This window comes from Otolemur garnettii, unplaced genomic scaffold, assembly GCF_000181295.1.
Source record: "Otolemur garnettii isolate 467f Iridium unplaced genomic scaffold, OtoGar3 scaffold00028, whole genome shotgun sequence".
Taxonomy (NCBI): domain Eukaryota; kingdom Metazoa; phylum Chordata; class Mammalia; order Primates; family Galagidae; genus Otolemur; species Otolemur garnettii.
The window spans coordinates 2,231,838-2,303,926 of record NW_003852423.1 but is presented as its reverse complement, the minus strand read 5'-3'; the positions used below and the strand labels follow the sequence as shown (position 1 = coordinate 2,303,926).

At 36.4% G+C, this 72,089-nt stretch overlaps 1 protein-coding gene across 1 annotated transcript; it reads left to right on the top strand.

Annotated features, from left to right (window-relative positions):
- The first annotated feature begins 22,109 nt into the window (after positions 1-22,109).
- TWISTNB (TWIST neighbor) lies at positions 22,110-34,530 on the top strand. The gene is given in 5 exon segments (XM_003788485.3): positions 22,110-22,419; positions 26,873-27,014; positions 31,093-31,301; positions 32,556-32,949; positions 32,951-34,530. Coding segments are annotated over 5 exon segments (1,110 nt in total). The 5' UTR covers positions 22,110-22,120; the 3' UTR covers positions 33,017-34,530.
- The last annotated feature ends 37,559 nt before the right edge of the window (positions 34,531-72,089 follow it).

The window sequence follows — 72,089 nt, the reverse complement described above, 5'->3', positions numbered from 1 at the left end:
CAGATAATTTCATTATTTAGTAGGTTACAGAAGTTGTCCCTAAATGCAACCTCAAATACTGAGGCGACATCATAATTATTTATTTGATGCCAAAAGCAAGCATGATCTTTGTCAATGAAAACTTAAACTATACAATGCAGATATTTTGTGTGTGGGGTGGGTGGGGGTGGGTGGGGGTGTGTCACTACTGAATTTATGGAAAGATATAGTTTTGTACTGAAAAATAACCATCAACTCTACCTTTTGGTGGGTATTGTCTGTACACATGTTTGAACAATACAGAATTTTAATACATTAGTAAGATATTTTGATGCCTTTTGGCCTAATTTATATAATCACACATAAAGAACACAAGTAGATACATCGCTGCTTTGACATCGCGTTGAAAAGAGATGCAATCATCACAACCATTTGAATAATCCACAGTGTATGTTTAACCAAGTACAGATATATCTTTAAACGTAATTATTGCAACCCAATGTTTTCAGGGCTGAGTTTAGAGTGATTTAATAGTATGTGTGGTGATTCTTTTTGAGATAAGTGGGAGATATTAGGAAGGCATTGTTCAAGTGCTTGAAAAATTCATTTTGACAATACATTGAACAATGAACTGGAATTTTTTGAGTAACTACATCACAGCTGTAGTATGAGCCTCTTCTTTGAAAAAAGTAATGTGAAATTAAACCAGAAAAAAGAAATATGTGAAACTAGTGTGGTGGTATGATTTTTTAGAAACTATCTATAAGGAGGTAGATTTATTATAAACACAAACGAATAGAAGTGGACTTTCCTTGGAAATTTTAAAATATGCGTAAATGTGTATGTATGTGTGCTTGTATATTTGTATACATTTGTATATACACACACAATGGTTTAGAGGTGGATCATAGTATGATGACTCTGCTGATATGTCTATGTAATAAAACAGTGTGCTTTGAAACTACATACAGTGTCAGACTTATTTGTCTTAAAAGGCAAAAAGAGTTTACCTCGTTAGCTAGATGAATAAATGTGCTTTTCAGAGCAGGAACAGACTTCTCTGCATAAGAAGAAAGAAACAGTCATGGCTAGAGGATATGGAATTAACAAAGAGTAGTATTTGAGATAGAAAAGGTTAGAACACATTTGAATGGAGAGAGGGAGTGGTGGAAGGTACAGAATGAAATAATCATAATAAGAAAGAGAAGAACCTGAGGAGGCAGGAGGAAATAAGATACAGATCACAGGAGAGAGAATTAACTACAGTAGGGCTGAGCTTGTAGGAGATCTCATACCTGAAACCACAGTATTTAAAGAAGTGGGAGGGCCTGCTTGAGTTTGCCAAGTTGGTTGTTACTGGCATTGGGGATGGACAATGACACCTGGTGTAGACTGACTTGTGTATTTTAGGCATTTAGCATCTCTGGTCCCTACCCACCAAATGACAGGAGGACAATCCCAACCATTCTAACCATCAAAAATGTTCTAAGAAAGTTGTCTACCTCTATTTGTGTTAGGGAAGTATTACCCAGTTTAGGACCACATGAACATGATCCAGAGCAGCTGATGTTATGCTGCCCACAAATGTTAGACTTGAATTGCTTAAGGTCAATACTCACTCTTCTAAGGTCTACCTATATCATCTAATACCATAGGCTGTTATCCACATGTGATTATTCAAATTTAAACACAAATTAAACAAAATCAAATACTCAATTTCTCCATCAAACTAGCCATATTCCAAGTGCTGAATAGCTACCCCTGGATGAAAGCTATAGAATATTTCCACCATCTGGGAAAGCCCTAGTGGATAGTGCTAGTCAAAAGTACATAGAGGGGAACTGCCCACTCTCCCTCAGCTTTTGTACGAGTTCTTCCACAGTCAACCAATTATTATTAAAATAGAAAGGGTGAAAAGAGTCGATGAATACTGCATGGAATCTGAAACTTGAGCGGTGGCTCACATCTACAATCCTAGCACTTAGGAGGTTGAAGCGGGTGGATTGCCTGAGTTCATGGGTTCTAGACCAGCCCGAGCTGCAGTGAGAACTCATCTCTAAATAAATACCCAGGCATTGGTTGTGGGCGTCTATAGTTCCAGCTACTTGGGAGGCTGAGGCCAGAGAATCACTTGAGCCCAAGAGTTTGAGGTTGCTGTGAGCTATAATGCCATGGAACTCTACTGAGGGTGACAAAATGAGATGCTGTCTCAAAAAGAAAGAAAGAGAGGAAGAAGAAAGAAAGAAAGAAAGAAAGAAAGAAAGAAAGAAAGAAAGAAAGAAAGAAAGAAAGAAAGAAAGAGAGAGAGAGAGAGAGAGAAGGAAGGAAGGAAGGAAGAAAAAAAGGAAGGAAGGAAGGAAGGAAGGAAGGGAGGGAGGGAGGGAGGGAGGGAGGGAGGAAGGAAGGAAGAAAAAAAGGAAGGAAGGAAGGAAGGAAAGCTTGATGGACCAAGGACTGATCAAAACCTGTAATAGTAATAGTATAGCCAACCCAGAATAAAGTTGAAAGTTCGCTTTAGCGATTTCACATTAAATAAAAATTCTGCTCACAGAAGGATTCTGCTAAACTACTAAATACTGTATTCTACACAGGCAAAATGCGATGTGTCCCTCCTAGTTTGGAATTTTTTTCTCCCTATCTCCAAGTGTCAGTGAATAACACCTCATGGCTCGTTCTCAGAAAGGTGAGAATAATAAGTATGCTGTACTCCACTTTATTCTTTGACTAAACTTAAAAATGGCACGTTTAAAAACCTTATGTCCAAAACTACATTTTCAAAGATTATTTAGCAAACCTGTTTTAGGGATATAGAAGGAGCACTTTAAGTACCGTTTGGTGAGAACACTGTTTTCAAATAAAGTTTCTGAGCTTGGCATCCCTTCGTTCTTTCCATCTCTTAGTCATTTTTTTTTTTCTGGAAACATATGTAATATTTCTTACTCAAAGCATATGACAGCCAAGAAATTCAATTATTCCAAATCCATAAATCACAGGTTGTCATTTACTCATCACGAGGGAAACCAATTCAGAAATTGCTGGGGATGCGGGTGCCTAGTAAAATTATACGAAGAGATTTTTTGTTTGCTCCCTTTGCCAGGAAAACTACTGACTGACCACAAGAGTCATTTATTAGGAATTCATTTCCCAAGTAATATATTATTAAAAATTCAAGTTAGAGCTAAAGAAATTATTTCAGTATTTTAACAGTTCAATATTATCTATATCAAATGAGACTCCTTCATTTTAAGCATATAGCCTTGATTTAGTTGGAAATCTTGAGGGACTAGGACTCAGCAAAACTTACTTTTCTTCACATTAACTAGGGATTGCTGGTTGATTTCAAGATTGTTCTTGGTTAACACCCAGAGGTTCTACTCTTCTTAGTCACACAATATATTGCAAGCCTTTCCTCAAAGTCAAAATGTATTATGTTACTAAAAATTGCCAAGAAGACTCTAGAACTTGGCTGAAATTTCACAGAAAAATCTATAATTTTCTCAAAATTACACCAAGTCTTGTATTAATCACAAGGAATTGGTACTCATGACCATTCTTTGCTATTAACCAATCAGGATATTGGTCGCCACTTAATCATAAAAACAGAGGTTCTTAAATGTCTTTATACGACATCCAGAGGGAAGACTAAATGAAGTCCTTGGTGGTGACCTGGGCCTGCAAGGTCCTTTGAGGGTGGCTCTATCAGTCAACCCGGCCCTGCACTCCAGGCTGTAAGAAGCCCCAGGGATGAGATGACATCCAACCTTGTAGATCTAAGAGTCTCTAAGGGTCCTGCTTCGTGAGCTGCCTAGATGTCGTGTTCACTACTTCAGTACTGCCCCAAAAGTCTTCTGAGATACAGACTTCTTTGTCTTTCTGTCTTCTAAGTATATTAGTATTTTCACATCAACCTCTCAGAAAACAAAATAAAAGCCTCAATATCTTCTCTAATAAAAAGAAAGGCTAGAGAGAATGTCAAGTTTCCAAGTCACAGTATAGTGAGCAATGGTGATATTAGCCCATAATTATCCACCAGCGAAAGTACCATGTCAAACAAGGGAAAGATAACCATTTATGAAGTGTTATTTTTCAAATGCTATTGTAATATACACTACCTATTACTATGAATATGCCTCTCTTTTATTATTATTGGTGATTTAACATGAAATAAGTGGGTATGTATCAATATTTCACCTAAAAGATAGGGACATTTCTGGATATAACCCTGAACTTTAAAGCCACTCCACCCAATCAGACGACATGCATGTGTGCACACACACACGTGCACTTGGGTCCATAAAACAAACCACAACTCTGTCCCATATGAACCACTCTCCTTTATTTGATCTGTGTACTCCAATTTCTATTTCAAATTTCTGGTTCTGAGATTCTGCCTTAATTTCAGTGTTTGGCTCCTGCACTCAACATGATGCTTCATCTCTCAAGCTGAGGAGTTTGGACTGCTACACTCCGGTATTTCACTCTGGTACTCATGGTTGTTTAAAAGAACTCCCTACTCCTGAGTCACACAGTGAAACCCAGCTTTTGTCACTAAGCTAACAGCAGCTAGTGACAGGAATGGCGTCAAGAATTTTAGTCACCTGGACAACAGGCCTGTGCCTAGTTTGGAAATAGAAATTTAAACGATGGATATCGATATCAGACAAAACTTGAACTCCACACACTTTGAATGTGAAGAAGTTTGAAAATCTAGGAGGTCGCTGAAGACAGGCAGGGAGCTGTCACTGACAAAACAAAACTAGATCATTTTTCCTGGATTACGTTGATATAGGCATTGAACTTGGAAGCTATAGGAAAAATTAATTTTGTCATGAACAAAATTCTTTCCTCTTATGAAAAATATGTTTGCTCCTTATAGGTTCTGGTTTCCCATTTTTAAATATCTAGTTTAACCCACTCAACTATCAAAGAATATCAGAAGAGATTTTATTCGAGCTGAATCTAATAATGTCAGTACCACACTAAGGCCCATTACAGGACAGCAGCAGTCACAGCAAGGAACACGAAGGTAAGTAAGAGACAGCCATAGCGTGGCTTTCACTTAGTCATTGACCCAGCCCTCAGAAAGACATCTTTCAATGCAAATCTTGAATTCCCAAGTATTTATTAACAAATGTACCCTTTAAGAAATGTCATCCCTTATAAGATTTTGCAGATGATTTTTTTTTTTTTCAGGACTGGGTAAGTCCACTTTGCCTCCAGACAAAGATAAATTCACTACTGTGATAATTTCCAAAGTAGAGAAGTATTAAGAATACCCTGTGGCCATAAATGGGGGTCTAAAATATGACATACTAAAAAGAATTTTCTTTGGTCACTTCTCAATAGATTGCGTATCAAAAAGCACTGTATATAAATTTCATTTTTATCGCATTGTCACTGATGAACTCTCTATATCACATTCTTTGTAAACTTTTAATGTCAAGACCTTTTGTGTCCACACATACACAGACTCTATAGCCGGAAGGTGGCTTATTAAGCTACAGCTTTAAATTAAATGGTTTTTTTATTTATTTTGACATATAATGGGGGAACAAATGTTTTTAGTTACGTGGGTCCCTTTTGTTATTTTTGAGCTGGGGTTATAAGTGCCCATCACCCGAATAGTGTTCATGGTACCCGTTAGGTAGGTTTTTGCCCCTCCCCTCCTACCCCCACTCCCCTGCTCGATTTCCACTGAGTTTTACTTCCCTCCGTGCACACGTGTGCTCATTGGTCAGTTACAATTTAATTCCAAGTACATGTGGTGTTTTTTTTCATTTTTTAGATACTTCACTTAGGCTCATGGTCTCTCCAGTTCCATCCAATTTGTGGGAAAGGCCTTAGTTTATCTTTCTTTGTGGCAGAGTAGTATTACATAGCATACATCTATCACACTGTGTTGACTACTGAGTGAGGACACTTGGGCTGATCCCACATCTTTGCAATAGTGAATTGTGCTGCAATAAACATTCAGGTTCCGGAGTCTTTTTCATAAATTGACTACTTTTCCTTTGTGTAAACATGCAGTAGTGGGATTGCTGGATCAAATGCTATGTCTACTTGTAGCTCTTTGAGGAATCTCTGCACTTTTTATCTTTGAGGCTATACTAATTTGCTGTCCAATGATGTATCAGTGTACCCTTCTCTCTTCTGCAGCCACATCAGCACACCAGCATTTACTATTTTGTTGTTGTTGTTGTTGTTCTTTGTTGTTTTTTTTAAGACAGAATCTCGCTCTATCACTCTGGCTAGAGTGCAGTGGTGTCATAGCTCACAGCAACCTCAAATTCTTGGGCTAGAGTGATCCTTTAGCCTTTTGTCTCAGCCTCCCAAGTAGCTCAGCTGCCCAAGTAGCCACAATCACCCAGTTAGTTTTTTTTTCCTTTTCTTTTCTATTTTTAGTAGAGATGGGTTCTTGCTCTTCCTTAGGCTGGCCTCAAATTCCTGAGCTCAAGCAATTCACCGACCTCAGCCTCCCAGAGTTCTAGGATTACATGCGTGAGCCACTGCACTCTGACTCTCTACTATTATTTTTGGACTTTTTTATTAAAAACCATTCTAACAGGGATCAGGTGATACCTCACTATAGTTTTAATTTGCATTTCATTCATAATTACTTATGTTGATCATGTTTTCCTATGTTTATTGGCCATTTGTCTACCTTCTTTAGAAAAACTTCAGTTTATGACTTTTGCCCACTTTTTAATGGGGTTGTTTAATTTTTTTCTTGCTGACTTAGTTGAGTTCTTTGTAGATTCTGGTTTTTACCCCTCTGTAGGATGCATAGCTTGCAAATACTTCCTCCCATTCTGTAGATTGTCTATTTGTACTGTTGAGTATTTCCTCAACAATACAGACGCTTTTAATTTGATCAAGTCCCATTAAGTTTTTGTTGTTGTTGTTATGATTGCCCCTGGGGTGTTCTTCATAAATTCTTTGCCTCAGCCAATATCTAGATGAGTTTTTCCAACATTTTCTCCTAGCATTCTTATGGTTTGATGACATTTAAATCTTTTATCCATCTTTAATTAATTTTTGTGAGGAGTGAAAGATTTAGATCTTCTTTCTATCTTTGCATGTGGCTATTCAATTTTGCCAGCACCATTTTTATTGAATATGGGTTCTTTCCCCTAGTGTATATTTATTGTATCCACCACAAGTGGAATTATAGAGAAACACCAGCACACTGAGTTCAAATTAAGCAAGGGTCCTTTATTGGGCCAGCCAGTCAAAAGCAGGCTCATGCCACAAAGTCTCTTGACCCCCTTGAAGTGGGGGTGCAAGAATTTCATATGGCCCTTCAAGTGGGGGATGGGAAGCCCCAGCATAAGCAGAATTTTACAGAAGCTAATATCTGCAAGGTTAGAGATATGGGGAATGGTCTTACAGGGGGTCTAAAATCCGCACACAGACAGACCAGACTTGTGACAGGATTGTGGTTTCCACAAGATTTTTTTCAGCTGTCATGGGATTTTGTAGCTCTCAGCTAAATTTTGTTCCTGTTTTTGCGGGGTCGCTGCTGCTCAAGGAGCTATTTTGGTTACAAAAGGTGGGGGTTGGGGTGGGGGGTGGGCTGCAAGTTCTTAACAAAATAAAGTAAGTCTGGTTCACTTGATTGAAATAGATGGAGTTAGGGCATCACATACTGTTGTCTGCTTTGTCAAAGACCAGTTAGCTCTATGTGATGGTTTTATATCTGGGTTCTCTGTTCTGTTCCACTGGTCTATGTCTCTATTTTTGTGCCAATATATTTATGCTATGATAGTCTTATACTATAGTTTGAATTCTGGTAATGTGATACCTCCAGATTTGTTCTTTTTGCTTAAGATTGCTTTGGCTAATCAGGCTCTTTTCTAGTTCCAAATGAAACACACAATTATTTTTCTAGATCTGTGAAATGTGATGATGATATTTTGATAGAGATTGCATTGAATTTGTAAATTCCTTTGAGTAGTATGGAAATTTTAACAATATGGATTCTACTAATTCATGAGCATAATCTACTTTTCTATTTGTTTGTATCATCTATGATTTCCTGCCTAAGAGTTTTGTAGTTCTTTTTGTAAAGTTACTTCCCTTCTTTTGTTGAGTTTAATCCTAGGTTATGCTCTTTGTCACTATTAGGAATGGTAGTAAGTCTTTGATTTGTCTCTCAGCTAGACTATTACTGGTGTATAGAAATGCTACTGATTTGTGTACATTGATTTTATAATCTGAGACTTTTCTGAATATATCTATTAATTCTATGAGACTCCTGATAGAATGTTTGAATTATTCTAGATATAAGATCATATCACCAGCAAAAAGTGGTAGTTTGACCTCCTCTTTCCTGATTTGGATATCTTTTATTTCTTTTTCTTCATTGATTGCTCAGACCAAGACTTCCAGCCCTATCCTGAATAGAAGGGATGACAGTGGGCACTTTGGCTTCTGCCAGTTCTTAGTAGGAATGATTTCAAACTTCCCCCTTCAGTATGATGTTGGCTGAGGGTTTGTCATAGATAGCTTTTATAATGCTGACATATTTTCTTTCTATACTAAGTTTGTTGAGAGTTTTTATCATGAAAGTGTTCTAAATTATGACATATATTGAGATATCATATAATGCTTATTTTAGCTTCCCTTTATGTGGAGAATCACATTTATTGATTACTGTATATTAAACAATCTTTGTAACCCACCACTTGATCTTGGTGGATTATGTTTTCATGTGCAGTTGAATTCAGCTTGCTAGTATTTTATTGAGGATATTTATATCTATGTTTAGTAGTGATGTTGGTCTACAATTTCCTTTTTCTTTTTGTTGCTAAGACTTTTGTTAGCATTGGTATAAGGTGATACTGGCTTCATAAAATGAGTTGGGGGCAATTCTTCATGGAATAGTTTATGAAGTATTGGAACTGGCTCTACTTTGTAGATCTGGTAAGGTTCAGCTCTGAATCCATTTAGTTGTTTGTTTTTTTTTTTATTGGAAGCTTTTTATTACTGCTTCATTCTCCTTGCTTGTCATTGGTTTGTTCAGAAGTTCTACATTTTCCTGAGTAAGTTGTGGGAGGTTGTGTGTTTCAGGGAATTTGTCTATTTCCTCTACATTTTCTAGCTGATATGTGTAGAAATTTTCAAAGTATTCACAGATGATACTTTGTACTTCTATGGTATAAGTTATAATATCTCCTTTTTCATTTCTGATTGATCTTACTTAAGTCATTTCTGTTCTATTCCTGTTAATATAGCAGGACGTCTGTCAATTTTTTTTTTATTTTTTCAAAGAACGAACTTCAGTATTTTATTGTTTGTTTTCCATTTTATTTAGCTGTACTCTGACTTTATTTTGTACTCAGACATATATTTTCTGTTGGCTTTGAGTCTGTTTTGTTCTTCCTTGTCTAGTTCCTTGAGACATGTCATTCTATTGTTGATTTCTGATGTTTTGGTCTTTTTGATGTAGGTATTTAAAGCCATGAATTTTTTCCTTAGGACTGCTTTTGCTAAACCCCATTGATTTTGATAGATTATGGCCCCTATTTCATTCAGTGTGAACAATCTTTTGACTTCCATCTTAATTTCATTATTGGCTCAATAATTGTTCAGTAACAGTTTGTTTAATTTCCACGGCTTTGTGTAAAAGTGAGTGTTTCTTTTGGAATTGATTTCTAGTTTTGTTTCACTGTGGTCTCAGAAGACACATCATGCATAAGCTCTAATTTTTAAATTTGTTGAGTTATGTTTGTGGTCTAAGATAAAATCAATCTTGGAGAATGTTCCTTGTGCAGATGAAAAGAACAAATATTCTGTAGTTTAAGGGTAAAATGTTCTGTAAATGTCTGTTATGCCCATTTTTTCCCCTACAATCCCACTGAAGTACAGTATTCCTTTATTTTCTGTTTGGATTATCTGTCCAGTCCTGACATGGTTGTTGAAGTCCCCAGAAATTAAAATGCTACTTTTTATCTCTTTGCTCATATTATATAGTAGGGTTTTGCTTTATGAATATGAGTGCTCCTGTGTTAGATGCATAAATATTTAGGATTGTTGGGTCTTCTTCTTGAATTGTTCTCTTTAACCTTATACAGGATCAGGTCATCCATAAAGTCACCATACACAGAAAAAATGGGAATTGTAGCTAAATGTACCTTTACTTACAAAATATTCATAACAAAATTTCACAAAAAAATTTACAAAATATTCTCTACATGTTGGCACCTCTTAGTAAAATTTTGTTTTATATAAAATGTGAGTATTAGACTTTGTATCATTTGATACTGGTGGGTGTCTATTGTTCTAATACACATATAATGTAGTTCTAAGTTTTTCCTGAAGGGCAGGTATGGTCTTCACAAATTCCCTTAGTGTTTGATTTTCTGGAAAACTCTTTTCTCCTTCATATATTAAATTCAGTTTTGCAGGATACAGAATTCTAAGTCAGCAGTTGTTCTGTTTAAGAAGACTGAAGAGGGTTCTGGATTGTAGAGTTTCTGTTGAGAAGTGTGCAGTTAGCTCAATAGGCTTTCCTTCTGAGCTTCATGGCTCACAAGAGTTCCTCTTTAGTGTTGACTTTGATCAATCTCATGACTATGCATCCTGTTGATTGACTCTTTGTGATGAATCTCCCACATGTTCATTGAGCTTCCTGTACATGGATGTCTAAATGTTTAGTAATGGTAGGGAGGTTTTCCTTAATTATTCCCTCAAATACATTTTCCAGCCCTTGCACAGTGCTTACTTCACCCTTAGGGATTCCTGTGATTCTTTTATTAGGCTGTTTCACATGATTCCATATTTCTTATAGATTTTTTTCTTCTCTTAATTCTCTATTCTTTATTTTTAGCTGATTGATTTAATTCAAAAGAGTTGTCTTCAAGCTCTGCAATTCTTTCTTCTACCTTTTATAATCTATTCTTAAAACTTTACTTTGTGTTTTATATTTCTGTAAATGAATTTTTCATTCCCAGAAGTTCTATTTATTTTTTCCTTTATGTGTTGATCTCTTTGGTGAAATTTTCATCCATTTTCTTTTCTTTCTTTTCTTTTTTTTTTTTTTTTAGATGGAGCCTCAAGTTATCCTCCTGGGTAGAGTGCCATGGCATCACAGCTCACAGCAACCTCCAGCTCCTGGGCTCAAGCGAGTCTCCTGCCTCTGCCTCCCAAGTAGCTGGGACCACAGGTGCCCGCCACAACGCCTGGCCATTTTTTGGTTGCAGCCATCATTGTTGTTTGGCAGGCCCAGGCTGGGGATTCGAACCCACCACCTTAGGTGTATGTGGCTGGCGCCTTAGCCGCTTGAGCCACAGGCACAAAGCCTTCATCCATTTTCTAATTTGTTTTTCTAGTTTCTTTGGGTTGGTTTCCATTTTGTCTTAGATTTACTGAGCTTCCCTATGATCCATAATTTGAATTCTTGACCTTTCAATATTTTCATTTTGGTTTGTATCCATTGCTAGAAAGCTGGTGTTCCCCTTGGGCAGTGTCCTTCTGCTCTGATTTTTCATGTTTGCAGAATCCTTTTCCTGATTTCTTCACCTCTGGAGCAGGTGCCACTTCTTAGTTTTGGATTTCTTTTGCTGAGACAGGGTTTCCCCCCAGCCCATTTGCAATGGAATGTCTGTAGGATATGTGAAGTAAGAATCTTTCCCTTTGCTTGTGGGTCTTTGATGATGATCTAGGTTCTGGGTGGATGGCTTAGTTATAGATATCCTTAGGTGTTTTTCTCAGTTGCTAGTTGTTTATAGGCTGTAACAGTAGTGAACTATGTGTGTGGGCATATTTTCTGTCTCTGGTGAAGAAGGATTGAGATCTTTGAAATTCATTCTCTTTCTCTAGCTTTGTGGTCTTTTTTATTTTTGCTTTTATATTATTTAATTTTATGTACAAAACTTTATGTACAAAATTGAATTCAAATAAACATGTAAGGTAAAAACAAATGTTCTTTTATACTGAAATTTTTTTTTGTTTTTTTGTTTGTTTGTTTTTTTGTTTGTTTTGCAGTTTTTGGCTGGGACTGGGTTTGAACCCGCCACCTCCAGCATATGGGGCTGGCACCCTACTCCTTTGAGCTACAGGCGCCGCCCTATACTGAATTTTTTTTAACATCTATTGTACTGTTCAAATGCTTTATCACCTTACATTATTTCTTAAAAATCTGTTATCAAGGGTACATATAGAAAAGCATTTTATTTTATAAATAGAAAAAAGGGGATTTTTTCAGCTTTAAATATAAGATGACATAAAAAATTTACTCAACAGAAGTAATTTCATTACTATTTAGGGGGAATCACTAACTTTTTGTGAAAACAATTGCTAGCCTCCTTTTAAGCATTAAGAGCATAACTGCTTAACAAATGATATAAACAATAATTCTACACCTACATCTCCCCTAAAATAATCTATTTTTTTTCAACATATGTGCACAGCTTTAGCAAAGTAAAACCCAAGAGAAATGCTCAAGATCCCCTATTGCAAAAATCAGAGTTTCCCAGAGCTCCTCATTTGGAGAGCTTACCAATCAAGAAGTCTGTAATGAAAGCTCCAATTTCCCTCTTTCCTATTTTTAAAACACAAAAATCAATGATTAGGAACTTAATAGACAACAAATTACATCCACACTGTTAGTTAAATAGCCTCAGTTAAATATATCTTAAAGACCAATCAAATCAGTATTTACATTTTATAAATTTCTGAATACCCATTGAGAAAGCTTATATATGCCTTCATTAAACAAAAAAGGGAACTGCATCTGTTGATGGTAGAATGAAATTTAAAAATTAAAAATACCTGTATTGATGGCACCTGTGGCTTAAGGAGTAGGGCACCGGCCCCATAAATGTAGGTGGCGGGTTCAAACCTGGCCCCAGCCAAAAACTGCTAAATAAATAAATAAAATAAAAAATAAAAAAAAAAACAACCTGTATTTACTGCTCCAGCTTTGTGGCCTTCTTAAATGTAGAAATTTTATTGGCACATGTAGCTTAATTTCATCTCTGAGACTGTGGATGGTGCTTGTGGGTAAGAATCAACCACACCTTCTATGATTGTATAAGTAAAAACTATAAAGACCGTGCAAATTGACCTCCCTGCCAGTAAGTAGTGCTTGCCAGGAAGAATGAACTGCAGCATTGATTTGAGGACCTGTGACCAACTCTAGCCCCTCAGGAGAAGCACGTGAACGCCCCAGGTGATGAGTGGGGCCCTGAAACTTCCTGGTGATTCCCTATTTTCTGTCATAGCAGAGGTGGTTGGGGAATGAGGCTAGGTGGGGCTGGGTTGGGTGACCCTCCCTCATGCTCCACAAAAACTGGCAAGGTAGCAGTTTTGGTAGGGATCAAATGTCTGCTCCCAGCTTCTGGGGAAAGCTGCCAGAGAGGAGTTGAAGTCCCCCCACTCAGCTAGAAAGTCTGCTCGTGGAGGGAGGTGCAGCCTGAGATTCAGTCTGGCTGTTAGGAAAGGGTGCCACTCCTTTTTCCCCTGCCCCTCCTCTGCAGTCTCCTTTGGGCTCTATCAGTAGTCAGGAGCTCAAACATGCTGAGCTCCCACATTATGGTGCAGGCTGAGAGCTTCCACGTCCAGGATCCTGCCCTGGGCTGAAAGCACACCCTCAGAGGGGGGTGGGGGCCGGAGAGGGGTGGTTCCCCATTGTGCTGCAGCTGGGACCCACACTCTGCTCTTTTCACTTCTGCCCACGCAGGCTCCCCCACTTGGGATTAGTTTCACCGATCTCCCCTCCATATCCCCAAGCAACACAGTCAAGTCCCGGGAGTACAGAATCTGGCCTGTGGGCCTGTCTCCAAGTCCAAGAACATCAATCCCTGATTGTGCTCTGGAGAAGCTGCTGGTCTTAGTTTGCTATGAAGTGCTCAAGCAAGCTTGGTGTTCCTCCACTTCAGGGTGTGCTCTGCTCTGATGAAGCAGCCAGGGAGGCAACACTGGGGAGTGCCCGTGAGCAGGGAGCTCACAGTCCAACCACCCCTTAGTCCTCTCCAGGTCTTTAAGAGAGGAGTGAGCCCATCTCTTGTTGAAGCCCCAGTGTGGTATATGCACCAACAGGTGCAAGCAGCAGTTCCTGAGAGCTGAGGCTCAGTCCTCCTGCTTGGCACATGTGTGGAGTAGGCAAAAGGAGGAAAGGACTCTAGATGGAGGAAAGCTAGCACTCAGGTCTTCTCTGTCTCTCTCTCTGGAGGGCAGCTTGTCTGGAATGACCAGTCACTGGAGTTACACATATCTGCCCACCCATCATGTCCTCATGGCTCCCGCAGTGTGGGCTAGAGTTGGAAAATGCTTATGTGGGAACAAGCAAGATGAAAATCTGAGAGGCTAAAGCCCGCTGGGGAGAACAAAGGCACACAGTGGGTGCAGAAATAATATGGTACCTCCCATCAGTCTGTGGTGATGGGAAGTGATCCTAAAAGCCTGGTGCTTTGGCCTCTTTTTGCTCCCAGTTCCCTGGCTGCAGCAATTGTGGCCTCTAAAGGGTAGAAAGGCTCTCCAGCAGCTCAGGAGCCCGCTGACTGCCAGAGAGGTGAGGGAGGGAGAAATAAATTGCTCCACCTACCCGTTTTGCTGGACTCTAAAACGACTCTCAGGGGTCGTCTTCTGCAGGTATCTTCCTCCTCCTTGGTCTGCTCTGCATATTCTTCCTATGGAATCTATTGTAGGCTCTGGCACTTTTCCCTTGGAATTCCTCCCAATCTACAATTGTTTGTTTTATCTTTTTCATTTAAGAATTTTTTTTTTCCTTTCTGAGGTGATCTGGCACCTGATATCTCTGGACAGTCATCTTGTCTCTCTCCAAAATAATCTATAAAAAATTTTAAAAAAGAAAACGATTTTCTCTTTTTGTTGTGCACTGAGCTGAAGACAGGTGGAAGTAAATGAGAATTTCCTCAGACTCCCTTGCACCATGGCTAATTTTATGAGACTTACTCCTTGGATTTGAAAACTTTGATAGAAGAGCATTGAAATTCAGTTACATAAAGGTCTGGTTGGAGAGGAAATAGGGCTTTAGAATAAATACTGATTCTAGTTCTCATAAAAGGAAGATGTAAATTATATAAAGATGCTATCTTATTCTCCTAAAGTAGCCGCATTCCATGAGATATCTTCTTTACCCCCACCCCGACCTCTAAGAGAAGCAATTATCAATGCTCTCAACTACATGTGTGCACACTCACGCACACACCCACAAACACACATCTCAGATTAATTTTATTGTGTAAGCCAATCCTTTCTAGGTAGCCATCCAAAGTATTATGTAGTTGCTTTCCTGGCCTTTTTGCTAATAATTGTTAGCTATCCAGAGGTAATGGCAACCTCAGGTGGGTGCAGCTAAAAGATTGGCATGACTTTATTTAAGTCCATATTTTAAAGTTCAGTTTTAAACCTTTTGGGGGGGGCGGGGAAGAGAGATGAAATGCTGTTATTTTTTTCACTTTCTAGAGGCACAGTGTGCATTGGTTTGTGAAAACCATCTAACACGTAAATAGGAGGAACTTCATGAGTCAAAAATTGATCCTTAATCCTTCTTTGAAACATTGTAGGTAAAAACCAGCTGTCGATAAATACTTACCGTTGATTTTTACCATTTTTATAGCCTAGCCGTTAGGCTAGAGAACAGCTCTCAAATTTAAGCTCATGTTTGCCATCTGCTGGCAAATGTATGAATTACAAGTACTGTGCCTCAAGCAACATTTAGTTGATAATACTATATATAGTGTGTTCAGGTTTTTTCTTTGTTTTGTTTTGGGTTTTTTCTTTCTTTCTTTCTTTCTTTTGGCTTTCATTTCTAAACCTATTAGGAAAAGTTTAAATAGACATATTCCATAAAATTACTATACTTTTAAATTTATTGAACTAGGCTTGTCGCCTGTAGCTCAAGCGGCTAAGGCACCAGCCACATACACCAGAGATGGCGGGTTGGAATCCAGCCCCGGCCTGCCAACCAACAATGACAACTACAACCAAAAAATAGCCGGGTGTCTTGGCAGGCGCCTGTAGTCCCAGCAACTTGGGAGGCTGAGGTAGGAGAATTGCTTAAGCCTAGGAGTTGGAGGTTGCTGTGAACTGTGATTTAGTATTATTATTATTATTAAATGATAGCTGTGTACATTAATGCAATCATGGGGTACAGTGTGGTGTTTTCACATACGATTTGAAATATTTTCATTAAACTGGTTAACATAGCCTTCATGCCATTTTCTTAGTTATTGTGTTAAGATGTTTGTACTCTACTTTTAGAAAGATTCGCTTCTAGCCTTGTAAGATAAACCACGGAGGTGATACATAGCACTCTACCTGGGGCGACAGCTTGAGCTCTACTTCAAAAAAAAAAATTATTGAACTAGTAAAACAAAACTATTTCTTAAGGTACTCACATTTATTTCAAACAACTAGTTTTCACTGCAGCTATTTTAATTCTTTCTGTTGAGAAATGAAATTAAAATTTCTATCTTACTACACATATTTCCCATTTAAAGTGAATTTTATCAACAAAATATTTCAAAGATATGCTATATAAAATTCTGCAATTGTTTTAAGATGAGTCAAGTGTTTATGTCCTTTATAGTTTGCTTATAATGATAGTAGAATGTGGAGTGAAATTGGACGTAGTAACAACAATGAAACAAAAAGAAATCATTCTTAGAGTATGGGGGGAGGCCCTCATAGTAATCACTACTTTTTATTCATACTCTTATCTAAACCTTCCTCTTATATTCATGTTTTACTTTGGTATCTACTCAAGAAGGGGATATGCTCCTGTTTAAATTTAAGCTTTGCAGCCTTAAACAGGTTGAATCAAGTGTATTAGATCACAGCCATCAATCATGGACTCAGAAAAAAGTATACCACTGAGCACTTAATATAGGACAGTCACTGTGTTTGTATTTAGTGTCACACTGTTATTATTTTGTTAGATCCTTGCAACTTCATATTATCATCATACACCAAAGATTAGAAACTTAAGTTTAAAACCACCAAGCAAGTTATCCAAGATGACAGAGCCAAACTTTGTACCCAGATACCTGACTTTAGTATCTGGCTCCTACCAGCCATAGCCATGTGGCCTAAACTATTTCCTGCAAGACCACCAATATCCATACTTTGTATAGAACTGATGCTTATTTTGATGCTTCCCCAAGTCTTTTTAAATGGTAATATTTATCAGGTTTCTCTGATCCTACCAGTTTAGCTGCTGCCTATAAAAACTAAGACATCCATTTTCCTGACTATTAAAATTTCTTTATAAGTTTTTGTCATATGTCTGGAGAAAGTGATAACATTTAGTGACTCAAAGAATAAATATAGGACAAGTCATGCATTGCTTAGATTCCTTGATTGACCAATATCTATGTGTTCTTGGGAAAATCATTCATTCATTCACTCAAGAAGTCCATCCTAGGCCCTGAGCTTATGACTGCTTACAATACAGGTAGGATGGCCATCAGGGGCCCAACTTTTCATTAATTGTCCCTGGAATTCAGTCTCCTCCTCCATAAATGTATGTAAAAGTCCTAAGTGTTCAGTATTGGTGATTTGCATAAGGCACTTATCACAGCACCTGGGAGGTTGTAATATAGCTCAGCCATCAGGATGATGATCCGCTTGGTTACGGTGATATTTATGCTCATCATTCATTCCACCAATTTGCTAAAATTAGCCAAATATGGGAGAGTAAACCCTTCCTGCCAGTACTAATATTGCTCCCTATCCAGGATGGGCAAATCTAAAGACTCTTGTATACACCTGATATGTAGGAAAGACTTAGCTTTTGAACTTCTCTTAGACAAAGAACAAAGTAAGTGAGATGAGAAGCATTCCATGCATTGGATTGACACTGTATCAGACCAGGGGTCATGTGGGTTCCCTCTCTCTTGGAAACCTTTATAGCTATAAGGAAAGCCAGGACACTGTAGCCTGCTGAGGGATGGGACACGTGGAGCTGCATATGACCATAGGTATGCAGCTGGGCTCAGCCTAAATTTGTACCCACAGAACTATGAGTTAAATTAATGGTTTCATTTGAAGCTACTAAATTTGGGGATAATTTGTTATGTGCCAAGAGCCAACTCATACAATGGTGTTTTTACTTGGAATGTCCTTTATCTGAAATTCTTTTATGTAAACTGTTATACAGAGTTAAAATTCCTGTCTAATTCCATCTCTTCATAAAATTCTATTCTAAGAATTGTAGCTTTTTAAAAATATATATATAAAGAATAACTTCGCACATCTTCATAAATCAGCAGAGTGATGATTTGAACTCAACTCATGTGACTTTAGCATCGGGGCAGGCTTCTTATTTTGAACTATCAAACTATTTAACACGAGAAGATTTTCTGTAAGAACCACAATCTTCTGATTAAGTTTCTAAATGTTTTTTTAAATATAAAATAATGCACAACAATTAAAACAATACATAAATTGTCACAAGTAAAGGAAAGCATGAACTCACCCTCAAGAGATAACTAATAGGGTACAATCATGTGTCACTAAACTATGAAGACGCAGGCTGAGAAATGTATGTTAGGTGATTTTATCTTTGTGGGAACATCCTTCACCCTTGTGTACATCCGCAAGCCGAGGTGGCATAGCCTACTGTGCACACAGGCTATAAGGTACAGCCTCCTCCTAGACTACGAACCTGCATAGCATGTCATTCTACTGAATATTGTGAGAAATTGTAACACAATGGTAGGTATTTCTGTATCAAAACATATCTCACATAGAAAAAGTATAGTAAAAATGCAGTATAATAATCTTACAGGACCACCTGCATGTACGTGGTGCTGCATCACTAACCCAAATGTTGTTATGTGGCACGTTATCGTGTCTGTGCACCTTGATAACCTTGTATGTGTGCATCTGTCAGATAAAAATCAGAACATAGCACACATATTACCTTGTAACCAGCATAATTTATTTTAGTAAAGCACCAGTTATTGCATATTTACATTACTCCAGGGATGCTCTGGTTGCAAGGAATGGATACACTCTCATATATTAATAAGGTGTATTTACATGTATGTTGAAGGTGGCAAGGTCAGTGACAAAATAACGTAGATTGTTGCAGGAAAATTTCTCCCTCTTCTTTCTCAGCAATTGGTCATGGAATTAAAATCCTATCTAACCTCTCTCCTCCATATAGAATGGGATTTGCTCAGTGTGTACTTGTCTTTGGCTTGACAGGACTTTTCATGAAGCAGAGACCACCACTGTCTTGCTTTCTGTTGAACTTTGACCAATTTTAGAGAAAAAGAAAATGATTCAGTCCAACTACAGGTCATTGAACAAATAAACTGTGCATGTGTGTAGTGTTGGGGATAGATAGGGAGCATTTCATGGTACTTTATTTTTCTTCTTTCCTGAGTGAAATTTGGACCAGGGGAATTTGCATGATGGAATTTGCATGATGGTGAACTTTCTCATGTAGGCAGACTCACCTTGTATTCTTCTAAATCATGCAGAGTATGGATAATGGCTACAAGCAATGGTTTTTAAAACTAAAACTTAGAAAACAGTTTTTAAAATCAATCAAACTTCCAACTGCTTCTGGGCACATGGTGCACCACATTTATTATTTGTGGAAAATGATGACTGGAGTATTTTATTTCAGGTAAAGCTTTGTTTGGGCGAAATTGTTGTGATATCCACTTTGTTTTTTATTAAATTGGTTTATTACAGTTTGTTTTCATTCAAATCACCTGCAGCAAATCCAGAACCACCTTGAATGCAAGATGTAATCACCCCAGAGAAGTTTTGATTACTTGGTCTGGGGTGTCTTCTGGGCCTCGGTTTTTAAAGCTCCTTAGGAGATTTCAGTGTGTAGCCAAGTTTGAAAACACTGATCAAAGGAGTCCTCCACAGGGGTATTTACAGGACTTCACAACAAAATCAAGGAAAAGGCCAACATGTTTTCTAAATATTTATGGACTTAAAAATGTCTATCACTATGGCTTTGGAAACAGTTTCAATCCATTATCATTTCATGCTGAATTTGCAGTCAGATAAAAAACACTAAAGAAAATTCTTTTCACTTATCTTATTTGAACTTGCTAAGGTAGGCAAGATAAGTACTATTATCCATATTTTAAAAGTGAGAAAACAGATTTAGAGAGGCCAGAGGCACTTTACAGTATCTAGGAAAGTTGGAGGTATGTTAGTACTCACACCACTCCTTGCTGAACTTTTCTCTTGTCACTTATCAAGCACAACTTATGTTCTGTGTTTGTGTTTAGATCTCATTTCCAGTTAGGCTTTGAGCTCTTTATTCACTTGTTATTCATTTGTTCATTCATTATCCAGTCATTCACTTAGGATGCTTGGTGTGGGGGAGGGGAGTTTGATTTGTTTTGTTTTGTTGGAGGAGGTTGAGTTATATGGGAGCTACAGTTGTGAACAAGATGGAGATCATAGTCTCTGCCTTAGAGAGCTTGGAGAGTAGCGATGGAGCAGGCAGGCAAGTAGGTAGTTAACATAATAATAATTATTATTATTGAGACAGAGTCTCACTTTGTCACCCTTGTTAGAGTGTTGTGGTGTCATAGCTCACAGCAACCTCAAACTCCTAGGCTTAAGTGATTCTCTTTCCTCAGCCTCCCAAGTAGCTGGGAGTACAGGTGATGGCCACAGTGCTGGGCTATTTCTGGAGACCAGTCTTGCTCTGGCTTAGGCTGGTCTTGAACCTGTGAGCTCAGGCAATCCACCCGCCTAGGCCTCCCAAGTACTGGGATTACAGACATGAGCTACCCACCCGGCAACATAAAATTAACATAAAACCTGCAAAGAGGGGACACTAACTAATTCTTTTTTTTTTTTTTTGAGACAGAGCCTCAAGCTATCCCCCTGGGCAGAGTGTCATGGCATCATGCTCACAGCAACCTCCAACTCCTGGGCTCAAGCGAGTCTCCTGCCTCAGCCTCCCAAGTAGCTGGGACTACAGGCGCCCGCCACAACGCCTGGCCATTTTTTGGTTGCAGCCATCATTGTTGTTTGGCGGGCACGGGCTGGGGATTCGAACCCGCCACCTTAGGTGTATGTGGCTGGCGCTTTAGCCGCTTGAGCCACAGGCGCCAAGTCACTAATTCTTAAGAGAAAAGAGAAGTAGGGTGAGAGTAAACGCTTTACAAAGGAAGAGGATGCAAAATCTAAGCTAAAACTTGACACACGAGTAGAATTTACCCATGTGAGAGAAGCTACCTTATTCCCTGGTGTAAGGAAAGGCACAAATTGAAGAGAGAGAAAAAGTTAGGAGTTGAGAGAGAGAGACCTGAAAGTGGGTCGGTCAGTATGAAAATATTAGGGTGAGGAGAAGGATAGATTAAGCTGAAGAGAGAAGGTAAGGGCTCATCGCGAAATGGCCTTGTACCTTACAAGCCATTTTAAGGCTTTTGTATTGCTCTAGGAACAAAGCAGGGTTTATGAAAAGCTTTAAGCAGGGCACACGATGGTATGTGTGTTTCAGAGATCTGGCTGTTCCAGAGTGTCCTCCTGGATGATTAAGCTAGGCTTACACAAATGGAAAAAAAAAAATCCCACAATTTTGGCTGCTGGGACAGAGAAAAATATTCAAATAGAGTTACGTTTTGGAGTTGGGCACCATGGGCCTTCCTACAGCTTTGATTTGATTTGGCAGTTCAAGAGAGGCCCCAACGATGACAGCTGGGCTGAGCTACTTGGGAAGCAGTTGTGCTATTCCCTGGTTTAGTGATTGCATTATGAGGGGAGAAGCTACACTGGAAAGAAATAGTGGATTCATTTTCAGATATGTTGCATCTGAGGCATCTGGGCTGCTTTTTACAACTGGGTTCACCACATAAAATATACTCCATAAGAGTTTTTGTATTTATCATTGTACAGTCCAAGTTTGCAAGATTCCACCAAGCACTTTACTACTGGAAATGACCAAAGTGGGAACCTCCTCCCCTCTACTAAATCCAATGAGGACGTTTGTTAAAACTCATTCGCCTGCTCTTTAGACCTGGTTGGCAATTGCGCATGCACGATATGTAACCCAGGCTCCAAGCTCCCAGGTCTCCGAAGCGCGAAAAAGCGGTTTCCCCCTGCTGGTCGGACTTGAGTCATGCAGCTCCAGGAGAGGAAATTCCTGGGGGCGTGGTAGCTGGTGATGACGTAGCCGAGCGACGGGGCAGTTATGCTTTCGTCAGCAGCGCGCGCCGTGGGAAACCTGACAAGCAGCATGGCTGCAGGTTGTTCAGAAGCGCCGCTGCCGAAGACGGCCTCTGATGGGTCCCTGATAGGATCGGCAGGCGTCCTGCCTTGCCTAGAGCTTCCTACCTATTCTGCTGCTTGTGCACTGGTGAATAACCGCTATTCCTGCTTGGTGGTCGGGCCACACCGAAGGCACATCGCGCTGTCGCCGCGCTACCTGAACAGGAAACGCACCGGCATCCGAGAGCAGCTGGATGCAGAGCTCCTTCGCTATTCCGAGAGGTAACAAGGGCTTCTTGCCTTTTTTTTTTTCTCCGAGCAGGCAATGATATAGCGTGGGCCTGCCACTCCTTTGCGGGGGGGGGCACGGGAAGAGGCAGTGGGTGGATGAGGTGAAGTGATGGCGCAGAAAGAAAGGGGTGAAAGATGAGTTCGCAGAGGCCCCCAGGTTTCCAGAGTCGCGATCTGCCTCTCAAAGCCAGTACCGGCCTGGTCGAGATCTATACAGCGTGCCTTTCGTCCATCGGCAGAGAAGAAAACTTAAAGGTGAAGTTGAAGTGTTCCGCGAAGGGAGTGAAGAATTTCACTCCAGAACCCTGTTGTATGAGGAAGAATAGAACAGGGGCCCGCAGATTTGGTAGGCCTCTTTGGCACTGAACGCTACATTTAGTCTCTTTCAGGTAATACTGTATTTTCTCAGTTGGCAATGAAGATTTGGTATGCAGTACTTCGGTAGATTTTCTCATTCCATAGAAGATGGGAGCAAAAGTACAACTGTTTAATTGTACAACCTGAAGGGCAGATTTTGATTGTTTGGGCCCTGTTAATTTGCCCGGATTTTTTCTCTGGGACCCGATCGGGGATGAGGAAAGTACCATTAGTTTTGCTTTGTTTTTAAAGAGTTTTTTCATTTGGACTGATGAGCTTATTGCTCTTGAGAGAGAAAAGAAACCAACAAACTCTTGGTTGCCTTTAAATTAAGGTATTCAAAAGTGATATGAAAACTCAGAATTATTGGGGTATGAGAAGATATGTTTTAGTATTACTCTGGACTACTTGATTCAAAAGAAGGGATTCCCTAGAGATTGATGATTGCCCATCAGAAATCCCATGAATCCTCAGAAATTGTAGGAATTTTTTAATGTGAATATCCTTAGGCACAGTATCCAAAGCTTTCAACACTCTCAGTGGACCCTGGACCCCCACGAACGTCTTAAGAATCAAGCATGTCTAGAATACACACCTTACCCCTAGCACCAACACACATTTGTTGTATGTTTATATTATAAACCAGGAACCTGACATATAAAAACAAAAAAATAAAATTCTGTTTCAAGGAGCTTTAACTTTTAGTAGAGATATAACTGTAAGACAGTTAATCTAGTGACATGTTCAAATTTAACAGAAATCTAAAGGTGTAGTAAGAGAAGAAGTGATGAATTGGATCTTGCGACCCTTGAGAACAAGTAAAAGAAGGTCCTTTCAGTTGGTAACATTCCAAGGAAAGAGAGTGGCATAAACAAGTGTGTAGTATGTTGAACTACTATGCTTTGACCAGAGAAATATAAGTACTATATAAGTGGAATAAGGTTTATGTCAGCAAAAAGGCATTGGGTACCATTGGAGAGGAGGTCAGGGGTTCAAAGGCAGGTGTTGGAGGTGACTCAGAGAGGATAGCCATTTTGCTCTTCCTTTCTTGCCTGATAGTTTGTAGTTTTTTTGGTTTTTTTTCATTCGGCTTTATGAGTTTTTTGTCATTGTTATTTTTTTTTCTTTCTCCTCTAGGGGGTTATTTCTTTAGTCTCTCAGTATCTTCTGACACTGAGACTTGGCACAGTCTTCAGTAGTGTGTATCTATAATCCCTGACACATAATCATATTTACAATTAAAGGACAGCACCTGATAATGCCATGTAATGACTTAAATAGGATATGATAGTGACTGAGGAGGCCAATTAAGAGGTTATGTTGTCAAAGATAAAAATGATACAAAGGATGGATTTGAGAGATTTATAAATATACAAAGCAGTCATTAAGTCTGGAAACAGACAATTATGTTACTACTTTCTGTAACCAATTGTTGCCTCTACTTGACATTTTAGGGGAAAGTCACCCAGCCTGGTGCTGACAGATAGAGACTCCTTTCTCATTACTTATGTGATATGCTGAGGACTCCTGTTTATTCAGTACAAATCAGACATTATACTTTGAACTATATACATTACTAATGAAGGACAAGGCTTGAACAACTTATTAAATATCAAGTGAAGCTACCTCACTGCACTAACACCTATTTAGGATGATTTCTGAAAAGTAAAAACAAAAGAGGAAAAGATATGTAGGTGTGTTTGGGTGTCTGTCTTTATCCTACAACTTTTAATTAATAAGTTATGCTATGATTTCCTTTCGCACAGGTTTTTTTGATTTATACAAACTTTCAGCCTTCAAGTCTCTTATCATATTCTCTAGTCATCTTTCTGAACCCTAGAGTACCTAATACTTCCTTTTTATAAGAAATATTTTGTGATATTACCTTTACTATGGTGAAACACTCTCCTGTGCTGAAATGAAATCTATAGTTAATATAACCTACGTAACACAATTTCCAAAAAGAAAAAGTCTATGGAGTACTGCGATACAGTGCAACAAAATGTGTTTTGCTATGCTCAAGCATGACTACCTGGGAATACTGATAGTTAGAGCCCTTCTGCACCAACCTCAAAGATGCACTGTGAATGCTTAGTTTCAAGGTGGACTGATGGCAGATGTTTTGAATAGAAAACTCGCAACATACACAGTACTTCCAGTTACCAGTTACCAATGCTTTTCTGAAATAGTTGAGTAATTATTGGTAAAAAGCCACACAGAACAGTCTCCCCTTGAATTTCCATATCACTATATTCCTGTGGATTCTAATGTGAATTAAACCATACAAAGATGACTGCATCAATATGTCTTCTAAGAGATTATAATTGTCAAAGAGAAAAATGATTAGGAAGGATTATATATCTAGCTATTTATAAGCGAGTTTGTCCTCTTATTCAAAAGTCATGCAGAGCAAAGGCTCTTTCTACATTGTATAGGACTGTCCTGTACATGGCAGACTAACTTCCCTAATTCTGTGTGTGTGTGTGTGTGTGTGTGTGTGTGAGAGAGAGAGAGAGAGGGAGGGAGAGACAGAGTCTCACTATGTGGCCCTCAGTAGAGTGCCATCGCGTCACAGCTCACAACAACCTCCAACTCTTGGGCTTAAGCGATTTTCTTGCCTCCGTCTCTCAAGTAGCTGGGACTACAGGGCCCTGCCGCAACACCTGGCTATTTTGTTGTTGCAGTTGTCATTGTTGTTTAGCAGGCCCAGGCTGGTTAAAACCCGCCAGCCTCCGTGGTTGTGGCTGGTGCCCTAACCACTGTACATGGGCGCAGAGCCACTATCTTCCCTAATTCTTACAGTGTTTGTGATGACCACACACAGCTAGCCCACACGTGCTACCTGGGAGACAGCAGTTCTCCTTGCACAGAAGAATCACTCTCTGATAGTTAAGAAGGCTTTTATTAGGGGAAGCAAAGTCTTAAATTGTGGTTTTTATATCTATCATAGCAGTTACTTTTTTTTTCTTCCTGCTGTCTAACTGTATTTTCTGTGTCTCTAGTATTTTCATCATAATGGCATGGAAACACCAGGAAAAGCCACATGCAGAAATGAGCTATTCACAAGAATGCTTTCCTGATTACGTCACTGAGTTTATGGTTTTGTAATTTGGTAGTTATTAAAGTTTCTTTACAGTGGCTCCTGTTTTACTCAAATAACATCTATTAAGGATAGATTTTTCCCTTATTTTATGTGAGTCATGCTAAAATGTAATTGAATTCAATAACAAAGAAAAGTTTTCTGCTGCCTTAGAATCATGTATGGAATCCAAATATAAAGATAGATTCAATAAAATTAGATTAAGGTTAAAAACAGTGATAAAGTTGTACGTGGGGTCCTAGAGGAGTAGATGAGTGCTTTTAGCTTTACCTGGGAGAGTCAGATTTTCTCCAACAAGTGGTGGATATGGTGGTGAAGACACAAGATCGTTCTCCTTAGTAGTTATAATTCCTTAAGAAGTAGGAAATGATATTCTAAAAAAGTCGCCCCCTAATCCTGAATTTATGGACTAAAGTGTCAGGAGTCAGCTCTTAATAAATGATATAGTTTGTATTAAACATTTCCATTTACTAGCGACAGTTACAGTTTGGGACTGTTCTCTATTAAGTCATTGGCTTTCATATTCAGGGGCTTCCACTCTAACAATAATGCTTCCCTTACTACACACCCACCATCAAGTACAGAAATTCAATAATGGCAGATAATACCAAAATTGCCTGTGAGTTAGTCTTATACTAAATACACAAACATCTTCCTTGCTAAGTCTTATTATTTCTCTTTCTACCGTAACTAGATTTCAGATAGGTAGCAAATAGAGAAGAAGGGTCAACTTATTGCTCATACATAATTGGGCATTTTGTTTCTGAATATCTGTCTCAAATAGTCATTAACTTTGCCAGCACCTTGGAACCCTGGGGTGAGATGGGACTGCTGTAGTTACAAACTAATCATATGCTGTTGTGTTTTTGATATGGGTGATGTATTTAGGAGATACCTGCATTTTGGATCATTAGAATAGCTACTAAGTATGACAGTGGCTTAGTTTAAAAGAGAATAAAAGATATTTTCTCCTTCTGTCTTTTACAGCCTCTTAGGTGTCCCCATTGCATATGATAACATCAAAGTTGTGGGTGAACTAGGCGATATTTATGATGATCAAGGACACATTCATCTTAACATTGAAGCAGATTTTGTTATTTTCTGCCCAGAACCAGGGCAGAAGCTTGTGGTATGTATATCATTTTTTCTAGCTTTCTTTGTCTATAATTATGTCATTTAGAAAATTTTAAGAGATTATATATCCTTTGGAATAAATTGCTATTGTGAGTAAAAAAAAATTTTTTTTACAACAAAAAACATTAGGTTTTGTTAGTGTTAAACTTCAGGATCCTAAAACACACGCATGCACGCCACATATGTCCCGTCCAGTTTATTCTTTGGATTAGTACCAGAGTGATCTTAAGGGAAAATAATCAATTATTATTGTTATTATTTTAAAACTTTTCAGTTCCAAACAAATACTTTTTCTTTATAAAGGATTCGAAGAGTATAGCATTATATAAAACAGGAGTAATGAAAATGAATGAATGAGGATAGGGTAGCTGGGCTGTGCCTTGGAAATAAAGGCTGTGGGCAGCGCCTGTGGCTCAAAGGAGTAGGGCGCCAGCTCCATATGCCAGAGGTGGCGGGTTCAAACTCAGCCTCGGCCAAAAACTGCAAAAAAAAAAAGGAAATGAAGGCTCTTTGTGGAAGTTCTTCCAGGTTTTCAGAAGCTAGAAATGGAGAAATTGATGTGAAATCTACTGAAGTCTATACGTTTATCCTTTTTATTTTCCTTTCTCTTCTTCCAGTAGTGCTATGTGTGTATACATGTGTTCATATGTGTATGCAAATTTGTATGTGCGTGTGTATATATATTCCTTTTCCTCTAGGTAATAAAATTTATAGAATTGCTTAATCTAATAGATTAGAATTATTAACCCTTGATACTGTTAATACAAATGTTGATCAGATTTCACTATGAAGAAATGCACAAGGCACTTGTAATTTATTTATTTTTTTTCAGTATCAAACTAATGGAAATAGTATCTTTTGCCAGCCAAACTGGGATCATAGAACTGTAATCATACTATTAAAGTTGGCAGTATTTTTGTATTCTAACATTCTCAAACTCGCACCTGTTTTGAGTAAATTATTATTATAAATGTAAACACATATGTGGAAATAACATTCAAGTTGTAAATAAAGTGTGGAATGAAAAATGTCCCTTTTATTCTATTCCCTGTAAAAGTCAGTCCTTAAATACTTTTTTTTTTTGCAGTTTTTGGCTGGGGCTGGGTTTGAACCCGCCACTTCCAGCATATGGGGCTGGTGCCCTACTCCCTTGAGCCACAGGGGCCGCCCTATTAAATACTTTTTTGCGGGGGCTGGGGCTGAGTTTGAACGCGCCACCTCTGGCATATGGGGCTGGCACCCTACCCCTCTGAGTCACAGGCACCGCCCTCAATCCTTAAATACTTTTAACCAGTTATTTTCAATTTGTATTTGTGTTTAGTGAGATTTAATTTACATATAATAAAATGCACAGATTATTTTGTTCATTTCAATGAATTCTGATAAGTCCATATACCATTCCATCTCCTAAGAAAAACCTCTCATGCCCTTTCCTGGTTAATTTCTTCTCTATCCCTGATATATCTACTATTTTGATTTTGTTTATTGTAAATTAATTTTGCTTATTCTGTAATTCCATGTTAATGAATATTATTGTCCACTCTTAAAATTTGACTTCTTTTAGTCAGCATATTTTTGAGTTGCATCCATGCTCTCGTGTATTGGTCCTTTTTATAGCTCATGGTATTAAATTGTATATGAGTATATCACAATATAATTATTCATTTTCTTGTACATTTAGATTATTTCTGGTCTGGGGCCACTATGAATCAAGCTGTTGTAAACATACACATTAATTTCTCTTAAGTGAGTAACTAGAAGTGGAAGCATTAGGTCACAGAGGAGATGTGTGTTTATGATAAACTGTTGCCAGACTGATTTCCGATTCAGCACTTCCAGTTTCTCTGAATCCTTGCCGACATTTGGTGGTATTAGTCTTTTAACTTTCTTGATAGGCATATGGTGGTGTCTCGTTATGATTTTAATTTGCCTTTCCTTCATGAGTAATTTTTATATGTGAAAGGCCTGCTCAAGTACTTTGCCCATTTTTAATTATTGGATTTTAATAGTTCCTTTTTAATATTGGTAGAAATCCTTTTCAGATAAATGTATTGTAAATATTCTCCCCCACCCCAGACTGTGACTTGTCTATTAACTTTTACTGCTATCATTTGATGAGTAAGTACTTTTAATTTTGATGCGTTCTGAGTTGTCCTTTTATGCTTTTATGGCTATTGCTTTCTGTATCTTTTCAGAGAAACTTATGTAGACACCGTTGCTGAAGATATTCTTCTGTAAACTTTAAGAAGCTTTTATTTTAGCTTTTCCCTTTAGGGCTGCCACGAGTCTTAAGTAATTTTTTGTATGTAGTATGAAGGCCTTGCGATTTTATTTTCTTCTCCATGTAGCCATCTAGGTGTTCCACATCTACATATTCAAAAGTCTTTTCTTTCATTGAGTTCGTTAATTGATAGACCTTTTTTTCTAGCAATTTTAAGTTTATAGAAAAATTCAGTAGGGAGTACAGAGTTCTCCTGTATGCCCCCCAAACACACATTTGCCCTTATTACTGACATCATTTTGTGTTAGTGTGGTGCATTTTTCACAGTATTGACCAATATCAATACATTGTTATTAAAGTCAGAAGTCATAAAGTCACTGGGCGCCTGCGGATCAGTGGTTAGAGCACCAGCTCCATGCACCAGGGGTTTGAACCTGGCCCCACCTACTTAACAAAAAAATAACAACCCAAAGTCAGTAGTTTACATTAGAGTTCAGTCTTTGTGTTACACATTCTCTGACTTTTGACAAATGCTTAGTGCCATGTGTCACCATTACAGTGTCCTACAGGATAGTTTCACCCCCCGGAAGCCCCCTGTGCTCTCCCTATTCATTTCTCTCTCCCTCTCTCCCCTCAATCCCTGGCAATCATTGATCTTTTTACTGTGTCCCTGGTTTTGTATTTTCTATGTCATATATAGTTGGAATCATACAGTTTATATCCTTTTCACATTGACTTCTTTCACTTGCCAATTTGCATTTAAGATTCCTTTGTGTCTTTTTATGGATTGAGAGCTTATTTATTTTTATTGCTGAAAAATATTCCATTTTTATGGATGTAGCATAGTTTATTTAGATCTTCCAAAAACTACCAGTGAGGACACCAGAGTTCTGATCATGACAGATGAGGAAGTTTTATTATGTCACATATGTAAAGGTTGCTGATGTTAAGCAGCACTGTGTATATGTCAATATTATTTAGAGTCTTCTGATTCAGAAAATGTAAATTTTTCTTTGATATTTCAGGGTCTTTAGTTACATACCTTGTGTATGTTAGTCTCAAGGGGAAAAATCAGTTTTGTGGAAAGTTTTATTTTAAGCTTAAAATCAGCACATAGTTTGTTGGGTTTTTTTGTAGTTTTAAAGCTTCTAATAATGTTTTTGTGAGTTAGCCAAAATAGCCATGCTCAAGCTTTACATACATGGTGGCCATAAAGTGTGCAATTTAAAATATAATGTGGGTCCCAGTTGTAAAAAGTATGTTTCCTGCCTCGAGGTCTTTTCAAATGTAGGTCATATCACAGAGTACTTTTTGCTTGGTTTTAGTGTGCTTAATAATTTTAGAGTAATAATCTATTCCCCAAGGAATCCTCTAATGGAGACTAAGGTGTTTTGGCAGGAGGAAGGAGTGATTAGTAGTTTATCCAGTTGGACAATTGATGTGCAGGTACTTATTTAATAACATTTGAGCCTTTTAAAGACATGGTAGTGTTCTAAAGTGATGTTTTGGTGTGACATGTGGTAAGTTTAGATTGAGGTAAACTTTTTCTATATTAAATTATAGGAGAACCTCTGTAAGTTGACTACCCAAGGGATAGTCACGAACTAGTCAACCTACTGAGGTGGTCAACATAAGGAACTAGGCCTACTGCACAAATAAGCACACGCGGTGCATGGCAGGTCTATGAAAATTAGGCCCACTTAACGAGGTGGTCAACTCTGGAGCTTCTGTTGTGTATCATTAATTTGATGTTTTCTCGTTGAAGATCCATTGGAGGCTCATGAAGTTTAGTTTACCTTGAACTCTGTGGATCTCTTCTTAATGTTTTGCCCTTTCTTCCTCTGTCTTTCAGGGTAGAGTTAATAAAGTGTCTTCTAGCCACATAGGCTGTTTAGTCCATGGGTGTTTCAATGCTTCCATTCCTAAACCGGAGCAGTTGTCAGCTGAGCAGTGGCAAACTGTGGAGATAAATTTGGGTGATGAACTAGAATTTGAAGTATTTCGTTTGGATTCAGATGCTGCTGGAGTATTCTGCATTCGGGGAAAACTAAATATCACCAGGTTAGTTCATCATCACCTAATTATCATTGGGTACTTGATCATTTCTCCTCAATTCTGATGGTAGTGGACATAAGCTGCTCTTTAAAAAAAATCTATTTATAGCAGTATTCATGCTTTCAAATCATAAAGTCAATATAAATAGCAATCTTACTCTATAATAATGCAACAAATATATACTCGACCGTTCTATGTCTAGCTAACTCAATTTTGCTTTTATTTTCTAGTTTGTTATTTTTTTAATTAAAAGTTGATCTCTGAACTGGAAATACTGAAAGCACAATTACCTAAGCAGTGCTATTAGCCTACATTTATTATTTTTACATATTTCAAACAAAAATATTTTGATTATTATCTGTGACAGGTAGATATTTAATTTTTGTATTATTCTATATTGAAATTCTGAAAAGAATCACTCTGATTTTGAGCTTAGTTCAAGGGGAGCAAAGTTTGGGGTGCGGGACAACTCTTGGAATACTATTGGTATTAACAGTTTTTTTCTAGATTTTGCCTTCAGGTAACGAGTGTGGGTTAACATTCTGGACCTGCTGTCTGCTAGAACCTTCTGTGATGACACAAACATACAAGTGTGCATAGTGAGCACTGGCAGGGTGCCTAGTATGAGTGAGGAACTGACTTTTGAACGTTATGCTATTGAGATGAATTGAAGTCGTGACATCTGTGCAGTTCTGGAGAGAGTGCTACTACATTAATGCTTGTTTTTATTTTTGTGATGTAAAATAATTCACAGCTTTGAAGTAGCACTGCCTGGGTATAGGTTGAGTAGAACAACGGACTATTGTTTGAAGCAGCACTGAAATAGCAAACAGGAAGCGCCCTTACTTTGATCCCTACCAGAAGCATATTTTCTCTCTCTCCACTGTCAGTGGTTTGGCTAATCAGCGTGGGTGTCATGATGTTTAATGTTCAGTGACCAAATTTTCCTGAACAAAACCAAAATTTAGAAGACGTGTTTTGACAAGACTTGTATGTCATTTTTATGTGTGAAAACAGTCTGAGAGAATTATTTTATAAACAAAGGATTTTACATCTAATGTTAAATGTAACATTGTTGAATTTAACATTCAACAGCTCACAGATATTTCAGCGGGCTGAAGGACAAGAGGGTAATTGATGCCATAGTTACATGTACCGCCGTCATTATTTAGAGAATTTTAGACTGTTGACATATTCTTGATTTAATTTTGGCCTTTGGTGCTTATTATTCTGTTAATTCTTTTAAACTTTAATTTGCAGTTTACAATTCAAGAGCTCAAAAGTTTCTGAAGAAGTAACAGAAACTGGCCCTGAAGAAGTTGTTGAAAAACCTCCAAAGAAGAAAAAGAAAAAGAAGAAAGACCCAGAGACGTGTGACGTGGACAGTGTAACCACAAAGCAAGCAGATTTTGCAGATGACACCCCAAAGGAAGAGTCAGACCTGCAGGGTACAAATAATGTGAATGGCCTCTGTGAGGAAGAGCCAACGAAAAAGAAGAAGAAGAAGAAGAAGAAGCACCAGGAAGATCAGGACCAGGACCCTGTTTTCCAAGGCAGTGACTCCAGTGGTTACCAAAGTGACCATAAAAAGAAAAAAAAGAAAAGAAAACACAAGGAAGAAGCAGAATTTACCCCACCTTTGGCCTGCTCACCAAAAAAGAAAAGGGAAAAGTAATTTTCTTCAGTGCATTTTAAATATGGTTCAGATTTTAAGAGATTGATTTACACACGGTAGATGAGAAAATGTTTTGAATGATACGCAAAGGTTATATACACCAGTAGTTTACAAAACAGGGAACACTTGATTATCAAGAGTTGTAGATTCTGCGTGTAAGTGTTATCAAACTGACTAAGTTGATTTGAGGAGTCCAGTGCTCTTCACGTGTCATTTTATAGTATACACAATAAAAAGGCAAGAGCTGCTCTCACTCTTGAATCTTATATTCGTGTAGGTTTAACCCTTTGCCTAAAGCTGTATCTATCATCCCAAGACTAGCAAAAGGATTTTATGATGCAGTATTATTCATATTATTAAAGAATGAGATGATAAAGAATTAGAGTTAAGTTTGGGGTTTTGAGATGATTTGAATAGATTTCACCCTTAGTCATTACATGCTATTTTATTTTGCCTTTTAAAACTCAGGACATTTGCCAGTTTCCGGTTTTCCTTTATCATGGCTACTATAGGATTTCTGTTACTTAACTTTGAAAGATTTGCCAAAGAAGCTTCTGAAGTCTCCAGAGATCTTAAGAACTCTGCCACTACTGACTGTGTTGTGGGAAGCAGTGTCCACTGTTCTTTCCTTCCAGGTGCCTGTGTATCATTTTCTTTTTTCTTTACTTCTGAGAAGTCCATGGTAACAGCTGTTCTCTTATATTTCTTCCTTTGTGCCTCAAACATTCTCATTTTGCTGTGTTTTGGAAAAGAGTCTGATGAAGATGGGATAAGTGTGATTCTGACTAATGGGACATTTTCAGATAATTTTGTAATGATTGGAATAGGCTACTAGAAATTCTTCTGAAGGGGGAATGGCGGTGTATTGCTTTCATCGGGAAAGTGTGAAATGTGTGTTGACTAATTGGAAAACACCGAGTAATGAAGTGACAAGCTGATCAAGGTTAGGAATTGATGCATGGCCATATCCATTCATTCAACAGATACTTGGCCCTCTGCTTTGTGTAACACATTCTAGTAAGGCCCAGGGATGTGATACCAAACAAGGTAGCCGTAGTTCCTTCCATCAGGGCTTGTCACAGGAGAAACTGAGAAAGGTATGTGCTCACGCACACACAGAGTTTAAGAAAATGAGTGACTGTGTCAAATGCTGTGAAGAAAAGGATCGTCTCACGGTTATCTGTGTTAGTATCTGTACACACGAATAATTGAATTAAATACCCTGTGTCAGCCATTGATCTAGTATAGATAGTTCTGGAGTCACAGTTTAATGTCTGGTGAGGAATAAATGCTGCTAGTGGCATATCATGATCTGAGTCTCTAATGGCAGGACGTAGAGTCTGCAGAGTGGCAGGCATTCACATTTGTCCGCAAGTCATTGTGCCAGGCAGTGGAAGGGTTTAACCCCGTGTCTTTCATTATAATTGAAATTCATGTGAGTATTGAGCCCTGCAAATGTGGCCAGTCCAAATTAAGATTTATTATCCATATAAAGTATGTAACAGACTTTGAAGATGTAAAAAAAAGAATGTAACCTATCTCAGTTTTTATATTGGTGAAATTATATTTTGAGTATAATGGTTTAAATAAAATATAATTAATTTGAGTTTTTTTTCAGTTTATATTTTTACAAAAGGACACAACGCACGAGGCTCAAATTACCTTTCTCTTGGACAGTACTGGTTTAAAGGAAATATGAATTGAAAAAGGGTGGAAACAGCTATATTATCATGTTTGACAATATAGATAGTCAATATTTAGTAAAATAGTTCTGATTCCCTTTTGTAGTCTGTTTTTGTTGCTGCAGAGGAATACCTGAGGCTGGTAATTTATAAAGAAAAGTGGTTTATTTGGCTCACTGTTCTGCAGACTATGAGAAGCATGGTGCCAGCACCTGCTTCTGGCGAGGGCCTCCATGTACAGGGGAGCCAGCCCGTGCAGATTACATGGCAAGAGGGAAGGGAAGAGAAAAGATGCCAGGCTCTTTCTAACAACCAGTTCTCTTGGGAACTGAGAGTAATTACCTGTTCCCAGGACAGTGGCACCAAGCTATTGAAGGATCTGCACCCATGATCCAAAACCTCTTACCAGACCCCACTTCAATATTAGGGATCAAATTTCAACATGAAACTTGACAGGGCCAAATAAGCCATATCCAAACCATAGTGTACCCCTCATCCTCATAAATCAAGAAAAATGTTATTAAATTTGATGCTATTCAGGGAAAAATGTGGTTAGTGAAACAAGTACATTCCCATGTATTTTTACTTTGCATTGAGTCGTACCTGTGCCAATTGTGCTTTATGAAGGAAAAATGAGACCATATACTGAACTTGAAACTGAATTTGTTCATGCTTTTTTTCACAATGTGAGTAGCTTTAAAAAGCCAGATCTGTCCATTTGTCCCGCCTAGAATATAGTAACTATTTTTTATTTTTTCATCATACAAGAAAACCTGATGATGGTGTCCATCTGTCACATGTTACACTAACCGAGGCTTTGTCTTCTCTGTGTTGGAGTCTACTCACTAAAACCCTCTGGACCCCTTGCCGTCTCTCCAACTCCTGGCATTCACCAACTTTTCCTGAATGCCCAACCTTTTGGCTTCGTTGGGTCAAATTGGAAGAAGAAGAGTTAGTTGTCTTGGACCACACATTAAATAAATACACAAATGCAAAAACTGATGAGCAAAAAAGAAAAAGGTCTGCATCATTTTTGTGATATCTGCCACCACAGGTAAGTAAAGAAGTCCTACATAATAAACCTAATTTATACATCGGGACATTCAGAGAGTCTTAAAATTGTCAAGCAGAAGCCAATTTTGCAATCACTAATATAGAAAGTGAACATACTTAATAAAACATCTTTGGGATTTGGAGTTTTTTAAAAATATTTTTTATTATGAAAGAAAAGTGAGCAACATAAGACTAGTGGATATCTGACATTGTATTTGAGAAACCAAAGCATCAATATCTGGTTTGATTGAAGTAGTTGCATTTCCTTCTGAGTACTTGAGGGGCTCATCAGGTACTTTGATTCTAATTTTATTCTTAATATGCTTTGTTCTTTAAAACAGTTACTCGCAAATGTAGATGGTGCCAAAAAGCAATGATGTGAATGAGTAGGAATCTCTTTTCGTGTCCTTGATCATTCTTTTGGAATTATTTTCCTTTTACTACTCATTTATAAGAGTTCTCTATAGATTAAGAAGGTTGTGGGTTTTTTTTTTTTTTTCTGTTCATGTTCAAACAATTTTTGTAATTTATCTCATTGGTTTTCACTTTATCATTCATTTGCTGTTCAGAAGTGTGTGTTTTTATATAATCAATGCTCTCTTTGGTCTGAGTTTTATCTCAGAAGGTGTTCTTATGAAGGTATTTCCAATCTCAAGATTTTAAGATATTTTCCATATTTTCTTCCAATGTTTTTATCATTTTACTTTTTACATTAAAACTTTATCTGAAATGGGAATATAGTTTGATGCAGAAATTTATTTTTTCCCAAGTTGATGTCCATACGTCTCCAAATTTATTAGCTCATATTTCCTCTATTGATTTGAAGAGTATGGTAGGTTACCCTGCCTTCCACGTACTCTAAATGGTCCTGTTTCTCTTCTACTGATACACTTAGGTATTCTGACAAAAGGCCACATTGTTTATTATCCTAATACGGTAGCCAGAATTTCAAACAGCCCCTGAGATTTCCCAACTTAATCCTCACTGCGGGAAGATGATGAACTTCACCTCCGCGTAGGTTGTTTTGTTTGTCACTATTGGCCTAAAGAAAAGCAGGTCGTGGATGGGTCAACTAATCTTGTGGGCCATTTACAGTTAGGGAGTTTTCTCTAAGCTAGTGGCAGAAGGAGTGAGAAAGATTTGAAGCATGAGAAGAATTTGGTGGAAAGGAGTCTTCTTTATTGAAAACGGAGGGGCCATGTGGCCAGGGGCTGAGAAGCTGAGCCCAGGCCGACAGCCCGCAGGAACACAGGCACCTCCGCGCTCCACCTGTAAGGACCTGAAACCTGCCAATGGCGAGAATGAGACCGGAAGCAGATCTTTCCCCAGACCCTGCAGCTGAGAATTCAGCTGGCTAACACTTTGATTTCGGTCTTGTAAAATCTTGAAAACCCCTCACGCCTTCTCAGATTTATGACCGACAGAACTGCGAACTCCTGAGGGTGTTGTTTTAAGCCACTGAGTTTGTGGTGATTTGTGAAATAGCTATAGAAAACTAACCTACGTAGCTTTATGGTACATTTTGACGTCTAACGTAGCTTTTTATCAGATATTTTCAGTGTTGGTTGGATTGGTGCATCTCTTGCATGTAGTCTTCTGGATATACTTAAAAATATATTTTGTGAAGCTAGAAAAAAAGCTTTCCGGAGCTTTGGTTGGAATCTCTTACTTGAGTGATTAATTGAAAGACAATTGAATGCTGTGTGAGACTTCGTTTTCCTAGTCAGTAAACCTGTGAAGTCTCCTCCATTATTCAAGTCTATTAGATCCTCCAATAACACTAAATTATTGTCTGTTTCATATATCTTCAGTTTATTTCCAGGAATTTCATAGAATTTCTGGCTTTTATTTTAGGGATTCTTTTTTTTTTTTTACTTTTTTTTTTCTTTTAAAGTTATACTTCCTACTTGTGTAAGAAAGTATTTGATTTCATATACTAACCTATCTGGCCAGAGATGCCAAAAGTTTGTTTGTACATTTTATTTGCTTTCTGAGATTACCACTGGTTTTACTTACCAATTTTGTCTGTTCATTAATTGTTATTCTTCACTAAATTCTATATTTTGTTTTATCTTTCAGCTTCTTCATTTAAATTCTTAGTTTCCATTTAATTTCGAACTTTCTCATTTGCTAATTAAAGCTTTTGTCTAAAATCTTCCTTTCTGGTTTTGGTCTTGTAAGTATCCTTTCCTACATAGTGTTTTCATTAGTTTTAGTGTCTTCTAGATACTCTGAAATTTCACTTTTGGGTTTGTCTTCTTTTTTTTAACACATGAATTATTCAAAAGTTTTGTTAAAATTTCTAAGAATGTTTGTTTTATTTTATTTATTTATTTATTTGAGACAGAGTCTAACTTTGTGGCCCCTGGTAGCATGCTGTGGCATAGCTCACAGCAACCTCAAATTCTTGAGTTTAAGTGATTCTCTTGCCTCAGTCCCCAGAGTAGCTGGGACTACAGGCACCCGCCACAACGCCCAGCTATTTTTAGAGATAAGGTCTTGCTCTAGCTCACAGCTGGTCTCGAACTCATGAGCTCAGGCAATCCGTCCACCTTGGCCTCCCGGATTTATTGTCGTTTTAATTGGTATCTTTTAGTTCTTCATTTCTACTTGTACTGTACATTGTGGTCTTCAAAGGTAAGCTCTTATTTCTACTTTTGGAAATTGAGATTTTGAGGAGGCCAGTATATAACCCAATCTTTAAAAGCATATTCTTTAGTTACTTGAGAAGAATATCTTTTTGTAAATATACAAAGTACTATTTTAAACATAGATTTCATATAATATACAGTGAGAAAAAAGTGAAAATAATGGATAATTTTACATATGATGTGACTGTGGCATTTCTGCTGGCAACGTATGTAAATTCGATAAATATTCACTCAAAGAACATTAGTTTTCTCAGTAGAAACAAGATGTTCAGATGTTTGGTTTACTTTGTCTTCCAAACCTCTGCCTTTGTGGTAGAGAATGACTTGGTGATATTGTTTTGTCCTCTGCTCTTTCAAATAAATATCTGGTGCCCTGGATCATCTTAATGTCCAGTTAGTTATCTTTGCTGAGACATTTGAAGCTAAAAGTGTTCTTATTGATTTGATAACTTATCCTGAATGTGTTTGAAAGTTTTCAATAAGACCAAAATTTAATAAGATATAAAATCAGAGTAATTAAAAATAAAAGCTAATAAATCAACTATAATTTCAACAACAAATAAACTATAGTCTGTATAGCTCTAGGTAATTTGTTGCATATTCACTAGATACAATTTAAAAATGCTCTGGTACTTACTGACTCATGGAAAACCACAACAAATGAAATACCTTGCCAATTCTTGTCTTAGTAAATAGCTAGGAAGAGAGGCTAAAAGGTCCATCAAAGAGGAACATAATTAGAACTTAAAAGTAAAATGTATTAGTAAATAAAATGACTTAGAAATTTATGAAATTATGAGCAAGAGAGGAAATATCTAAATTCAATGTATCTAATATGTGGAAGAATTTTCTGTTAATTCTGCATCCCACCATATTTTGTTAGAGTCCAATGTCAATATGTCAATCACCAGTTAAACGAGATTCTTATAAGCATCAAAAAACACCATATTTTGTGTGTATATGTGTAAAGGAATCTGAAATAATATTAACTCTTCAAAAGTAATGATTAAACAAAAGTAATTCAATGCCCAGTATTCTCAGATATCCATACTCAGTTTTTTTATTGCTTACTTTGTATCTATTAGGAACTGTGAGGAGTATGAGATTTTACACTAGTCTGCCACACTTGATCCAGATTGCTTCTGAATCCCCCTCACTTGAACAAGTGCTAGTAACACAAAAGGCCTCAATACGTATCTGTTGAATAATTAAAAAAACAATAGAACATTCTAATTCTTCTCTTTGTATCCTCTAACTGCTTTGAGGTTTGGTTAGGACAAAAATGCAGAGGACGTGTGTGAAGCCAAGCATGGTGCAGTGGACAGAATCTTTGCTCTATTCCCTTCTGAGTGCAGGCCAAAGGTACTAGCCATCCATGCTGAGGAGAGAAGATAACCTCTTAAATCTATTTTAAAATTAGAAACAGCTCTAAATTTGTTCGATTTCAAGCTACATGTCAATAATCTACATACAATTCTGTGTTTTGCCTTCTTTTTCACAGCCACATTCTCCTGTTCCATTAAATTAACATTTGGCTCTGCTCGAGCAAAGAACAACATAAATATATATATTTATCTATTTATCCACAATCCCACATTTTAATTCAGAATTCTTTTGTACTCAAACAAAATCTACTAGAACGTATTAAGCTAAAGAAAAAATAAGATCAATAAAAAATCTGGACATGAGAGTTGTTTTAAAAATTGAAGGTGCCACAGGAATTCCAGAATAAGAATGCAGCTGGACTTCCCCCAAAGACCAAAATTACTAGAAAGCATCAGTGTTTCTCTAGATCATGCACAGGCATTCCCTACCATCATTTTGCAGTTCCAGATGCATGGACTCATACCTTGGCTGTAAGCACCAACTTACAGTTAGCCTGGGGATGGTATTCACTACTGTTATTACTAACATGACTGCCTGATACCCAGATTTATGAAAGAGAATATAAAGGTAAGAACAATTCTCCCCCCAAAGGGGAGTTATTGTCACCTAGAACACATTCTAGGTGGGCGACTTCTACCCCAAATGCCCCATAAACATAATATTCTCATCCAAATGACCATTTTTAAATGATGGAACTTTTAAACGTTTGCCCCTGTAGAATTCGTGACTGAGTTAAATCTTCTATGGCATGAAAAAAGGCACAGTTAGAAGTAAGAACGTTGTAGAGTAAAGGGAAATTTTTCTCTTCCATGTATTAGGACCTGAAACTACCAGCAAATTGCTAAGCTGAAGATACTGCTGAATCTCTCAGTCCAGTCCAAGTTGGGAGACCCAGAGGTAATATGCCAGGGTCACCACAAGGGGTCGTAAGTGGCAGGATGATTGGGAGAGGCATTTATAAATTTATTTAGCGATAGCAAGGGAAGTTTCGGTTTTATAGCATGTAATGCATGGCTCATTCATTTCCTCCTTTCAAAAATCATAAATGAAAACAAAATAGGAGGGTATTTGCCTGAAGTCCTGGAACACTTTTATTGCTATATACAAGAAATGCAGGCTGGGCCCGGTGGCTCATGCCTGTAATCCTAGCACTCTGGGAGGCGGAGGAGGGTGGATCACTTGAGCTTACGAGTTCTAGAGCAGCCTGAGCCAGAGAGAAACCCCGTCTCTATTCACAAACAAAACAAAACAAAACAAAACAAAAAACCTAGCCGGGTTTTGTGGCGGGCACCTGTAGTCACAGCTACTCTGGAGGCAAAAGAATCGCTTGAGCACAAGAGTTAGAGGTTGTTGTGAGCTATGACGCCAGAGCACTCTACCCAGGGCAACAGAGTGAGATTCTGTCTCAAAAAGAAAAAAAATAAAAATAAAAAAGCAAATGAAACAAAAAGGTTGCCAAAGTGACGGTGTTTTACATGCAGTCAGCAGATTAAGGAAAAGCCAATACGGCTTGTTTTCATCCAGCCAAAGGCTGGGGCTCCTTTTTATTTTACCCGTCCACCTGTGACAGGGAGAGAGAAATAGTATGTATTCGTAGCCTAGATTTGGGTCCCTTTGTTAGTTGTACAGACTATAAATGTCTTAACACAATAATTAAGTAAATGAGGGGAGGATATATTAACCAGTAGGATGTAAGCATTCCAAATTGAATATGAAATCAGCACATTGTACCCCATAAATGCATTAATGTATACATGATCTACCTCTTTATGATTTAATTTTTTAAAAAGGAAACTTAAAAAGAAGCAAAAAACAAAATTTGAAACACCCGTAGCCCCAACACTTTTCTTTTTTTAATGGTGAAAACTAACTTCTCCTAGGTCTCCAGAATTTTCCAAATCAACACTTTAGAGGCAGACTTGGCCTAGCAGTCAGCATCTAAGCTAAAAACAACGACAAAGGTATTTTTGACAATACTTTATGTCATGAAAGTGATTACATCGTGAGACACACGTTAAAGTTTATTTTCTCTCTCTATATTTTTTCTCAATCTATTCTACTAGTTGGAACACCTATGGTTTAAAGAAAAGAGAAAAAAGAAGATTGACGATACAAGTAAGACTCTCCTACCTGCATCCTAAAGTGGACTTTGAATTTTTTCCGAATAGAGTTTATAGGCTCAAAGAACTCAGATTATAAAAGTGTTAGCTTTAAACTCAAATGGAAAAAAAAAACTGTGGTTCTACAAACCATGACTGAAAAGTGATCAATTTTCCTTTGAGACATCCTTATCTTGCCAAGAAAATGGATAGGGCTGTACATTTATTTTATCTTTTTTTTTCTTTGTTTGTTAAACCACTATACTAAAAAGGAGCTTTTCCTTTATCATGGTATTAATAGGTATGGGTTTTTAACTAAAAATTTATTTACTATTAATTTAATTTCAGGCTGCCTATCCTATTTGATATCACATGAGGATGTCCATTCAGGCCTAAACCCAGCAGTCTGTGGGGGCCCCAAGTTATTTTGTAACAGGAATATGCACCCCCATATTAAAAAGCCATTTGCTTTGTTATCCTTAGAGATTTGTGTTTGTCTCTTTTAAGCCATTCAATCATGCAAAACAATGTATACTGGATGCCTATTATGTGACAAGCTCTGATTTGGGCACTGCAATTATATAAGGAAATAAACAAAATTATCTCTCAATGGAGAGCATATTTTAACGAAAAGAGGGAAATAAAACATTGAGTAAGTTATATAACACATGGTGATAAATGTTATGGGGGAGGGAATGCAAAGATATGTCAGTATGGTGAGGGTCGCAAATGCATCTTAAATCGGATGGTAAGTAAAGGATTCGCAAGAAGGTGAAATCAGAACAAATACTTGAAGGAGATAGAGAGGAAGAGATTTGCAGAAAGAGGATATAATCAGTGAAGTGACCCAAAGGCACGAGAACTGGCTTTGGTTTTAGATCTTTGAGAGATCTTCAGAACAAGGGTAAATGCCTGGCTATAGCAGAGAGAACAAGGTAAAGAATGAAACATGATGAGTTCAGAGATAGTTGATTTCATTTCATGTCTTTGTATGTTTGATATCATTTAACTTTGGGAAATAATCCTGCTTTCAAACTACTTTGAAAAAAATATTGGTGTTAGCTTAATATTAGATTAAGTGAGAGATATCCGATTTCTTTAAGTACTATGTTTAACAGTTGATATTTCTAACATTTCACTTTGACTCTTTTTTTTTTTTTTTTTTACTGAGACAGAGTCTCACTTTCTCACCCTCTGTAGAGTGCTTTGGTGTCATAGCTCACAGCAACCTCAAACTCTTAGGCTCAAGCAATTCTGTTACCTCAGCCTCCCAGTTAACTGGGACTACAGGCGCCTGTCACAAGGCTCAACTATTTTTTTTGTTTTGTTTAGCAGGCCCAGGCAGGATTCAAACCCACCAGCCCCAGAGCATGTGGCCAGCACCCTAACCACTGAGCTATGGGCACCCACCTTCATTTTGGTTATTATTATAGTGAAAGTACATCCTCATTCTTTCAGACACACATCTTAGCTTGTGATTATCTCTAAAAAAAATTTTTTTTAAGAGCAATCAGTGTGAAATCATGGATAGTTGAAATTTGTTAATAGGAGTGTCATCATGGAACTCATACAGCACAGACAGCTCAAAATATTAAAAAAAGTGTTTAGGAAGGATGTGGTTAATGAGTGCACAGTATGTTAAGGAGTTGAGAGGGTCCCATCCAGTGAGTTTAATTTTGAAAATGAGCCACTTCCATGACCTAGGTTCATAATGATGAACTGAAAACTGTAGTGGATGCAAAACCATCTCGATGTACACATGAATTAGCAGCAAGATTTGACTTACTGCATGGATGTGGAGAGAAGAGAACCAAACCTTTTACACTTGCTGGGACTGCAAATGAATAGAGTCTCTATGGAAAGAATATGGAGAATGCTCATGGAGCTCCACAGAGACTCTTCCATTTGATCCCACAAAACTATTAGTAGGCATCTACTAGAATAAAAAGATAATCATTTTATCATCAGGACATTTGCACTAGATTGTTTATCACAGCTCAATTTATAGTCACCAAGACGTACAAACAACCTAAATATGCATCAACCCAGGATACTACTCAGCCATAAAAAAGGATGGAGACCTCATGCATTTTGTATTAACCTGGGTGGAGTTGAAATATATTCATCTTAGTAATTTACCACGAGAATGCAAAAGCAAGTATCCAATGTACTAAATAATAATATGAAGCCAGTAGATGGTCTAATGCATGTCCATATAAGAGAGACACTCAATTCAAGAAGGGGAAGTGGGAAAGAGGGAAGAGGGAGAAGGGAGGGGGATCGGTGTGCTCCTACTTAATGGGCACAATGTGGGGGTATATGGCATACCTTCTGGAGTATGCAGATATTAACCAAAATTAATTCTTTGCACCCTTAAATTAACCTGAAATTTTTAAAAAATGTGACTTACTATTCCAAGTCCATTTGACTTACTATTGAACCATATTAAACAAATTGGCAGCGTTTGGGTTCTGCATGAATAAATCAGCATCAGAAGAGAAATGATCTTGAAACTTGCCTTTCTTGGCTGCCATGTCATAAAGGTGAACCATTTCTATACCACGTTGTTACAGGCAATGAAAAATGGGCTCTTTTTAATAATTGGAAGCGTTTGCCACAGTTGTTGGATAAGAATTGCCAAAACACAATCCAGATCTGAATAGTCATCAAAAAAAGTTAAGGGTATCTGTTTGGTGGTCTAGCCTGCTATTATCCACTAGAGGTTCATGAAACCTACTCAATTGATTACAACAGATGTCTATTGTCTGTAACATTATTGCATTTCAGTCCATTTTTTTTTTATTGTTCAAACTGTAAACTTAGAATATAATGAACATGGAAGGAGAGATATTTTGGCCAACTTTTTTTTTTCCTCTTTTATTTCTGTATTTAGCTTTTCTAATGCAAACAACCCTAGAAGTCAATAAAAACAAAGATCTTTAAAACTTTCAGGGAGTTATTGGGATTAAAAGTAAAAGCTAAGCTATTATGATAAAAGTATAATAGTATATATCATAGATACGGTCCCAGGTAACAAGTTGAAGATTGTTGTTATTTTTTAGAGACAGAGTCTCAGTCTATTGCCCTTGATAGAGTGCTGTGGCATCACAGCTCACAGCAACCTCCAGCTCCTGGGCTCAGGTAATTCTCCTGCCTCAGCCTTCCAAGCAGCCTGGACCACAGGCACCCGCCACAATGCCTGACCATTTTTTATTGTAGTTTGTCTGGGGCTGGGCTTGAACCTGCCACCCTCAGCATATGGGGCCGGCGCCCTACTCACTGAGCCACAGACAGCACTCAGTTGAAGATTATTTAGAAAAGAAGAGAAATAATTAGAAAGCAGAGAGATTTGAGCAAGACTGAAATGATTTAATAACTTAATAATAGAACTTAATTATTATTAAGTGGATAACAAAGTAATCACTAAAATAACTTGAACTTGTAAAAATTAAGACAGAAGTGGATTATAATAGCATAAAATTGGGCACAAATTTTACATGAACACAAGGTAAAAATCATAATGATACATTTAATTGGATTGAAGTTATTTCCCAGAAGAAGTATTTTATTTGTACAAATGAAACTCCATTTTTATCTTTTTTAAGATCTGAAAGATACTTAATAAGACATCGTATAATTTTTTCTGGAGGTAACTAGGTAACAAGTTCTAATAGCTCAGGCTGTCTATGAATAGAATGAGGCTAAAGAAAGAGAAACGTTCTGGGGCCCTCCCATAATTTAACAAATAGAAATAAGATAATATGAATCAGGAACTTTAATGTCTCACACTCCCTCTGGGAAAATGCATTCCATTTTCTTTATTTTCATTTTTGGCCCTATAGAGAACTATAATAAATATTCCAAGTTCATGAGCCATGCAGAGTACAATAATATCTTACTTTTCCCACTGTTCTTATCTCCTCACTCCTCTGATGTTTTCAAATCTTTCTACTTGTTTTTCTAAATTATAATTCCTCTCCACACGTTCCCTTTGCACACATACTATTTCACCCTCACTTCTTGCTTAGATCTTTTGTATACTAGAGATAATCATTCCTGTGGCAAATGATTCCTTGAAATCTCCTCCAGTTCCTAAACCAAATTTTAATTATTTCTTTCATAATTAATTTACAGGTTCTCACAAGTCTGCTTAAATTACAAAATACTTAAAAAATCAAAAATAAATACAAATTATAACACCTATATTTGAGGAGACTTCTGTATCTCTCTGATTCTAACTTAGAGACTTAAAGTACAAATTAGTTTCTTCTTTCTGTATTTATTTGAGGCTACTGTGTTTGGAATCACCTTTTCACATGTAAATAATAGCTCTTATTTTATTTTTAATGGTTAACTTATCTTATTTTTTAATGGTTCATTGCTAAGGTCTTAATATATTCACAAATACAGTGTACTTTTGCTGAGAAATTGTCGCTCTTATGTGTCTGTCTTATTCCATTTTACCCTTAAAATTATCAGACAGAAAAAATAAAAGGAGCTCTTGAAGTAAGCACCATCCAAAGTCTTCAAGAATGTATCTTAGTCAAAATGCTACCATATGAAAAATAATCATATTTTAAAATTTTTGAGATGTTTCTAGTTATTTTCTGCCAGTAGATTGGGAATGGAAACTAGAAAGTAATGTACCATGCAACCCATAATCTCTTATTTTTCCCCCTGGTATCTCTTGAGCTAGACTTCAAAGCAGCCTGAAACCAAGAAATGTCTACTAGGTGCAGATAGAAAAAGTTATAAATAATGTTTTCTCTTTCTGGTCCATCCAGGGAGCAGAAAAGGAGGCCCTGTAAATCAGTGGGAGTGGGGGAAATGTCTTACATTTAAAAAAAAATTTCTGAACCCCAATTTCCAAATAAACCTGTAGTGGTAGTGGTAGCAACAGTATCAGTGGGGGATCAAGGGCCTAAACTCAAGGCGGGTGGAGTTGTATATTTACCAAAGAAATGGTGGTTTCCAGATGTGGGGTGTAGCCCTCTCACCTCTTGGCTCCAGAGGCAGACACAGCTTCAGGAGTGCATGTCATAGTAGAAACTAAAGCCACAGTTTTTAATAAAGAGGATCAGTAAAAAGGGCTTCTGGGAGTCAGAAGCTGTTGGGAGAGTGCAGAGAAAGCAATACCCTAAATTGTGTATTAGCTTTTTTTGCTTGCCCACTCACTCATCCTCAAATCTGACCCTAAACCACTTAACCAAAGACTTTAAGAACTGAACTAGGAGCGGCATTTTGACAGTGAGATGACATTGAGCTGACAGCCCACAGACAGTGAGATGACAGTGAGATGACAGCCCACAGAAACCAAGTAGAAGCTTACTCTTTAATCTCATAAGTTAATTTCTTATTAAAGCCCAAACAATCAAATAGAGATATGGCTACATATTCTACATAGAATTTAAATAAAACATAGAGCTGTATAATATTCAAAAGATCCTAGATATAATTCAAAATTCTCCAATATATAAGAAACAGGGAAATCTCAACATGTTGTCAGATAAAAGACAATAAATATTAACGCTAAGGTTACATAGTAATTGAAATTGCTAGAGTGATTTTTTAAATTTTTTTTTTGTTTTTCAGAGTTTTATAGGGGGACACCCATTTGGTTATATAATTCACATATGTACATTTTAAGTCAGTGTTGTAAGTGTGTTCTTCACCTAGAATATGTGTACTGCACCTGTTGGGTGTGAGTTTACCCTTTCCCTCCCCCCACTAGATTTCTGTTGACTTTTACTTCCGTATATGCACAAATGTTAATTGGCTCATTCCAATTTAGTATTGAGTATGTGTGGGGTTGGTTTTTCTATGGTTCAATATTTCTCCAGTTCCATCAGGTTGTTACAAAAAGATACTATACCATCATTTTGTATGGCTGAACAGTATTCCATGGTTCAGCCACATATAACACATTTTATTAATACGTTTATTAAAACCCATATTGATGGGTACTTGGGTTGTTTCCACATATTTGCAATTGTGAATTGTATGGCTGTAAACATTCTAGTGCCAGTGTCTTTTTGATAAAATGTCTTTTTTACCTTTGGGTCAATACCTAGTAGAGGTTGCTGGCTCAAAAGGTAGGTCTACTTTTAGTTTTTTCAGATACCTCCATATTATTTTCCATACTAGTGTGCAGTCTCTCCAACGGTGAGTGAGTGTTCCTTTCTCTCCCCATCCACACCAGGTTCTGTTGTTTGGAGACTTTTTTATAAGAACCATTCTCACTAGATTATGCGGTATCTCATTTTGGTTTCAATTTCCCTGATGATTAGAGATGTTGAGCATGTTTTCATGTGTTTGTTGCCCACTAGAATATCTTCATTTGAAAAGTTTCTGTTCATATCTTTTACCCACTTTTTAATGACATTGGTTGATTTTTTTTTTCTTTCTGACTTGCTTGGATTCTTTGTAGATTCTAGCTATCAGCCCTTTATTGGATATATACCATGCAAATATTTTTTCCTCATTATATAGGTTATATATTTGCGCTATTGACTTTGTCCTTGGCTATAGAAAGTTGGTAATTTGATCAGATCCCATTTTTTAATTTTTGTTGTTGCTGGGATTGCCATTGAGATCTTCATAAATTCCTTCTCTATCTATAAGAGTTCTTCCAAAACTTTCTTTTAGAATTCTTATAGTTTCATGTCCTGGGTTTAAGTTTTTATTCACCATGAATTAAGTTTTGTGAGAGTTGTGGATCCTGGTTCAGTCTTTTACATGTGGCTAACCAGGTTTCCCAGCACCATTTATTGAATAGGGATACTTTTCCACATTTTGTGCTTTTGTCTGTTTTATCAAAGATCAAATGGGAGTATGAAGAACATGGTTTCATCTCTGCATTCTCAGTTCTGATCCATAAAGGTCAGTATCTCTGTTTTTGTGCTGAAACCATGCTGTTTTAATTACTACTGCCTCATAGTATAGCTTGAAGTCTGGTAAAGTGATGCCTCTTGATTTGTTCTTATTATGTAAGGTTGCATTGGCTATTCAGGGTCTTGGTTCCATACAAAACATAGAACTGATGATTTTAGATCTGTGAAAAATGACATGGGAATTTTAATGAGTATTGTACTGAATCTGTAAATCACTTTGTGTAGTACAGATAATTTAACAATGCTGATCCTGCTGATCCATGAGCATGATATGTTTTTCCATCTGTTGACATACTTTGTAATTTCTTTTCCCTCCCTAGGCTCAATCAAGAAGAAATAGAACTCCTAAACAGATCACTATCAAGCACCAAATTTGAAGCAGCAATTCCACAAAGAGATACTTGTGCCTATATTACAGAAATGAGTCCCTAACACTGAGAAGAAAAGAATCCTCCCCAATTTGTTTTATGAAGCCAATATAACTTTGGTAGCAAAGCCAGGAAAGGGCATGACTGAGAAGGAAAACTACAGACCCAAATCCCTAAGGAATACAGATGAACAAATTCTTAATAAAATTTTAGTGAAACGGATTCATCAACACATCAAAAAAAAAAATAATAATAATTCACCAGGACCAAGTGGGCTTCATCCCAGAGATTCAAGAATGTTCATCATCTATAAATGTAGTGCACCATGTAAATAGATGCAAAAATGAAGCCCATATAAATTAATTCTTTCAATTAATGCTTAAAAAGCATTTGATAAAATTCAGCATCGTTTTATGATAACAACACTCAACAAAAATCAATTATAAATGGGACATACCTTAAAATTAGAAAGGCTATATATGGCAAACCTACATCTAACAGCATATCGAATAGGGAAAAATTCAAAGCATTCTTGCTTTGAACTGGAACCAGACAAAAGTTGCCCACTTTCACCACTTCTATTCAGCATAGTGCTGGCCAGATCAATCGGGCAAGAGAAGGAAATCCAGGGGGTCCAATAGCGAAAGCAAAGATCAAACTACCATTCTTTGTCAATGATACAATCTTTTATCTAGAAGACCCCAAAGATTCATCCAAATGACTCCTGGAATGGATTAATTCAACTAAGACTCAGTTTACAGGGGTGGCACCTGTGGCTCAAAAGGATAGGGCACTGGCTCCATATGCTGAAGGTGGCCGGTTCAAACCCAGCCCCCACCAAAAAAAAGAAAAAAAAGGGCAGCACCTATGGCTCAAAGGAGTAGGGCACTGGCCCCATATGGTGGAGGTGATGGGTTCAAACCCAACCTCAGCCAAAAAAAAAAAAAAGATTCAGTTTACAAAATCAATGTACACAAATTAGTAGCTTCCATATATGCCAACAACAGTCAAGTTGAGAATCAAATCAAAGACATAATATCTTTCACAGTAGCAACAAAGAAAACAAAATATTTAAAAATATATTTAAGCAAGGAAGTAAAAAAACCTCCACAGAGATAACTAGACTAATATTTTAAAGTAGCTAGTATAGTATACATTTATAATAGATTGTTTTGTCACATTCTGAATTCCATCCTAGGATTCCTCTGACATTTTAACTAGTTTTTAAGATAACTTATATATATTAAAATTCTCTTTTATTTACTATAAAATTTTATGAGTTTTGACAAATACATCCTGCCTTGAATTCATCATTGTGGTGCCATCACAGTAGTTTTGTTGCTCAATCTCCTGAGTTTCACATATTCAACCCCCATTCCCCTAAACCTCCTATAGCAACTAATATTTTTGCCATCTCTATAGTTTTGACATTTATTGAATGTCATATAGGTAGAACTTTACAATGTTCAGCCTTCTTTTGTTTAGCACTATTTATTTATATTTTATCTATGTCTTCCCTAGGCTTGATATCTCATTTATTTTTATTGCTAAATAGTATTACACTACATGAATTTATCACAGTTTTTCTATTCACCTTTTGAAGGAAATGTTGTTGATTTGTGTTTTGGTAATTATGAATGAAGCTGTTACAAAATTTTAAATCAATCACATAAATACCCCTGGAGATCCATTGCTGGATTGTATGGTAAGGTTAAATAACTTTGCAAGAAACTACCAACCTGTCCTACAAGAAATTCCACCATTTTGCATTCACATCAGCAATCAATAAGGCTTTCCTTTGTTCTGCAACCTCGCCAACAATTAGTATTCTCAGTTTCTTTGGATTTTGCCATCCTGATAGGAGTATAGTGGTATCTCATTGTTTTAATTTGTATTCCCTTAATAAGCTTATTTGCCATTGCCCAGTTGTCAACTAAAAGGCTTTTTAAAAAATGTTAACTTGCTGGAAATTTTATTGGACTTCCATTAAATGAATTGACATCTTAGTAATATTATACCTTCACATCCACTGTCATGCAAAATGTCTATCTCTTTATTTATGTAGATCTTTGATTTCTTCATTCCGTGTTTTGTAGTTTTTGCATCCTGACCCACGTACTCATATTTTGTTAGATTTATACGTAATAATTAAAATTTGGTACTATGTTAAATGTATGGTTTATTTAATTTTACAGATTCTACTTGTTTATTTATAATACATACATAAGAAGATGATTTTTATATATTAACTTAGTATTCTGTGACTTGCCATATTCAACTAATTCTAATTAGGTATAGGAATTATTATATAAGTCATTTGGTATTTCTACACAGACAATGTCATCATTTGCAAATAAAAGCAGTTTTATTTATTTTAAATATACATACCTTTAATTTCTTTTACTAACTTTATTGCACTAAATAGAACCTCCATATGACGCTACATATGAGTATTGTGAAGGGACATTCTTACCTTTTTCCTAATCTGGGGGAAAAGCATCCAGACTTTCAATATTAATTATGCTATTAATTATTTCAAGAGGAAATATTTTTCATAAAGGTGTTAGGTTGATTCAGTTTTATTTAAGTTAGGGAAATTTATTCTTTATTCTTTGATGAAATATTTTATTGTGAATTGTATTTTTTCAAATGCTTTCTCTGCATCAATGTATGATGATATGATTTTTATCATTATACCTTTGATAAAGCAGATTACAATGATTTAAAAAAAATTGAACTAGACCTACATACAATGAAGATATCACACTTCATCCTGGTATGCATTTTTTATATTATTATTAGATTTAATTTTCTAATAATTAACTGAAGGTTTTTGAGTGTATGTTCATAAGCGATAATTGGAGTGCAGTTTTTCTATCATATGGTATCTTTAGTTTTGAATTTAGGGTAATATTGGTACCTTAGGATAAACTAGAATGTATTCTTTATGCCTTTTTCTGGAAGATATTGTGGAGGATTGGTATTACTTTTTACTTAAATGTTGTTTACAGTACAACTTTATAATGATTTTAATCTCTATCAAATATGTAGTTATGTCTTTCTTTCATTTATAAAACTAGTTGCAATATTCCTAGATGATTTTCTGGAAGCCCTGACTCCTTTGATGTGACTGGAAGACTGGAGAAGGGGCCGAAGTGAGAAGAATGCCCAAGGTAAAAGTTCTGTCTAGCAAAGTCTGTTCTCCGGTAGTTTAGGCCTTTATTATGAAAACAGCTCTGAGTGTATTTTAGAATGATTGTTCTTCTCTTTCTCTGCTATATCCAAATGGGATCCTTCATGGACCTCCACTATATAAACATGGCACAGTCACCAAGACCCCCTAAGACTTTGACACCCAGTCATTTCTCACTTCACACAAGTCCACACTCAGTCCACAGCAATTCATCAGACCCACCATGTAAATATTTCTACTAGCTTATGACTGAGATAGGCAGATCTTGGCTGGGTCTCTCTGGCTATGTCTGTTCCTTTAGTTTTCAGGGTGAAGGTTGGCCCTACAACCTAAGTTCTCTGATGGGTCTAAGAAATGCCTTGGTTTTTAGTTTATCCAGATTTTACATGCTGTAAAGTTGGGAGTGACAATTTTCAAGCTTTGTACCTCAGTGGCTACTAATTCAATTTTTAAAAGTTGCAAACACATTTTAATAAAGTAAGGACTGTTCTTTAATGTTGGAACATTTTTTTTTTTTTTTTTGAGACAGAGTCTGGCTGTGTCACCCTGGGTAGAGTGCTTGTGGTGTCACAGCTCACACAACCTCAAACTCTTGGGCTCAAGTGATTCTCCTGCCTCAGCCTCCCAAGTAGTTGGGATTACAGATGCCTGCCACAATACCTGGCAATTCTTTTGTTGCAGTTGTTTAGCTGGCCTGGGCCGGGCTCAAACTCTCCACCCTTGGTGTATGTGGCTGGCGCTGTAACCACCATGCTACTGGCACTGAGAGGGAAAAATTTTATATCAATCTCAACCTAAGTTTCACACCTTATACAAGATAGCGACTCAAAATAGATCATGTATCTAAAAGCAGAATATGAAATTATAAACTGTTGGAATGAAACATAGGTGAACATTTTCCTGATATTGTGTTAGGCAAAGAGTTCTTAAATATGGCAACAAAAAGCATCAGCCATAAAATAAAAACATAAATTTTATAAAAGCTAAAAACATTTGCTTTAGGAAGGGCATTGTTAACAGACAAGATAAGCTACAGAATGGGAGAAAGCACAGTTGATTCTTCTTATTGGTGGTAGTTTGTTGTATAAAGTACTGTGAAAAAGGAATTGGTGCATACTGAACCATTGCCCCAGAAGAAAGTCAGGGTTAAGTCTCTAGTCATGGTATTTTCTTTAACTGGTCAATACATATTCTTATTCTATGTGTGTTTGTTTAAAATATCTTATTTAATAAATACTAGTTATTCATTAACATTGAACTCATGGGCAACTATAACTTATACCTGGATGAAATTTATCTAACTCACATTTTCACCATAAAGCACATCACAGCCTTCTTTTGCTAAAGATTGCTAGACAACATTTCAGCTCTATAATTTGGACCATTCTGAACAGCTGAATTACAAAAAAAATGCTACTAAGTACACTGCAAAAACAATTTTTTTTTATAGCATGAGAGCTGAAACAAAAGTAGAGGGTCATCTTGTGCAACCGGAGTTAGGAGTGAGTCTGTTAGGTGATCCAAATGTCTTACCTCTCAATGCTTATCTATAAATTGCTGCAAAAAGACAGTAAGAATATTAGTTTGGGGGGTACAAATAACTTTTAGTGGGCAGAAAAAGGTGCAATACAGAATCTTCAGATAACAATCATGTATATTTTCAAATTACATATCTGCCAAAGGACATATATTCTGCACATATAAGGAACACTCAAACTCAAGAGTGAAAGAAAAAAAAGAAAATTGAAATAATTCAATAAAAAATAGAGCAACACAAATATTTTCAATTGACAGTTTACCAAAAAGATACAGGACTAGGGTGGCACCTGTGGCTCAAAGGAGTAGGGCGCCGACTCCATATGCCACAGGTGGCAGGTTCAAACCCAGCCCTGGACAAAAATTGCAAAAAAAAAAAAAAAAAAAAAAAAAAAAAGATAGCAAATAAACACATTAAAAGATGCTTGACATTAGATATTCAACCATTAGAGTAATGCCAGTTAAAAACACAATAAACTACTATAATACACTTATTAAAACAGCTAATGTAAACAAATAAAATAAAACACCAAAGCCAGTGCTAGCAAGGATTCAAAACAATTGGATATCTTCTACATTCCTGGTGGAAATGAAAAACATAGATCTGCTGTGGAAAACAGATCAGTAGCTTCCTTGTAAACCTAAAAACATACTTTCATATGGCTTAACAATGCCATTCTTTGTTATTTACCCTAGGATTACCAAAACTTATTTTTTAAAAAATCATGAATGTTTACAACACTTCTATCCATAATCACTAGAAACTGAAAATAGTACAAATGTACCTCAATAGGTAAGTGCATCAGATCATTTGTGATACATCTATGCAATGGAATACTACTCAGCCATGAAAAAGAGTGAATCATTAATACATTGGACAATATGGATGAATATCAAGGCAGTATGCTGGCTGAGTGATAAAAACAAGTATTGCACAGTTACATACTATATAATTTCATGCATATGATACTCTGACAAAGATAACACTATGAACAATGGGACACTATAAGTAGTTGCTTAGAGTAAGCCAAAGGGGAGATGGTTTGACTAAAAAAAGGCATCAAGAAAATGTTTGGGGGGCTATAAAATTGGTCTTTATTTTGATTGTGGTGTTAATTATATAAATCTAGATATGTGTTAACACATACCTATAAACCAAAAAATCAATCTCAAAGTGCATTAAAAAATGGGGTCATAAAATTCTATTTTTAGAAATACTAAATTCAATACATAGTTCTAAGTTTTTTCTTTCCCTTTTCTTATGTGAAAACAAGAAATAAAGAAAATGAACAGAGTGTTTTATCACATTCAAATTCTCCATTAGTGAGAGAAGTTAATGAATGTATGTTGTGTTTATATATGTAAAAAAAATAAAATTTTGATAATTTCTTCCAGTTGGTGTGAACTTTTTTCACACCATCAGGTGCTCAAAGATGGGTGACCAAAGGTACTGCCTAACTTTACAGGTTGAAACACACTTCTTCCAAGCTCTGAAATCACTTTTTATTTTGCTTTTTTAACTTCAGAATATTATGGATGTACTAATGTTTTGGTTACATGGATTTCTTGAGTCAGGATTATAAATGTGCCCTTTACCAGATAATGTTCACTGTACTGGTTAGGTATGATTTCACCAACCCTCCTATACCCCCTGCTTGATTTTTGTTGAGTTTTATTTTTATCTGTGCACCTGACTACTGATCATTTAGTTCCAATTTAATAATTAGTAAATGTGGTGTTTGTTTTTCTATTCTTTAGATACTTCACTTAGATACTGGTCTCCAGTTCATCCAAATTATTGCAAAAGCAATTGAATTGTCTTTCTTCATGGCTGAGTAGTATTCCATGGTGTATATATGCCACAATTTGTTTATTCCCTTACAAACTGATGGAGAATTGAGTTGATTCCACAGTGCAATTGTGAATTCTGCTCTAACAAACATTCAAGTGTGTCTTTTGATTAAATGACGTTTTTTCCTTTGGGTAAATATTATGTTTCACGAAAATAAGACCTACCTCCCAAATAAGCCCTAGCAGGATTTCTATGCATTTTTAAAATATAAGCCCTACCCCGATAATAAGACCTAGTGATGGGCATAGTGATGGGCCATGCATTTCGGCACTGAGTAGTAAGGAAGACTGGAATACCTTTTATCTGCCACAGCTCCTTTCTCCAAACGGTCTCAGGCATCCTATTTTGCACTTGCAAACGGCTACAGGAAAGAAGGTCACGCATCACTAGTCCCAGCCCCACCAACAAGGGCGCCCCCCCCCCGTCAGGTTCCAGAAGAAGATGACTTAACTGTATTTGAATAAATGTAGATTGTTGTAATATACTTAATAAAAATAAGATATCCCCTGAAAATAAGCCCTAGTATGTCTTCTTGAGGAAAAATAAATATAAGACAGTGTCTTATTTTGGGGGAAACATGGTACCTAGTACTGGGATTGCTGAATCAAATGGTAGGTCTAATTTTAGTTCTTTGAGCAATTTTTGCATTGTTTTTCATGGCGGCTGTACTAGTTTGCAGTTACAACAGTGAATGGGTGTTCCTTTCTTTTTGTATCTATGCCAGCATTTGTTGTTTTTGGACTGTGTGATATGAGCCATTCTCACTAGATTAGGTAATATCTCATTGTGGTTTTGATTTGTATTTCCATGAGGATTAAAGACTTTCAGCATTGTCTTCATATGTTTATTGGCCACTTGTCTATCTTCTTTTGAAAAGTTTCTGTTCATGTCTTTTGTCCTGTTTTTAACGTGGCTGTTTGATTTTTTTCTTGCTTATTTGCTTGAGTTCTTTGTGGACTCTGATTATTAGCCTTGTACTGTTCATATAGCATGTGAATATTTTCTTCCATTCTGTAGTCTGTTTGCTGTTTTGATTGTTTCCTTAATTGTGCAGAAATTTTTTAATTAAGTACTATTTATTTATTTGTTGCTGTAATTTCCCTTGGAGCCTTCTTCATAAATTATGTGCCTAGGCTAATGTCTAGAAGCATTTTCCCAACATTTTATTCTAGATTTCATCTGGATTCATGCCTTAGATTTAAGTCTGTTATCTATCTTTAATTAATTTTTGAGAGATATAAATCCTTTTTAATCTTCTACATGTGGCTATCCAATTTACCAAGGACAATTCATTAAATAGAGATTCTTTTCCATCATGTATATTGTGTTTGCTTTGTGAAAGATCAGTTAGGAGTATATAGGTGGTTTTAGATGTGTGATCTCTGTTCTCCTGAATTGGTCTATGTCTCTATTTTTGTGCCAGTACTGTGTCGTGCTGTTTTGGTTACTATAGCCTTGTCATTTAGCTTAAAGTCTGGTATAAATCCTCCAGGTTTGTTCCTTTTGCTTAAGGTTGCTTTGGCTATTGGGGCTCTTTTGTGATTTCAAACAAAGTGTAGAATTATTTTTTCTAGATCTAGAAAAATTGACAGAATTTTGATGGACAACGCGTTGAATCTATAAATCACTTGGGGTAGTGTGAAAATTTTAACAATGTTGATTCTGCCAATCTATGAGCTGCATATGTTTTTCTGTTTGTTTACATTATTTGCAACTTACAAATAAGCTCAATCAGAAATGAAAAAAAAAGATATTACAACTGATACCACAGAAATACCAAATATTGTCAATGAATATTATAAAAGTTTCTATGCACATAAACTTGAAAATGAGGAAATTGATAAGTTCCTGGAAACACCCAACCATCCAAGGCTAAATTACGAAGAAACAGAATTCTGGAACAGACCAGTGATAAGCAATAAAACTTAAGTAGCCATAAAAGAATCTCAAAAAAAAAAAAAAAAGCCCAAGACCATATAGTTTCATAACTGAATTTTTATCAGACCCATTAGTAAGAATTGGTACCCACACTGCAGATATTATTTTGCGACATCAAGAAGGAAGAAATCTTCCCCAACTTGTTCTGTAAAGCCAGTATCACCTTCATACCAAATCCAGAAGAGGACACAAGAGAAAAAGAAAGACCAATATTCCTTATGAATATAGATGCAAAATTCATCAAAAAAATTTTTAGCAAAACAAATTCAATAGTACATCAAATAATAATCCACCATGACTAAGTAGTTTCACCCCACGTATGCAAGGATGGCTCAACATACATAAATCAATAAATATGATTTTCCAAATAAACAGAAGCAAAAACAAAGATTATATGATCACCTCAATAGGTACAAAAGAAGCAGTAGACAAAGTTTAGTATCCTTTTGTAATAAAAACCCTCCAAATTAGGCGTAGATTGAGCACATCTCAAAATTATGAAATCCATAGTCCATTGCAATGGACTGCAAGCTATGGATTAACAAACTCTGCAATCCATAGTCTGTTGCCAACATACTAGATGGGGAAAAGTTGAAAGCCTTCCAACTTAGAACTGGAACAAGACAAGGCTGCCCACTATTATCACTTCTATTCAACATAGTGCTGGGAGTCTGAACCCAAGCAATCAGGAAAGAGAAGGGATTCCAAATTGGCAAAGAGGAATCAAATTATTGCTCTTTGCTGATGATATGATCTTATATCTAGAAAACATCAAGGATTTCATGGAGACTCCTGGAATTGATAAATAAATTCAGTGAAGTCTCAGGCTACAAAAACGATGAACACAAGTCAGCTCATTTCTTGCCTAGGAATTTCCCTAACAAAAGAGATGAGGGACCTCTATAAAGGGAATTGTGAAACCCCAAGAAAAGAAATATCAGAAGACATTAACAAATGGAAGAGCATACTATGTTCATGACTGAGAAGATTCAACATTGTTAAAATGTCAATACTTCCCAAAGTAATCTACAGATTCAATACCATCCCCCTGAGATTAGTATCCTCATACTTTGCAGATTTGGAAAAAATAGTTCTTTATTATGTATGTAACCAGCAAAAATCCATATAGCCAAGGCAATTCTAAATAATAAAAACAAAGCTGGGGGGAATCACTTTACTAGAACTTAGGCTATATTATAAGTCAATACTGATCAAAATAGCATGGTATTGGTGCAAAAGTAGATATAAACATCTGGAACACAATAGAAAACCAAGAGATGAGATTAATATCATACAAACGCCTGATCTTTGATAAAACAAATAAGAACATACACTGGGGAAAATAATCCCTATTCAATAAATGGTGCTGGAATAGCTGGATAACCACATATAAAAGAGTGAACCTGGACCTTTCCACTTTCAAAAAAATTGATTCAAGATGGATAAAAGATTTAAATCTAAGGCATGAAATGATAAAAATCCTAGAAGAAAGTGTGGGGAAAACTCTTGAGGATGTCAGCCTAGGGAAAGATTTTATGAAGAAGACTTCCATAGCTATTGCAACAACAAAAATAAACAAATGGGACTTAATTAAACTGAAAAGCTTTTGCACAGCCAAGGACACAATAATCAAAATAAATAGACATCCTTCAGAATGATTAAAAGATATTTGCATATGATGACTCTGACAAGGGCTTGATAACTAGGATCTCAAATTACTTCTTAATTAGTTCTTAAATAACTCAAATTAATTCTTAAATTAACAAACTCAAATTAATCAACAAAAAACCAGTTAATAATATTATATATCACTGGGCAAGAGACATGAATAGAACCTTTTCAGAGGAAGACAAATGAATGTCTAACAAACATGAAAAAATGCTCATCATCTGTAATCATCAGAGAAATGCAAATCAAAACTACCCTGAGATATCACCTAACCCCAACATAATTATCACATATCACAAAGTCCCAGTACTGGAGATGCTGGAGTAGATGTGGAGTGAGGGGAATATTTTTACACTGTTGGTGGGACTGCAAATTCATACACTTTCTTTGGAAAGAAGTATAGAGAATCCTCAAAGAACTCAAATTACATCTCCCATTTGACCCTCAATCCCTGAAGAAAAAAAAAGAATTTCATCATAAGGACATTTGTACTAGACTGTTTATTACACCTCAATTTACAATCGCCAAAATGTAGAAACAAGCTAAAAGCCCACCTATGGATTAACAAGCTCTGATATATGTATAACATGGAATACTATTCAGTCATTAAAAAAGATGAAGACTTTGCATCTTTTGTATTAATCTGGATAGAGTTGGAATGCACTTTTAGTAAAGTATCATAAGAATGGAGAATCAAGAATCCAATGTACTCAAATCAATTCTCAATTCAAGGCAGGGGGTAGTGAAACAAAGGAGCAGGGAGAGGGAAGGAGGCAGGGGGATTTGGTGTGCTCCAACTTAATGAGCTAACGTTAGAGTGTGTGGCCCACGTCTTGGGGGCAGGACACAATTATAAGAGGGGCTTTACTTAACAAATACAAACAATGTAACCCAATTTTTTGTACACTCAATTAACTTGAATTAATAATAAAAAAAAGTTCAGCAATAGTCTAGCTAAGAATCAAAAGAAAGACTTAATCCCTTTAACAATAGCTACAAAGAAAATAAAATACCAGGAATATATTTAATTGAGAAGGTGAAAGATCTCTGCAAAGAGAACTGAATCACTGATGAAATAACTTTTGAAATTGTGCAATATAGTCAAAAATTTTCTAAAATAGGAGACTCTTCCCTCTTCCTGAATTAAAAAAATAGTTTTCCAAAAGAATTCAGTCAATATTTCTTCCCTTATGTTTAATTTGAACCCTTACCAAATGACATTTAGTGTTGTCTTCAGTTTGAATTTTAAGTAATGAATGGTTTCCCCAACAAAATGTCCTTCCTACTCTACTCTAGAATACACTATGCACTAAAAGGGGGTTTGAACTTCTAGCTTATTGAATGGGAACCCAGATGATCCCAAGATTACTGATCGCAGCTTTCCTTATTTATAGTAGGCTTTTTTCTGCCTGGAAAAGTTCCCTTGAAGCAGAGGTGGCAAATATATTTTGATTTTTTGTTGTTGTTGCCACAAATTTTTAGCACATCTTCAAAGCAATTTTCTGTAGTTTTCCTAAAGGTAGCAAGTGTGGAGAAATTATGAAGTCATGATGCTTTCTTCAAAGGAGATAGTCTTCACTCCTTATCATATTTTTGATGCATTTGAAGATTATTATTTTTTTTTTTGTAATTTCTGGCTGGGGCTGGGTTTGAACCTGCCACCTTCCACATATGGGGCCGGCACCCTACTCCTTTTTTTTTTTTTTCTCGCCCTACTCCTTTGAGCCACAGGCTCTGCTCTGCATTTGAAGATTTTGATAAACATGTTACTAGGTTAATCTCTAAATAAAGTTATTTTCAACCCTTTGGCTTTTCCTCTCAGAGCTTTCACCATAGTGCATTTAGATTAAGCACTTGTCAAGTACATTAGGATTAAGTTAGTCTTCTGGAGACTCCTGTTGGATCTTACTTAATTTGTTCATCTTGGTTTTCATCAGATATTTAAAATCAGACCTGACACTTAAAAAAGTCTAAGTATATTGAGCTATAACAAAACTTATCTTTTAGCTCTTACATTATTAGATTCATATATTGTCTAATTCACATGTTTACTTACACACACACCACACACATGGTGGTCATGCAGTTTGTGTCCAATTTTAAAATAGTGTGTACACAAAATTTGTGGACACCCTGTATGATTATTCACTCATTTAATATAAATTTAACGATGTTTCTCATTTGTTTGTAATAAAAGTTATTCCTTTTCACATAATTTGTGAAATTTGCTTTGTTTCATAAATGAGCCACTTTGCTATTGTCATGCAAATAAAATGCTATACAGGGAACTACTGGGGTGTGAATTTCCGCAGAAAAAGATTCAATATTTGAACAGATCCTTAACCCTGAAGCTCTGTTTCCTTATCTTTCAAGAGGAGGCAATAAGATTTGTCTTTATTTTCTTCCTGGAAAAGCAAAACAAACAAAATAATCACCATATTAAGTTTTTTTTTTTTTTTTTAGCAAGAGGACACCCAGCCCAACACAGTGGCCTCACGTCCTCCCGAAGACTTGGAGGAAGGACCCGCCCTTTTTTACTGCCTGTCCTCTCTCAGGAAGTGAGAGAGGAGTGCAAAACCCCATATTAAATTTTTTTTTAATCTCAAGGTAAAATACTTTTACTATTAAATATCAAGATGATTAAGATCAGATTTTAAATTAAAAACTATAACTACTGTAGAAATTTCAATAATAACTTTTTCTACATCTTTTTTTCTTTTAGACATTGTATTGCATCACTATTCACCATAAACATAATGGTTTTGTTGTCAATTATGTTTTTCCTCATGCTATATAAAGATATATATACATAATATACTAATTTAGGTTTTTAATTTTGACTTTTCTAAGACTTGGTATGTATCTTCGTTGTCTTTTCATTAGCGAAAACTAACCCAAAACTTCTACTTTAAATTGAAAATGTTTTCATTAAAATATGCAAATTAAAATAAGTCAGTAATATTGCCCAGTAAGAGTGTTTTATTCTTCTCCAAATGTTTGTTTTCTTAAAATTAAATAAACATTTTGCTCTTGAGTGATGGCTATATGTTAAATCATAATTATAAAAAATCAATATATTTTCTGGCATTTTCTTAAAAAAGAAAAGTTCAAGAATAAAAGCTGATGTCAGAGTCAATGGATTGGCAATCATTTCTTTGTTGTTGAAGAAATATCTATGCATTTTTCATACTCTACCACAGGGTGGAGTATTGTTTTAAATATTGGGCCTTGTTACACTATGCATTCCTCACTACTGTAGATTAATTCTACTATGTAGGTAAATAGTGAAATAAAATTTTGGTGAATGCTGAGAACATGTGGAGGTACTAAAATGTTCATCACTATAAAACTTACTTGATTACTACTTGGTTATAATTAAAAACATGTAAACATAAATATTTCATTCTATGGCCCCTAATAGAAGAAAGTGAGAGAGGGGGTAGAGCAAGATGGCTGAATAGAGACCTCCAGAGATCATCCCTCGTCTGCATGAACCCTAAACTCAACAACCCTTCATGCAAAGAAGGACTTTCAGAAGAATAAAAATCAGGTGAGCTATCATAGTACCTGGTTTTAACGTTGTCTCATTGACAGAGGCACTGAAGAAGGCAGAAAATACCACCTTGTGTTACCTATGCCACTCTTCCTCCATCTTCCAGCAGTGCTGTGCTGGCACATGGAGTGGAGAGAGAACCTGTGTGCCCAGGGCAGAGAGGGTGAGATAATTGTGGGTCTTTGCATTGAAACTCAGTGCCTCCCTGGCAAGGAGGAACATAGCACAGGTCAGAATTCTGCCAGCACACATGGAGGGAGAATTTAGAGTGGCCCAGCCAGAGGATAGCCCCACCTCTGGCTGATAAAAAGCAGCATAGGGCCTAGAATAAATTCCTAAGAATTCAGGCCACAAAGTCTGCACTCCTTGGGCAATTACTATAGATATTCTGGCTTGCAGCCAGTGAGTTTTGACCACACATCACCCGTGAGACACTTAGCAGCACTGCCCAGGCTAGTGCCTGTGTCACCCCTCCCCCAGCTCAGAGAGAGTCTTTGTACTTGAGGAAATGAAAGGGAAGAGTTCAGAGGACTTTATTTTACAACTTGAGTACCAGCTCAGCCACAGTAAAATAAAATATGAAGCAGACCCCAGAAGCCCCTGAATCCAGGCTCTAGTTTCTAGACCGCATTTTTAGAATTCCCCTGGCCAGAGTTAACCTGCTACCCTGAAGAGAAGGTCCCACATCTGTCAAGATTCACCACCTTCTCATTATGAGCTCTTGGCCTTAGATAAACATGAGAGGTAGCCAGGCAATGGTCATTTTCAGCTTTGCGTGAGACTGGGCTTGCTTCAGATGTGACCTGGCACAGTCCCAGCTGCAGCAGCCATAAGAGGTACCCATATCACTCTTCACCCAACCCAGTAGCCCAGCATAGGGTGAGGGAAGAGAGTGAGAGATTTTGCCTGGTAATCCAGGGAATTCTCCCATATTTTACCCAAGTCCCCCAAGGTGGTACCATCAGAGGTCTACAAGAATCACAGTATTACTGGACTTGGTGGATGCCCAGTACTGATATGAGTGCAGTGATTCTCTTTGAATATCTGGAAAGTCTCCTCAAGGACAGATTCAAACAAACCCAGACTGTGAAGATTAGAATGGATACCTAACTCTTTGATGCCCAGACATTAGCAAACAAACATCCACAAGAATAAAGAACATTCAGAAAGCACGGCCTCCCCAAATGCACTAAATAAAGTGCCAGTGACCAATCCCAGAGTGATGAAGTTATATAACCTTTCAGACAAAACACTCAAACACTGAAGAAGCTCAGTGAATTCTAGACAACACAGCAAAAACACTCAGAAGCCTGTAAGACAAATTTAACAAAGAAATTTAAATAAAAAAATTACGCAGAAATTCTTTTTTTTTAATGAAAGGTTTTTGTTGGTGGGGGAGGGAGGCTGCAAGGAGGAGAGATAAGAGAAGAGAAAAGAGGAGAGAAGAAAGGGGAGAGACATGAGGAAAGAGTAGTGAAGGGAAGAGAGAGCAGAGAAGAGCGAGGGGAGAGAGAGGGAGAGAAAGAGAGAGAAAGCAGAAATTCTAGAGCCAAAAACTTCAATTGACAAACTGAAAAATGCATCACAGTCTCTTAACAGCTGAACTGAACAAGCAGAAGAAAGAACTAGTTAATGTAAAAATAGGCTTTTGACAATTCACAGTCAGAAGAGAAAAAAGAACAAAAAAGAATGAAGCATGTCTACAACCTTTATAAAGCAACCTCTGAAGGCCAAAGTTTTAAGTTATTGGTCATAAAAAGAAAATAGAGAGATTGAGATAGAAAGATTTTTAAAGAAATAATAACAGAGAATTTTCTGAACCTGAAGACAGATATCAATATTGGAAAGATATTTGGAGAAAACTCAGGGATCTAAAAATAGACCTGCCATTTGATCCTACAATTCTTCTACTAGGTATATATCCAGAAGACCAAAAATCACATTATAACAAAGATATTTATACCAGAATGTTTATTGCAGCACCATTCATAATTGCTAAGTCATAGAAGAAGCCCAAGTGCCTATCGACCCATGAATGGATTAATAAATTGTGGTATATGTACACCATGGAATATTATGCAGCCTTAAAGAAAGATGGAGACTTTACCTCTTTCATGTTTACATGGATGGAGCTGGAACATATTTTTCTTAGCAAAGTATCTCAAGAATGGAAGAAAAAGTATCCAATGTACTCAGCCCTACTATGAAACCAATTTTTAGCTTTCATATGAAAACTATAACCCAATTATAGCCCAAGAATATGTGGAAAGGGGAGAGAGAGGGAAGGGGAATAAGGGTAATCGGTGGGACCCCACCTATGGTGCATCTTACAAGGGTACATGTGCAATTTACTAAATGTAGAATATAAATGTCTTAACACAATAACTAAGAAAATGCTATGAAGGCTATGTTAACCAGTTTGATGAAAATATTTCAAATTGTATACATAAAACCAGCACATTGTACCCATGATTGCATTAATGTACACAGCTATGATTTAATAAAAGAAAAATTTTAGATACAGCAAGGTCACAGAACAGCAAGCTGATTTAATCCAAACAAAGCTACCTTAAAGCATTTAATCATCAAGCTTCCAAAAGTCATGTAAAAAGAAAATTCCTAAGAAAAGTGAGAGAACAGAGAAAAACAAAACATAGAAAGGAATTTCAGTGCATCTGAAAGCAGACATTTCAGTAGAATCTTACAGGTCAGGAGAGAATGGCATGGCATAAAGTGGGGTAGGAAAAAAAAACCTCGACTCTAGAATATTATATCTTGCAAAAATATCCTTCAAAATGAGGGAGAGATAAAGACTTTTCTGGACAAACAAAAACTGAGGGATTTCAACAACACCAGACCTGTCCTACAAGAAATGTTAAAGGGAGCTCTTCAGTCTGAAAGAAAACTATTAGAAATTATCTCAAGTTTTATAATTCACTGGTAATAATGAGTACATACAAACAGAATACTTTATGTCTATTATTGCAGTGTATATACTGCATCTTGAAATGGAGGACTGAAAATCAAACCTATACAAAATAATGACAACAACTTTCTAAGAGATATAATGTACAAAAAGACACAAAGGGAAACAACAAAAAGTTAAAAAGCAGGCATGAGATTTTTATTATACTTCTCTTTGCCTGTTTGTTCTTAACAAGGGTAAGTGATCATATGTTTAAAATAATTGGTTCTAATTTTTTTTTTTTTTTGCAAGCCTTGGTGTAACCTTGCATCAAAAAACCTACCGGAGACACAAAAAATTTAAAAAGCAATAAATTAAAATGCAGTACCAAAAATAACAATGCTTACCAATGGAAGAAAAGAAGAAAGAGAGAACTACAAAACAACCAGAAATCAAATAACAACATGGCAGTAGTATAAATAACAATATTGGATGTGAATGCAACTGAAGGAAACTCTCCAATCAAAAGGCATAGAGTGGCTGAATGGATAATCAAACAAGCGCCTAAAATACATTGTTTGCAAAAAACCCACTTCACCACACAGACTAGAAAGGAATGGAAGAAGATTTTCTATGCAAATGGAAACCAAAAAGAGGCATGAATAGCTAAGTGGAAAAAGACTGATAGTTGTTATGCCATAATAATGGGGTCAATTCTGCAAGAAGATATGAGAATTCTAAATATTAATTCAGGGTGTCCCAAAAGTCATCCCTAAATTCACCATAGGTAGGAAAAGTAAGAAATTATAGCTACATGTACCTTTATTTCTAAAATATCCCTTACAAAATTTTCCCAAACTTACAAAATATTCTCTATTTTTTGGCCACCATTTTCCACACACACATGAACTCTCTCTTTCACTCATAGTGAATATGTTCCAAGGTCATGAATGATGACCTTTGGTATATCCTGTCTATATGCCACCAACTTTGGAGCACCCAGCTATATAAAGCAAATATTAACAGAGCTATGCAGACAAAAAGATTCCAACAAAATAATCAATGGAGACTGCACTGTCAGTATTGGACAGATAATCCAGACAGAAAAGCAACAATGAAACATTGTACTTAATCTTCACAATAAACCTAATAGATATTATAGAATGTTAAGGATATACATGAATCCTTCTTTAGAATAGATCAAATGTTATGCCATAAAACAAATCTTATAATATTCAAAAAAATTATACCTTATCAAGTATTTTCTCTGACTACCATGGAATAAAACTAGAAATCAATAACAAGAGGAACTTTGAAACTATACAAAAGCATAGAAATTAAATAATATGCTTCTGAATGACCAATGGGTCTATGAAGAGATTAAGAAGAAAATTGAAAAACAGTTCTCAGCACAAATGAAAATGAAAACACAATATTTCTTTCTTTCTTTTTTTTTTTTTTTTGCAGTTTTTGGCCAGGGTTGGGTTTGAACCCACCCTACCCAGTGTATGGGGCTGGCGCCCTACTCCTTTGAGCCAGAGGCGCCACCCGAAAACACAATATATTAAAACATAAGGGATACAGTAAAAGCAGTACTAAGAGGAAAGTTTGTAGCAATGAGTGCCTACATCAAAAAAGTAGAAAAGCTTCAAATAACCAACCTAATTATGCACCTCAAATCACTAGAAAAACTGCAGTCACTCAAACCCAAAGCAGTAGAACAAAAGAAATAACAAAAATCAGAGAAGGAATATATAAAACTGAAAATACAAAATAAAAAATGAATGAAAAAATGTTTTGTAAAAATCTAAACAAAATTCCAAACATTTAGCTAGGCTAACTAAGAAGAAAAGAGAGCAGACCCAAATAAACAAATTCAGAGATGGAAAAAGGAGACATTACAATAGATACTATAGAACTTTAAAAGTCACTGTAAATTGCTACAAGCAACTATGTGCCAATAAATTGGAAAACCTAGAACAAATGGATGAATTTTAGACATATAAAAAACCTATCAAGATTGAACCCGGAAGAAATCTATAATCTGAATAAATCAATAACAAGTAATGAGATAGAAATAGTAATGAAAGTCTTCCATTAAAACAAAGACCAGAACCTGATGGCTTCACTGCTAAATTCTATGAAGCATTTAAAAAACTAATATCAATCTTGTTTGAACTATTGCAAAATACCAAGGATGAGGGAATACTTCCAATCTCATTCTATGAGGGCTGTATCACCCTCATACCAATAGCAGACAAAGACACAACAAAAAAGAAAATGATAGGCCAGTATCTCTGATGAGTGAATGAAAAAAAATCATCAACAAAATACTAGCAAACCAAGTTCAACAACACATTAAAAAGAGTATTCATCATGATCAAGAGGGATGTAAGGATGGTTTAATGTATGCAAACCAATGTGATACTTCATATCCACAGAACAAAGGACAAAAGCCATATGATCACTTCAATTGATGCTGAAAAGCATTCTATAAAACACAACATCTTTTCATAATAAAAATCTCAAACTCTAGGCATAAAAGAAAATTACCTAACAAGATAAAGCCATATATAAAAGGCCCATAGATAGTTTCATACAGGGAGAACTTTATGATCTGTAACAAGACAGGTAGGCCTGCTTTCACCACTGTTATTCAACATAGTGCTCTAAGTTCCAGCTAGGGCAATCAGACAAAGAGAAAGAAATGAAGAGCATCAAAATGAGATAGAAAGATTGTCAAATTATCATTGTTTCCAGATGATATGATCTTATTTCTAAAAAAATTCTAAAGATTCTACATAAAATGTTGCAGTATACAAAACCAATATATAAAAATTGATAGCATTTCTATATTCCAACAGCAAAAATATGACAAAGAAACCAAGAAAGCAACCCCATCTATAATAGCTACAAATAAAATGAAATACCTAGCAATAGAGTTTATTGAATAAGTGGAAGATCTCTACAATTAAAACTATAAAACATTCATGAAAGGAATTGGAGAGAACACAAAGAAATGGAAAGCTATTCCATGCTTGTGTATTAGAAGAATCATTATTATTTCATTGTCCACACTACCCAAATCAATCTATATATTCAATGCAATTCCCATAAAATTATCATTGACATTCTTCACAGAATTAGAAAAAAAAATCCTAAAATGTATATGGAAGCACAAAATACTCAGAAGAGCCAAAGCCATTCTGTGCTGAGAGAACAAAACTGGAGGGATCACAGCACCTAACTTCAAATTATACTACACGCCTATAGCAACCAAATCAGCATGGTACTGTCATAGAAACAAACACCTAGGTGAATGTAACAGCACAGAGAGCCCAGAAATCAATCCACACATCTATAGTGAACTTAGCTTTGATAAAGGGGATAAGAACATGCATTGGAGAAAGGACATTCTCTTCAATAAACGGTGCTGGGAAAACTTAACACTCATATGTAGAATTAAGCTAGATACTTATCTCCTGCGACATAAATATCAAATCAAAATGAATTAAAAACTTTAGAAATTAAAACATGAAACTACTAAATTAAAACATTTGGAAATGCTTTAAGACATTTTTCTGGGCAAGGACTTCTCAACTAATACCCACACAACACAGGCAAACAGAGCAAAATTAGTTCATCTTATGAAGTAATCATACAAGACTCAACTTCTACCTCATGCCAGGAATGAAGTTTTGCCATAGGTATTTCTCTGGATTGTCTGAACTAACTGTTCTTAGCCGTTTCCATTTCTCCCAGGTTCTGATTATTCTGCTCAGGTGATGGCTTCCTGGATATGTTCATCCTGGCTTTAGAGAAATACCAACCCTTGACTAACCCCAACTGATCATTGTAGAGATTATGAAAAGAAAATAAAGAAAATCTAGCATTATTTTTGTCCACGAACTCACCGTGCCCTCTTTCTTTTAAATGCTAACAAGCCTATTTTATAATAATACACTTAATACCTCAGAAATATAATTGTGTGACAGATATTCCAGAAAAACAGAAGAAAAATGATTACATTAATAGGAAATACTATCGTGATGTTTCAGTACTTTTCTGTGTGCTCTATCATATAACAATCCTCACACTTTTAAAGTTTTAGTAAAATTAAAGTCAGAAGGGAAAAAATCCATATTCATACCATTATAACATAATTAGTATTTATTACAAATATTAATACAAAATTTGGGGCTAAGTATGCCCTTTTGTTTTCCAAAATAAGCATTTTTAGTGTATACGCAATTTCAAATCCTGCTTTTTGAAAATCCCGTGAGCATTCGCTTATGTAATTACATGGTATAGTATTTGTAACCATCATTTTCAGATGCATTGTTTCACTAAAGTTGCTACATTTAGTCTGAAGGTAATATTTTTATAAATATTTTATGAAAATTTTTCTATTAAATTTGACTTACCTATTCTGTTTCGGAAATTGGAAATAATTGGCTAAACACCATGAATTTGGAAACCAGGTAGATCTTGCTATCTTCCAAAAATAGATTATAGAAAATTCACATTGCTGTGAAAAATTTTTGCCCACTATACTCTGCGCTTTTTAGCATTGATTATCATTTTTCAGTGTCTTTTTAATGTGGTAAGCTAAAACTGTGAGCCTGATTTTATTTTGCAGTTCTTTATTCTTGGTGTAAAATGTTTTCTTTTTTCATGTGTCTATTCTTTCTTCTTTTATGCGTTACCTATCCATTCTATGTGTTGATTTATGGGCATTTTGTTGTCTTTAAAGTATTTTAAGAATTCCTTCTAAATATTAGTTTGTTTCAATTTTTAATTTTTTTTTTTTTTTTGGCTGGGGCTGGGTTTGAACCTGTCACCTCCAGCATCTGGGGCCAGCACCCTACCCCTCTGAGCCACAGGCACCGTCCAATTTTTAAATTCTTTTTATCTTTATTTTTTCCCATTACTTTTGTCATTTTGTATGTAACTTGTTCATCTCAAGTATTTCACACCATTTCTTCCAATCTGTCTATAGATTCTTATTTTACATTCAATTATTTACCTTAAAATTTACTTTGCAATTTTAATGAGATTTTGCACTGATTTTTCTAAATTACTTCATATTCATTTGTGATCATGGCACTGACGTACTTTGGCCTCAGCTCTTTTTTCCTGGATAACAAGACACCAGCTCTCTATTCATTCAAAGTCTGAGTTTCAGAGTTGTTAGGTCCTCCTGATGGTAATCTTTCTGGTTTACCAGCCAGTCTTCAAGGAAAAGAGCTCCTAAACAAACTGGTTAAGGCCCTGATAAAACAATACTCTCATTTTCATCACACAAGTTCTCCTTCCCAGGAAATGTGAGTAACCTCTGGGGAGCTGGATGGTGCCATAACTAATTTTGGGTGGTTGTTATTGTGTTTGCTGATTTTTAATTTCACAGCCAGATCTTGTTTCTGAGTTTCTTACTTTTCTCAAATAGTGATTTCTTTCACGATGTTTTTCTTTTCCCCATCAGTGTTTTATTGGCCATTAAGCATGTGTCTACTTGCGAACCTGGTTCCATATAGGGGGCTGAGGTCAAATTCTTTCTAACTCGTTTTGGGAGTCTGTGAAAATCAGGAGATCCAGTGAATAGTAGGGACTAGCAGATATATCTTACTATGTCAATTAGATTATTTGTAACTGAGTTTCAGCTCAAATCGTGCCCTCACACCTAATAAAATACCTTTGCCAGACCCCAATAGTAGCCTTAAAACTTTCAATTTACTCTGAAAAAAGTCTTTTCAATATGCATATTTATCTATTCATCTAATTAATCACTTACATAGTAAAGGTTAAAATCTTGGTCTCGGGAATGAGCAAACTTTAGGTCTCAATCCTAGCTTTGTCATTTATTAACTTTGAAACTCTGGGCTAGAGACTTAATTTCTTCAGAGCTATGTAATAACTTTTCCATAAGCCGTGCTATGGATTAAAGGGAGATGATTCTTTTATGTTCTTAGTGTGGATCTTGTGCATAATAAAGATGCAACAGTTTTTAGGAGTATTTTTTAACCCGGCAACAGAAATACATACATGAATAATGCAATATAACACTTTTTGAGTATGTTGAAATGGGAGATTGGGAAGTGGGAGTTTATGTTGTCAAATCAAATCTTTATATATGAAACAACAAAAAGCATTAGAAATCACAGTTACTTTTAGTTACTTAAGCCTCTAAATATACCCCACAAACAGCAATCTGTTATATGTAGGAAAAGTAATTTTATTTATATAATAATTCTACCAAAGAGGTGATAATTTCCCCACTTAACAGATGAGAAAATTGATGCTAATAGGACTTAATTTGCTGATGTTTACTCAGCTAAGAAATAGTTA